General features: G+C 31.7%; 1 long non-coding RNA gene across 1 annotated transcript; it reads left to right on the forward strand.

Annotated features, from left to right (window-relative positions):
- The first annotated feature begins 1421 nt into the window (after positions 1 to 1421).
- LOC139484863 (uncharacterized) lies at positions 1422 to 39449 on the forward strand. Its single transcript, XR_011655175.1, has 3 exons — positions 1422 to 1581; positions 6020 to 6191; positions 39346 to 39449. It is a non-coding gene; the product is annotated as an uncharacterized lncRNA (long non-coding RNA).
- Positions 39450 to 72089: the final 32640 nt, after the last annotated feature.

The following is a 72089-nucleotide window of genomic DNA, read 5'->3' on the forward strand; positions in this document are numbered from 1 at the left end:
ATCATCTCATTTAAATATTTTACAGTACTTTTGAAAATACGTATACGATGAAGCCGTGGATCACGTGACCGACTGTAATTATGGTCCTTATTAACATGAGTATGGAACATCTTTCTAAATTTTTCATTAATTTTCACTTTAAAATTACTTTTTACTTACAGTACAAACATAAAGGTACACCAAATCATGTCAAGATCAAACATCACCTTAACAAATGTCAGAATTTTTTTGCTCAACAGACAATCAGACTTAAGAGACAAATCTCATGTTACACTCCGAGCAAGTCTTTCTCTTAACTTAGAAAATAAATTTAAAAAATAAACTTTTGTATCCAGTATTATTTTTCCCCTTTAAAATGATCCTATGATCGTATTAAATAATCGTAATTTAATGACTGAAATGATTATAATTTTAAATTAGGTTTATACATGTTTTACGTAAATAAAGTTCTAAATTGCTATGATTTACCTCCTTCAAAAACAAATCGCAAATCATTACATTACATTACAAAATGACAAGCTTAATATGTATGGTACATTAGGCATGGAAAAACTGACAGAGGCACACATTACTGGATTTGAACATGTATGATGAAAGTGCCCAAACCAAATAGAAAGCTAACTGAGTTTACAGTTTTCTGTTTCTAACTCTTTTACGAATAAGTAAATATCTTACATTTTAACTTAAAATAAAGATACAACATAAAGATGCAATCAAGTCTGCATAATAACTCGGATTTAATGTTAAAGTTCAAAATGAGTGTCACATATTATAAACAATTGTTTGAAAAGAACAATTTTATTGACGATATGGCAACAGACGTCGTTTGGGAACTAATGTTGGAGACAAAAACGATGATTTCAGTAGATTTTTTGATTTGTGTGTAAAAACTTTGCAAACAACAGCAACGATATCGCATGTGTCTCCAAGATGATACCATATTTTAGAGTTTTAGTGTCCTATTATTATATTCGGGGGGGGGGGGGGGGGGGCACTTTCTATATACAAGTTCTAATTATCAAAATCATTACCTTTACTTCGATTGTGACAAAATGTGCCCTTATATTTGGTAAAGGAATGCCCCCCCACACCCCCCACACCCCCAGTTTTTTAAGGAGCTCGGGTTTCTTAGTCTCTAGTTTTCTTTGTTGGGTTCTGTGGACTTGATTGTCTTTTTGTTATCTTTCCGTTTTGCCGTTTTACCATAGCGCTTTTTATTTCAGTCTATACATTTTTTTTATTGTCGCCTCGGTTTCATCCACTAATTTTAATCCCAGGCAGGATAAAACACAGTTTATAAAATTGATATTCACTGTTTCCTCCAGTTGCAATCATTTAATTTAACAAAGAGATAAAAATGATTACAGATCACGTGTCTTTAACAAAACTCACCAACTGGCTATTTGACAAAAAGGTATATTGTTATCAATAATGATTTTTCAGGATTGGCAAGCTTATTCCGCCTTAACGTAGCTTTATATACAAATGCACAGCTAAATTGACCTTAGAATAGCAACAGTCTATTGAGCATGTTGCATCAATTTTTGCTGTGGAGTATTTTTGGACCCGGGCTGGTGAAAGGTATGGTATGCGCTTATATGTTTTACGTCTGAGAATATTCAAATTGTGCATTAAATTAAAGTAAGTTTCAAACTGACTGTTTTGTATTTAAAGATGTAGAAAATGTTATCTTTATTTTGTGTTTCGTATAGTACATACATTACAAACTAAATTGAAAGTTGGTATTTCAGGGAATAAATTAAAAAAAAAGCAGTGTGGCTGAACTGATCAATATTAACAATAGATGAACTACAAAACATAGCTAGCAAAGTTATTTTTTATATAAAACAGAAATGTTAATGAGTTAAACAACAAATTTAATTCTGTATTTAATTATAAATAACGTAGAAAATAATTGTTATCGTTGGAAATAGGGGTTATGTATGATTCTAAAAATACAAAAAAATGAAAAGAATAAAAAAAGAATTATCAGCCTGGAGTCGTAAGGTTTTTATAATATCACGATCAAATAATACAACTTTTCAAAATATTAAATTGCTGGTTTATTTAGTTCTGTAAATAGTAATCAACACCATCTGAAATTAAGAACTATAGCACTTCGTCAATTCAAATTTCATTTGTTACATTCAACTGATTCTCTAGCTTCCATGTTAAGTTCGAAATATCTAGCGATGAATACATTTCTACAATTTATTTTATTATATTGAAGACATACATTATTGTGAAATATTATCATTTTCATCATGAGTTACCAATTCTAACTTAGGCACCCAGATAAGTCAACTTATGCATTTAATTTTTAATTAAAGAGGTAAAGCCTAGGTCACACTTTAACGGATAGCTCAAACGGATGTCGAACGGATAACTTTTTTCAATCCGTTCATGTCCGTTAGACGTGCGTTCTTATCCGTTAGACGTCTGTCCATATCCGTTTCATGTCCGTTTAGCGTACGTTGTATCCTTTCACGTCCGTTCTGTCCTGTGAATTTTTTTAAGCATTTTCAAATCTTTGAACGGACGTCCAATTGATGAAGTGTCTGTTGAACGTCCGGTAGGCGTCCGTTTTGTACGGTACTCGTCTTTTTCGTTTCCGTTTTGTATCCGTTACTTGTACGTTATGAATCCGTTGGAGGTCTGGTAGACAAATTCACCAATGAACGGATCTGTAACGGATAATTTCCAATTGAAAATTTCCCGACAGAAATGCCAATTATTGGTATGTCAGATTTCTAGAGTGTCATGAATTCATATTATTCATAATTGATCTTAAGGTAAGGGCACGTCTTCACTATCAAGCAGCTCTTATTTAGGCCAGACACTACCTTTTGGTGGCATTATGAAGAACAAACCAAAACCAGTTCCACAGAAACCTTCTGAATATTTATGCGATTTACATGTATTATAATTATCACCTTTAACTTTTCCGTATATTTTATTCATTTGTTTTATCCGGTACACTACCGTTAGGTGTCCGTTTTATGCGGTACTCGACTATTGGATGAACCTTCGATATCCATTCTTTCCGGTACGTTTCCGTTTCTCGTACGTTGCATATCCGGTGTGTGTCCGTTATGCATTCGTTGCGCGTCCGTTTTATTTGGTCAGTACATCAACGGATTCCCAACAGATAACAATTTTATCAGCGGACAACTTTTATGTTCATCCGTTAGCCGTACGATCGTGCTTTCTGATAAGGTGTGACCACAGGTTATACATTACATATTTGCGCATATGCCCTGTTATTATCTAAGGCCAAGTTCACACCAAACGCCATGTACAGTAAACATGTTTACAATTAGTTTAATGTAATGTACACTGGTTTAACATAAAATTTGTTCACATCTATACACCTTGTTTAATTACCTGTACATAAGATTTGTTCATACTTGTAAACTATATGTCATTTATATGTTCATTACGTAAAACGGAATGGTAATATTTCGGACAACTTTTCTAGCAGTTTGAGAACGACCATTTGAAAAATATTTGATTCCCAATTTGATAAATAAAAAAAAAAAATAAAAAATCAAGAGTTTCCTCATACATGTTTGTGTTAAATATTTAAAAAAATTATTTTATTGCTAGCATCGAAAAAACCGGAATGAAAACGTTCGCGGGAAAACAAATTTGACTTTGAACAAAAAAATACCCCCGAGCCTTTGAGGTTAAGTGGTTGCTCCATTATGAAAGCCATTTCGATGTTTTTGCAGTAGAATAAAGATACTACAAATGTCTCGATTGTGCATTAGAAAACGTAGGCTACAGCAGCGTGCTTACAGACGGAGAAAAAGGATTGAGATGTTTTAATAGGATCAGTACATTTCTATCTTTTCGGTTTGTTTCAAATGGTATTTCTTCTCCAAGAAGTTTTTGATTATTTTTTTATTATTTCTAAGTGTATTCTAACGGATCAGAGTTGCTAGACAAACAATTCAATTTACATGTACCTCACACTTTTTTTTAGAAATGTTTTTATGAGTGAGTCGTTGTTTGAGTAAATACTAGTGGCAAATATTTCTTTGTATGTCCAATCGATTTGGAAAGAATTTATAAATTTAATTATGTGTTCGGCAATGCTGATGATTTGAGTCTTGATAAGGGGTTAATAGAGCTACGTTAAGTTTTTTTTTATAACAAATAAATATATCAAATTTAGCCAAATATTTCTGTAAAGAACTTTGTTAATACATGTAATTGTTATAGATCTATTTTATTCCGAAATCGTTTCTTCTTTAAATATACATGGTAAAATTAATGTTCTACATGCCTAGTTTAGTGTACACTTAAGCTACACAAGGCCTACATTGACTATCGACTGCATGTAGACAAACCACGATTTAAACTACATGTAAACATTGAGTTTTATCAATAAGAACGTAACTGTGTTTAGTTTACGTGTGAGTTACACAACACCGAGTTAAGGTCATTGTGAACACGGCCTTAGATTCAAAGAATTTCGTAAAACGTGTTTAATAGATCAACATTTATACCTTAGTTAAATTAACATATTAAAATCTTAACAAGCTAGAAGAAAAAAAAACCAAAAACATTTCTTATGTGTTGTGAATTTCATTGTGATTTACGGTATATAGCGTTTTAAAAGGCTGACAAACTCACGTCTCGTGATTTTATAGAACCCTTCTTAGTCAAATCTGTTAATTTTCTTTCATATCATCTTCACAACCAATAGAAAATCAATCAATCGTTTTAATAAAAGAAAATGTTTTTGAACTATAATCTTTTATTAGAAAAACTTCATTATATTTAAAATGCAACTTCAGCCATTTTGTGGGTTGAGTATTCATATTTGAACATTGAATAAAATTAAGTTAATAAAGTAGGATATTATTTTGTACTTGCAAATATATGGAATAGGATCCCGTTTACAGGATCCCAGTCTAGTACCAGCGAATGAAGTCCTATAATTATACATCTATCAACTTATAAATTGGATATAGTACTGAGATGAAAGTTATGTTAAGATGTTTAAATTGTATAGAATATGTAAAGGCTATTTATTAAACTTTCAATTTATTCTAAATGTTAAGTGATTCTGAAATGTATAGGGTAAATGATTTTTAGATCTATTTTTTATTTTGTAATATGAGTGCCATTGAGACAACTCTCCATCCAAAACACAATATGTAAATTTAAACCATTATAGGTCAAAGTACGGAAACATAATTCTGACTCAGAGCCGAAACTTATTAACAATACCTCTTTTTGTGTTCTAAACGAAGAAACAGTCAATACATTTGTTTAATCTCGGTTCTGATACTGCATAACGTAGCGCGAACGGACACATTTGGTTTGAGATACATCAAAACTGTGAATTGTCGTACTAGCGAATCCGTTTTATTTAAAATATGATTTACAGGGAATGTCAAGTTTCTATGGTTTTAACATATGTAACTGTATTTGAAAGCTCTAGCTAGAAAAGTTAGATTTCTACCATAGATCTGTTCTAGATTTGCTTGATACAGTTAATAGACATACAACTGAGAGTAAAACATTTATCCCAGCTGCACAGTATATGCTTTGAAAAAAATTATACCATAATTGACATATATTATTGCAAAATTAATTATTAGAACTACTGCTGTTTACTAATACTTTAATACATAGATAAAGGCTAAAGTAGTATACCGCTGTTCGAAAGTCATACATCAATTGAGAGAAAACAAATCCGGGTTACAAACTAAAACCGAGGGAAATACATCAACAATAAGAAGAAAACATCGAAACAACAGAAACACTAAAATGCTGCAAAAACAAACGATAATGTAACACACACAGAAACGAACTATAAGATAACAACTACCATTTGACTACTAAAACGTATGAGGTTAGTACATATAGGGTCAACAAATTCCTTACACGTTTACTGAACACTTTACATTACAAGCGTACGGTTAATAGCCATTCTAACTTTACCTATCCAAAGGTTATGTTATCACCAAAGTTTATATTACATTAATCTTCATTTTGAAATATTCAGGTATCCTCTGTCCAGGTGATGACTGGAATTTAAATGGATCAACATGTTATAAAGTCATTGATGATGATGTTAGTTATGACAAAGGACAAACAATATGCATGAACGAGACCATCAATGCAACATTGGTAATGCCCAAAACAAGACAAGATGTAGAATTCATCAATTCAATGTTGTAAGTTCACAAGAATGAAAATTTGTCATGATATATTTTTTTTTATTTATGTACATGTATCAGAAAGTGTATAAATCAATGTGAAATTATTTACCCGGATTAAGATTTAATGCAAAAAAAAAAAATGGCAAAAAAGAAGGGAACATTGACCAAAAACCGAGAATGTCACATTGTATGCCATCCCATAAATCTGAATCACACATACGTTGCGTCAACCTATAATGGTTTACTTTTATAAATTGTTATTTGGATGTACAGTTGTCTCATTGGCACTCACACCACATCTTCCTATATCTATACACCAAGATTACCAATTACAAGCACATTTGCACTGAATCAGAATTAATAAGTAGAGTCGAGTACAGTTAAGTACAGTTAAGTGCTTTCGAGATTATGTCCAATCTTATCAAGTAAAATATGTACTCGACCTTTCTGATCGAGCACAACATATGGTCTTTTCAGACTCTGAGCAGTTTGACTGTTCCTCTGGTATCTTTCGTTCCTCTTTTGTAGTTTCATACACACAAAAAATCCGGATAAATTAAAATTTATTTTTTTATATCCTTCTAAACAGTAGTAATAAATTCATCAGTAGCTATATATAGGATATCATAGTCCTATAAACCTCTTTGTTGTAGCTATGAACATTAGTTGAAATCAGATAGCTTAGACTAATTACTTCATTAAGCTTAAGTTCTTATTGGGAACATATTTGTTGAATTTGGAGGTAGACATTTTCGGCACTCATATGAGAACGCACTTTGCACCTCTTCTTGCCGACCTCTTCTTATTTCTTATGAATCGGAGTTCATCAGACACTTTGTCAAACACAAGACTAACAAAGAAGTCAGATCATTTAACTTTTTGTAGACTCATCAAGTTGGGCGTAAATAATACTTGAGTTGGGTTCTAATGGTAAATTATAGTAATCTCGAATAAACACCCTGTAACATATAAAATACACAATGAGACACAATACATACGTTAACTCGATAACTCTAATTATTATCTCAATATTAATAAAATGAAATATAAATTATCCAAGTAGTTAACTTCAGTTCAAAATTACCATAATTAATCAAGTATGTTTTACTACAAATCATAAGCATTTATACCAAAGTCTATTTCCGGTAACTGTTCAATAAGCAATACTACAGATATTAATAACACCTTGTGTCAACGATCATTATCTAAAGTAATCGATTCTAATACACTATTCTATTCGGAGATATTCGTAAACTAAACAATAACACATTACAAACACAGACAAGACACACATTAATTAAAACACATAAGAACAAATAGACAACATATAAATAAATAAACATGTAAACACAGAACACAGCTTACCGTGTATATGATACAAGGGCTGAACAGTGCTCCTCTATAAAGTTACTGTGTACTCTTATACTTCACATACTGAAATCTGTATATATAAGTAGTATTGCTTTTCGATTTATTTGAACCACTTAATTAAAGGGGCACTAGCTGTCAAATTCATTGTAACCGATTTGACTCAAATTCTCCTATTTGGTTTATAACAATGTAAAACATTTATCCAAACTATCAAAAGTCTAAAATAAACAGTTTACAGAGCATGGGGTAGATAATATATAGGTTCGTTTCGTGTGTATTTTAGTCCAGACGCCGTCTAATTAACTATCGATTTGACCTCAGATGACCATATAAGCGATGTAAACAAAAATAAAGGTACGAATAGATTAAACCAACACGTGCAATTGCATTTTTATAGGTCTGTTTGATTTTATTTTATAGATTAAAAATAGATGTTTCTCATTGTTTTTAACCATATAAGAATGATTTTACATGCATTGAATTAGTAATCAAATGATTTACCGTAGTTTCACTTTCATTGTTGACATTCTTTTTCTTTAAATAACCAGTACACGTACAATGCATGCGTTGTCAATCTCTAGCTTGGGGTTAACTTGAAGTTCACATGAATACCGGTTAGAATGATGATGACGTTTTCACTTGCAAGTGAATCAGTCAAAAATTATGTGTAATCGCTTATTTCAACAAAATTAAAGGAAATTGATTGCTAAAAGCAAATTATTATTTCATTATTCCAATTTGATTAATGATTGATCTAAAAAAATCATACTTTATTTTTTTATATATATCGTAGCTAGTGCCCCTTTAAAACCATATGGTCCCGATTAAAACGTCACCTCAAATAATTAGATTAAGATATAAAGCACAGCTGTTGATTAAAAATAAGTATCTTATACACTTTCTTTCAATAACATGTTTAAAGGTATACACTTTTTTTTCTCTAATTCTTCGTCAATTTATCCCTTTCTGCACCCATTGTATAAAAAAAATTTAATCAACGTGTGGTTCGTTTGATCTCAGTTCTTCATTGGTTAAAATCCGATAATGACGTTGCATTTTCTTGCCCTCCTCTGAATTTCCTATTGTGACGGCATGAAAAAAGGCGACCATGATGACGTCACATAGAAAGAACACATCTTTTTGCAGATCATTCGAAAAGAAGGAATAAGTTTGCCTGCATAATGTTAGAAAAATCATTAGAGAAACAGATTCCACCACCAAATCTCGTGTAATACGATATTTATCCACTCTCGACAGTTAAATTTTAAATATTTAAAACGCTCGGACAAGCCTCGCGTTTTAAATTTGAAAATTTAACTGTCTCGAGTGGATAAATATCGTATTACACTCGATGCAGTGGTAGAATCTATATTTATTTGGTTCTAGATATAATTAACGGACATAAGCAACAACTATAGAAATATCGTCTGTGACAAAAAATAATTATCTTTAGATTTAAGTGTTTCTTTCCATTTCATTTGAACCACTTTTGATTAACATCATATAGTCATGATTAAAATTTCATCCCAAATAATCAACTAAAATCCACGTCTGGTCATTAAAAATTGTTCCTCATTTAACATATCTTATCTATATGTTTGAAAACGTCCACGGTTGTAATTGATTTTTATCTTCAAATGTATCTAATCAATCTATATTTATATACGAGGAGTTTGGATGGGGTTTAAAGAAAAGAAAATAATGGGCAAAACAATACATAAAGATTAGAGAAATATTGGCGAGAACAAATAAAGTATAAAGAAATATGATAAAAAATAAAGTATAAAGAAATATGATAAAAAATAATAAAGAAAAGTGAAATGTAGAAACATAAGAAATAGGGAAATATCGGGTGCTCAACTATAAAGAATACAGAAATATACGGCTGCTAAACTATAAGGAATAGAGAACTATGGGCTGTTAAACTATAAAAAAAAAGGAATACAAGAAAATATGACTATTTATCCTCCGTTTTAAATTGGTGTGCACGTGAAAGAATTATGTCTGTGCAGAGAAACAAGAACCGGTTTGAACCGGTTTTAATTAAATGATACTGGCTATATAAGTGGTATCTTTGCCGTAATGTGAATGTGTGGCCGTACGATCTTCAAAGACATATGAGAAGTAAGCATTCTTCCGATGAGCAACTATATTACCAAGATCTAACCCAGCAGTAGCAGTCACAGGCGGATCCAGGGGGGCCTTGGGGGCCCGGGCCCCCCTTTAGGGGAAAAATGTGGTTGATTATATAGGGATTCACTGAAGCATGACTGGACCGGGCCCCCCTTAGGTCAGTCAGCGTCCCTCCCTCTGAAAAGTTCTGGATGCGCCACTGGCAGCAGCAGCATAAGCAACAACAGCAGCAAAATCATCAGCAACAACAACAACAGCAGCAGTAGCAGCAACAGCAAAAGCAGCAGCAGCAGCAACAGCAGCTGTTTTTGCTTCTGTTGCCGCTGTTTATAGTTGAGCACCCTATATTTCCCTATTCTTTATGTTTCAGCAGCCTACATTTCACTTTTTTTTATTTTTTTTTTATCATATTTCTTTATTCTTTTTTTTTCTCGCCAATATTTCTCTAATCTTTATTTATTGTTTTGCACATTATTCTCTTTTCTCATTGATTAGATGCATTATCCGTGTATTTTCAATTACGACCGTGGACTTTTTCAAACATATAGATAAGATATGGATATTTTGTAGTCGCACACTTTCTTTGAAATTTAATTGCATTATGGGTAATTTCGGATCGTGTACATAGGATGGGGAATGGTGTATGGTGTAATGTGTAAGGTGTATGGTGTAATGTGTAAGGTGTATGGTGCAAAGGTGTAACGTGTATGGTGTAATGGTACAAGGTGTATGGTGTAATGGTGTATGGTGTAAGTGGGAAGTTTACACCATCCAAGGACTGTAGAATTTGATGCATGCATTTCTATATTTTTATCTTTGGTATGAAATTAAAGATATGAATGTGTTATGGAAACGTAAGAAAGTCCACTTTGATGCCCATGAGTATGAAAGAGTTTATATTTTACTTTAAGTTGGTTACTTTGCAAGACAGAAAGAATATTACAGTTATTATATTATTTTTCATATTTGGCTGTTATTAGATTCAAGCATAGAATATTGTCTTGCATTGAGTTTAAATATATTTTTAACTATTTTTGACATTAAGACTTATGAAGTCATATTTCTTTATATACAGATTTCAGTATGTGAAGTATAAGAGTACATGGGCTGTACTATAAGGTATACTGAATGTTTCACGATTTACACGTGCATCTGTTTATAGTGCCGTCTACTGGATTGAGTGACGTAACGTCCACCTTGAGGGGTAGCCTGGTCAAACATTTAGGTATAGCGTCCAGGGTTTAAGCCAAACTATTGCGTCAACGTCCGCGCCCAAATACGGCGTTCGTGCGAGTCATACCCTTAGGCATGCATCCCAATGTCAAGTCCAACTATGACGTCCGCGCTGAGGCCCGAATATAGCGTCAGTGTACGCGCGCAGGTCCAAATATAGCGCTCGCGTCCGACGTCCACCTCTATGGTGGTCATACTTGTTGACAAACAATACTCAAATTAATCCGTGATCTGCCTTTCTGTAGAGTCAGTGTCTGCGCGAATACGCGTAGCCGAATTTGCGTCCGTTAATTAACAACGATATTTCACTGCTATTATTATTAAATTCTGATCGGTTTTAAAATGTAGCGTAAATTTTATATTCTTGCACTATATAGAAGTGTCTTGTTTTAAATTATGATAGATCAAGTTATCATTAGAGTTCAAAATGTTGAATGAGTTGACGCCGTATACTTGTAATTGTATTTTTTTAAAACTTTGTGATGTGTAGTTTTGAGGGTATTCAACAGATTACACTGGTGTCACAGGATTTCGATGTATATCATATAGGTGGTCATTCATGTTCAATAAACGAATGTAGGACAAAAAGTCACAGGACAAAAAGTCACAATTTAGTTTAGTTAAACATATTTTAATATTTCATTTGTTCAATTACAAATTGGATAAGACACAAAAATATAAAAAAAGGAATATTTGGAGAACAAAAATACAAAAAAAAAAAAAAATAAACAAACGAAAAAGGGAAGAATTTTTCTTAGATGCAGTAATGATGTGTGTGCGATCATGGTTTGCTATCTAGACAATTAGAATTCGGTATTGAGAATATATTTCTTTGAACAAGAAAAGACTCATTTAAAAGATATTTTTGTGTTTTTCTTGAACTATTATAAATAAAGCAACTTTGTAATTAAAATTTATTCAATTTACATCAATACAAAATGTCAATTATCATATATATTTTTCTCTCCATAATCACTGAAATGCACTATCCTTAAAGTATTTAATAACAAGGAACAATTCAGAAACAATGTAAAACATTGTTGAACATGTATAATTCTATTTTATTCAAAACGCTGTTTTCATATCAACACTACCTAGGCCGCCTTGGTGCACTTAGCTCCAGGAAGTGCACTTAGCCCATGAAGGAAAAGTCAAATAAGCACCAAGTTCATTCAGTACGATAAAGCTTAGAATAAAGAGCATATATTCAATTTTTGGTGTAAATATATTCAGAAATAAAAGAGTTATTAACATTTTAAATGGCACGCGCAGATTTTGTGTCCAGTTGTCATATTGTTGATTGAATCCAATAAAGCTTGACGAATTTATAAATACTGCACTAAGGATATGAAGCAAAGGTTAAATATGCACCAAAATCATTAATTATGATAAGTCATTATATTAAAAAAAAATAAGTTAAAAGTTGGTTCGATGATACAGGGACTTTCTAAACTAACGGACTTGTCAATAATAACGATATCTATACAAATTATCAGACTGATCTCGGCCGTGGGTGAAATAATCAGACTTGCTGTTATTAAAATTAATATTTGATTTAATATGTTTGTACATAATTTGTATCACATTTAACATTTTCACATTAACATTGTTTAACAGCAATTTATGCCAAAGACCATCCATCCAAATTTTGTCAAAAGCCTTTTCCAAGTCTATAAATGCATAAAAAAGTTTTTTCTTTCTTTTCTTCAGAAGTTCAAACAGAGAATAAACTTTAAATAAATTATCCATAGTACTATAACCATGCCTAAAGCCACATTGTGTTTCATGTAAAATCAGGAAATCGAAAGAATATTTGTTCAAACGTTCGTTTACAGCCGTAAATAGTTTACCCAAATAATTAACAATGGTAACTGGCCGAAAATATTTAGGAAAATTTCGGTCTCCTTTATTCTTGAATTTTGATATAATGTCACCAACTAGCCAACTCTCTAGTACAACTCCAGTATCAAATATCAAATTGAACAAATGTTCATAAATATCGATAAGCTGGTTTGAAGTTGCTTTTATGTATTTATTTATAACAGCGTCTTCGCCACAAGACTTATCATTTTTCAAATTTTTAATACGTTTCAAATTTCTTCTTTTTGTATATATATTAGCGGCAATAAGTGAAATAAGGCATTAAGTTTCAATCCTAGGCAATAAGCTAACGCCTAGGCAATAAGTGTAATGCCTAAATGACGTTAAGCATTAGTTTTAAATCCTAGGATTTAAGCTTAAATCCTGAAAATGTGTGCAGGCATTAAGCTTAATGCCTTAAATATAAATGCGAGTAAATAAAAGACATTTATTCATTTAGATAAAAAAATACATTTGAAAAATAATTATAACATATTAATATCTAATAAAAAAAAAGGAAAATGGTGTGAGCAAAAATCTTAAATTTGTGTACTTTTGACCAGTTTAATTCAGCTCGACTAGTGAAGTGTAAACAATTTCATTTAATCATTATAATTATTGAATAGAATCTCCCCATTTTTTTATTGGATACAATCACTTTTTATTTTAATCTTATTTAATTTTTGTAATACCACAAAATAGTATGAATTAAGGATGTACACCTCTGATGAGCCAAATATTTCTTGACCTGATTTTAGGGTTAATATGACTATAAAAAATAATTGTTGAAGAAAAAGTCTTATGGTCATTTCTTTTTTATGTTACGGCCCTTTGAAAGTACCCAATTTTGATGATTTTTCATCAACTTTTACTTATTTTTGGGCTATTATCTTGAGAAAAAAATCCCAGTTTAAAATTTGATTTTGTTCATAATAATTCATTCATTAAACATGTTAAAGATAAAGTGGACCAATCTGAATAAATTTAACTTTAAAAAAAACCAACTACAGGTAGATATTAATTTGGAAAGTTTTATCATACTTTTAGGCTTTTTCGTGTCAAATTTACCATGCTGTCAATTTTGGAAATTATATATTTTTAACTGTTTTAAGAACAAAATGCATATTATTTCAAATTCTCAAAATTTTTATTTTATAAATAATTGAAAAATTACATATCTAAGAAATTTGAAAAGAAAAAAAAGTGATACGGGATGTACATTTGTCTTGTTTCTATATAATTATTTTTTGTACCCCTCGCCCAATATCTCAAAATTTTGGCTAAGAAGATTGACTTGATTAATAGTAAAATTTAAAAAAAAATTTTTTTTTAAAAAACTGCTTATTGTAAATTTACACAATTTTCAACATAGTTAAGTTTGGTTTTTGTCATTTTTTTTATATTCATTAATATTTTCCACTTGTATCACATGTTTTGGAAACTAATTCTAGAACGAGATTTCAATGAGACTGAAACGTCAGAAGAATACATCCTTAATTCTAATTTTTAACTGCTAAAATTACTAAATAAACATACTTAAATTTGTGAAGATCTGTCGAATGAATGTATATGAATACATGTTATATTAGGAGTATATTACAGAAACTTCTTTATATGAAGAATAAATCATCAAATATACATAAATTCCAGAGTTCGCTTATTGCCTAAAATTATGTACGGCAATAGGTTGAAAAGGTTGAATAATCATCATCAGATTTCAGGAAATAAGCTTAATGCCTAGGCGTTAGCTTATTGCCTAGGATTTAAGCTTAATGCCTAATTATATACAAATTTAAATCATAATTCAGTTGATTGTCATGTTTCCTTATTTCTTCATGGATCAGTGATTTTTAAACCTGGTTAATTACTGGCACGTGCCGTCGGACAACACCTTTGATGACACAAAAAATCAAATAACGACTTAAGCCTTCCAATTGATATTTCATCGTGTGTTTTTCTATGTTGTGATGTTATACTATTGTATCAGAAAAGGGAGAAGGTTTGGTACCATTAAAACTTTTAATCCCGCTGCAAATGTTTGCACCGATCCTAAGTCAGGAATCTGATGTACAGTAGTTGTCGTTTGTTTTATGTAATTTATACGTGTTTCTCGTTTCTCGTTTTTTTATATATAGATTAGACCGTTAGTTTAACCGTTTGAATGGTTTTACACTAGTTATTTTTGGGTCCCTTTATAGCTTGTTGTTCGGTGTAAGCCAAGGCTCCGTGTTGAAGGCCTTACCTTACCTATAATGGTTTACTTTTATATTTTTTTATTTGGATGGAGAGTTGTTTCATTGGCACTCATACCACATCTTGCTATATCTATTCACTTCAATTTTTTAAGACTTAAAAATTCAGATACATTATTTTCATGAAAAAATACGTCCGATGGTTTGTTTTTTTCATTCATAGCACAATCCCATCATTGGCTTAGTGCAGTTTCATGAGCTTATTGCACAAAGGCGGCATAGGTGGTGGTTAGACGCTCCCCATCATTATAGTCATAAGCAATAAGGATAATCCAATCAATTTTGTTGATAATTCACGGCTGAGTAGGTGCGTAATCGATGACACGTGCCTGCATTATTTAATGAAAATAAAGAATTTCTTTTAAAAATCTAAAAAACATTGTCCGCTTTATACTGTATACTGTATTATACCCATATTAAAGACCCCAATTAAATCATGAATGGTCATGCTTTACTAATTTCTTTGACATATATATATAGGTAGTGATATACCTTGACATTTCCTTGTAGTCAAGTCGATTTGTGAAACAATTGCTCAGATTGTGGTAAAAGCATAAAATTTTGCAGAGTGTTAGTTGATGTCTTAACTAACATTTATAGCCATGGACCAAATTCAAAACTTTCAAAATGGCGGCTAAAGCCGCCATTTTGAAATCATGTCCAAAAAGTTAATAAAAATTATTATTAAAAATATGAAAAATATATTACATTACCAATTTTGATAAACTTTCGTATATCTTATGACAAAGAATATCAACTGATGACTATTGAAGTATTAGGTGGCCATCTTGAATAGTGGCCATTTTGGAAACGTAAATTTCAAATATATCAGTATTCGCTATCCTAAATTGTTTTTTGAATTAATACTAAGTTTTATATGCATTTACATCTAGTTTTTCTTATCATTTATTTATATGACTGTTGCTATTCATATAGGATATATTCACCAAGTGCTCAAATAAGGTATGCATATGTTTACAAATAAATGTATTTAAAAAAAACGCGTAAATTCTTATAATTGAAGTTTAGCATGTAGGGCTTAGTTACTTTTTTACCACCAAAAATGCGTATATACAATATAAGTTATGACCACTGTATGTTGAAAAGCAATAATACGTATTTATCAAGTCAATGGAGCTGAAAAAATAATAAAAAGACTGGAAAGAATTCCGTTATGCCAAGAGAGGACACATGAGGATTTACAATGCCAATCAAATACAAAAAGAGCAGACGTAGACATTTGAGCTGGTAATCAGTCATTTTTGTAAGCATACAACTGTTCCAAGTTGATGAAGGCCATGTAATTGGAGAAACACTCCAGAATCACAAGGCAAAAGGTGCTTATCATGTCAAAGCAAATCTTAAGATCAAAACATATTTTGTCAGGAACAAAGTCTAAGATGAGTCACGGATTGAAAATACTAGTAAAATAACCAGCCACGATTGTGATGAATTAACAAGAACAATATGACTGCAGGATATTTTCTTTCATTGTGATGAGGTATCTGACTATCATTATTAAGCCTCGACAATTATGATCGACAATAGAGTATGTGACTGCCACTTGAACTACTAACCATTGTTCTTTTAGCAAGACTCAGTGCTGGAGATTAATATTTCAGTTGCAGATATCATGCTAAATGTTTTTTAAAACTGCAAGTCAGGGCAATTAGGCAGAATTCGAGACACAGAAAAAAAAGTCAAGAATCTGTTATCCATGGAATGGGGCTGCCAAATTGATAGAAAATAGTGACGGCTCACACTCTGGAACATATATTGTTTTAATATTTGAAATTGATGATATTGGTAAATTGTACAGTAAACGTTCTTAGTAAATATGAGTTGTCATGGAAGGACTTATTAAAACAACACTTCTAAAAAATTTAATACTAGCTGCCATAGATGATATGAAAGTACACATGAAAGGTTGCGTCTTTCTCCGGATTCTCAACGAATATGTTGGGGAAGTTCTGAAACAGGCCATGTCTTTTAGTCGTGATGATGAAGGCCTCTTCATAGTCATAGTAACTAGAATAGTTTTAAGAGTTAAGCTTGTTACTATAAAAAGGTTTAAGGAACATTCAATCTAGGCTTTCCAAATGAATCAGTTCCACAATCTTTAAGACATCTTACTCTCTATCTGAGGACTGATAAGTTGCAGTTGTATCCTTTCAACGACGAGTTGCACAATCGAACTAGTATAGCTGAGAAATGGTAAGTCTTGTCTGCCACTCAACGATATTTCTGGACTGTGTCTTGATGTTTGGCCATTCGTACTAAGAAAACTTATGTCTGTTGAACTGATTCGTGTCACCAGCTGTTATTGAGTGTCCCTGTAAAGTTATTCTTAGTATCAAGCATATATATTTTGCCTGCGATGGCTATGGTGATGCCTTCATTTTTACCCTTTTATTATTAGGTCTGTTTCAGAGCTTCACGATTACATTTGTTAAAAATCAAGAGCACTAATTTATCTTGCTTGTATGCTTATAGATATCATATGGCAGCTACATTCCAATTTTGTTAACTACGTTGTATCAGTTCGTCTTTCCATGATAACTCCAAGATCTTCCAGGCTATTCTGCAAGCTTGGAGATTGGTGCCATCAATGTATTTCCTTATTTAGGAAAGCACAACTCCAAGGATAAAAGATTCCTGGCTTTCTTTCTGTGTCTTTTTTTCTGCCTATTTGCTATGTTATTAAGTTTCATCAATCATTAAGCATTATACTAGTGATTTGACATCTCCAGCTCTAACTTTGGCTAAGGGAGTATGTATTGTAGTACAAGTGCACAGTCATGCCCTTTTTTTGTTGATTTGAAAATGTCGATGTATCATGGAGATCTTCAGATACATCACCACAGAAAAAATACATTGCAGTCATTGTTCTATTTGATCCAGTTCCACTTAACACTTATTGTTTCCTTTCAATTGGCAACTAATCTTCAGCATCAGAAGTATGTTTTCCATTTTGCTGATGAAATATTTTGAGGTCTGAAAATTTGTTTGACATTATTTGTGCCATTTTGCCTTGTGATCCTGGAGTGCTTCTGCAGTTCCATAGCCCTCATTTAACTGGTTCGAATTGAGCGAAAGGAAAACCAATTCAAAACCCAATGCATCAAAAGAGTGATTGCCAGCTCAAATGTCTATGACTGTTCTGTTTGTATCTGCTTGGCATTGCAAACCCTTACATGTCCTCTCTTGCCGTTTCACACATTCCTTCCAGTGTAATTGCTCATTATGTTTTTCTTATATCTAGTTCCAGTGTTTTCGAAATCTACAGTTTTAATCTTTTCAAAAAAAAACAACTTTCGGTCATAAATTATATAATATATACGTAATTTCTGTTTTAAAAAGTTACTTAGGCAAACGTGTAAGTAACTAACCGAAATTTTGATACTAATCTTAATTTTGTAAACATGTGCATGCCTTACATGACCTCTTTATGAATATCAAATATAAATTAGTAAAAAAAGTATGAATGCAAACAGTGAATTAATAAGATAAGCGAAGAATTATTTATTGGAAATTCATGTTTTCAAAATGGCCATCATTTAAGATGGCTACCAAAAAATCAATATATATGAAGTCCTCAGATAACAGTCCTTGTCAATTGTGATGAATATACCATATGACTATATAATAATTTCCTGCAGCAAGCGCTTAACTTAGAAGTCAAAGTGAACACGGTTACTAAGGAAATTCAAATGTGTAAAGGCAGTATTAAGTTGTTCTACTCTATGTTGATGTGGAGGACAATGTGATAGAATATGATAAACAGAGTGTGGTTTGACAAAACATATACATGTACATTTCATTCATTGTTAGATATTTTCATCGTCAATTGAGAACATTTGAGCAGTTGATGTTGATTACTTGTGTGATATAAAATTCATTATGTCTGCAATCAAGGTTTTTGAAAGTTGTTTAAAATGAACAATAGCAACAAAACGAATTATCCAGTAATCAGCCAACTATTATAAACGACAGGTATACAAATATTTTCTTGCTTTATTTCTACGTATAAAATAAAATTCTTCTGTTATTCTATGTCGAACAAGCGGTTGCACGAATATTGCTTGCAGAGTAATAGTTCATTTTATGATCCTCTTCGTGTCCGCGTTTTAATGCTTTTGTACACAAAACAGAGGAATAACTCGGGGAGGGGGAAAGGCTATCTTTTTGTCCTGTTTATATAGTTCAAACGAATGCATTTGTATAGATCTTCCACAATGCATTTTTTTTTATTATATCGAATAATGACTACATATTTTGGCTTAAATTTTTTTCATTCAAGATGGCCGCCATTCAATATGGGTAATATTTCCGAAACTTTTGTTCTACAAGACAATTGGATTCAGCGCTGTCATTCTATCAACCAGATTTCATGTCAATATCTTCTCTTGTATCATTTTCATTATTTTCTATTATTAATCTATTGAGATCAAACGGCCGCCATTTTAAAATAGCCGCCTCTTCCGCCAATTTCGATTTTCAGATTGGGTCCATAGCTTAAAATGTTGTCCATGTCATATACTACTACTATGCCAAATTTTATGCTTTTACCACAATCTGAGCAATTTTGACAAAAATCTGCACAAATCGACTGGACTATTGGTATTACAGATCAACATGTATATTACCTGTTCATCTTTTATAATGGCGTTCATAACCTGTCTCTGATATAACAACATTTTTATAACATTAACATTTCTGAATGTTCTGTATTAATCTCAATATATCAGTTTCATATTTTATTGACCGAATGAGAATATGTTAATATTCAAGGAAACATATTGAGTATTAAATATCGGTGTTTTTTCTATAGAAAGTCCCTGCTGTAATATACAAATATTAATATAATATAAATAGTATATTGATTTGTATCACTACAATATATATATAATAGTTATTACGGTGATGTTAAATTCCCTTTCGTTTATTTATCTTCCACACAAGAACTTGTCCCAGAAAAAAATACATCTGTACATTAACCTCACTTTCAGGTATAAAGATGTGATTTTTTTCTGAGGCAAGTGCTTGTGACCATCCAGAAGAACTTGCGGTCATCCGATGTGCAGTACTTCAGTTCTTATTAAACTTGGTATTTAATTAAAGAAATTCAAAAATACTATTGCGTGTCTGGTATAAAGCAGAATTGTTGACTGTTAGCGTTGAAATATTCTGCCCTACTGAAGAATATGAATGACAAGTCTTGCAAAGGAACTAGATATAAAGCACATCGATTTTTCCAGCCGGGTGCGTCTAAACACTCGGCTGCTAAGAAGTCTAGTCTGTCTGAAACAGTTCACAAACGTTTTCTTGCACTAAATACTAATAAGGAGCACGTTTCAGCTGAACTATTTTTTTACATTTTCATTCTATCTACATAGGCAAAGTTGACTTTAGATATTTTACCAAATGATACGAAAATTTTAACATTTGTCATAATTATTACTCCATAATCTTTTTTTAAATGACATTTCGTCCTAGATATGCATGACATGTGTGCCACTAGACTTTAGGCAATCAACAATCAATCGATCAAATTTTGCACTAAAATGTGAATTCAACAATTTAGTTAACTTTCTGAATTCGTTTTTGTGCAGAAATAAATTCCATAGAATAATTCAAGTATGTAAATATGTTCAAAAGGTATCTTGTGGTCTTGTGGTACATAGTTGACATTATCAAATGTTGGATCCACTGTTTGCTGTTCGTCGTCTGTTTATATGTTAACCCCACTTGGATTAAGACCTATCATTTTGGCTGTTGTCTGTTCTTTGGTTGTTTTGATGTCTCTTTGACACATCCCAATTTCCATTCACAATTTTATCGTATGTTCATTTTTATTGTATATGCCAGAAAATGTATTAGCCCAGTTTAAATGAAAATAAAGAGAATTAGAATTTTGTTGAAGAGAAAATACATATCCGTGTTGAATTCGCCTCAGTTTGTTTTTTCATGTTTGATATCCAACTTCTTAATCCGCAATCCACATTTACCCGACAACCTAGTATATTGTATATTTTTGTTGCACTACCATCATGCTCATGTGACCATCAGGGACTGAGATAAATATGTTATGGTTTAAAAGTCTGTCAAAGCCCAAATGATTGAATATATCTAATTTAAATTCATTCATGCAGGAAAACATTTCTTGAATGAGTGAAATAAAATGAAACAATTTTTTTTTCAAGCTTTTATTTTTATTGCGTTTAGCCAACATGAGAAAAAAAAGGAAACGGACTTGTGATAGACAGATGGACAACTATACAAACATAATATTTGTATTTTCATTAGTTATACAATGTAGAAAATACCCGATTTAGATATCCTCATTACACATAATCTGTGTTGAAATGAGTTGAATGCATGGGAGATTGTATTTGTTTCTCCTATATTCGTAAATATTTTCATCACCTTAAGTGTGATCGATGTTTATATTGTTCTTATTAGTCCTGAATATCATAGTACAAATCAAACCTCTAACACAATCAAAAGAAGAAAGGGGGAAAACCATGAATGACACAGTACACAATATTTATTATATTTTATTTTATCATGTCCATTATAACGCTTAATCTAATATATTGATAACTTCAAAAATGAAGTCGACGATCAAATTAATTATATTACCAGCTATTTAAAGGGATAATTCGCGATTTTTCACCTTTCATCTTATTATGTTCATAATACCATCAAAAAACATATTCACCAAGTTTTATTTTGATATGAAAAGTAATAAAGAAGAAAATTGGGACTTATTAATTTTATTTCTTCAATCTTCCTGGCTTATGTGACGTAGTTTAAGTCTTGTTGCATGTCGGGAGTGAAATTAATCTCATTTAAGTCTTGTTTGTTAACCAACTTATAACGCTATTTAAAGCGCATCGACGACTTTTTGTGTAGCTATTAACAAACGAAAAGTGAGTGATAGCCATGCAACTTTTAAAATTAGATTGTAGGATTTATGTGTGGATTTTTTTATACGAATTTTAGTAATTAAAGTAAATAATACAATTCAAATTCAAAAATATTTTATTGGACAAAGCACATATGATACAATGCGTATTCCAAGATACAAACACATTAAACATGACAATTTATGCAAATACAACATTAAGAAACATTTCAAGTACTAATTATATATATAATATCACAGTATTACACAGTATTATACTTATGGTAGACCAACTGACATTAGATTTTTATTACGAAGTGCAAAAGCTTGACTTAAATAATTACATATTTGTCTGGTGTCAACCAGATTTACTGGGTTAAGTAAATAAATCGTTGATTTAATATCATCATCATTATTAAGGTTATTGAAAATATCAAACTTCTCTCGAAGGTCTTTATATAGAGGACAATATAAAAGAAAATGAACTTCATCTTCCACTTTATCTTTACAAAGTTTGCAGTATCTTTCACTTGCTACAATTTTTGGTTTGCTATACCTCCAAGTTTCAATTGCAAGTGAATGTGCACTTATTCTAATTTTTGTAAGCAGTGATCTATCATATTTCTTAATATCAAATCTTAAGTAAGCTTTTAAGTCAAAAGATGAGCACATTTTACTATAAAATCTTAGTTTACCTGTGTTATTAGATTTGATATGCTCAAGTTGACCCAAAATCTTGCATTTATAAAAAATTTTGAGTGAGTCCTCAAACACATTATGTGATATTTGAAGTGAATCAAAGTTGATTAACTTTTTTAGTTTATGTAATGATTGTACCCAGCAAGAGCTCTTTTGTGTATACAATTTTTTATCTTCAATGAATGCAGATTTTAATAAATCAAATTTTTGGTTGTTTCCAACTTCAATGTCAGTTAATCTAGCATAGTATTTAAACATTAGTTTATATGATATAAAACACACTGGATATAGCTCAAGTTCTGTACGTAAAGCTAAATTGGAAGCCTTACCATGAACACCAAGAATATTTTTCATAATCATATTCTGGACCTTTTTAAATGGCAGTTAAAATGCAGAAGCATGAGCGATAACCTAGTATTCTCCGGGTTAGCGTTTCAGCGGGAAGAATCGTGCAAATTGAAAATTCAGAACTTTTTATTAAACGAACTGGACATACCGTATAACGTAAATCTCGGTAGCGTTCATCGATTTGGAAAACCCGGACTGAACGGAGCCCGTCCTATTGTAGCCAAATTTATCCACAGAGATGAGCTTGAAGATGTACTTAAAAATACATTCAAGCTAAAAGGGAAAACATTTGGGATAAGCGAACAATTCCCGATCGAAATTGAAAGAAAACGGAAAGAACTCTACCCTGTAATGAAGATGGCCAAGAATGAGGGTAAAAAAGTAAAACTTGTAAGAGATAAATTATATATCAATGGAAAACCGCATGTATCACCCGACACAAAACCAAACGGCACTGAATATAGGGATGTTCTACTGCGTCAAGCCCAACAAAATTCGCATAGAAACAAAACTGCAAATGAACGCCCTTTTAAAAGGTCCCGACAGGAATCTGGAAACAATGACGCCATTAATGAGGCAACCATAACCACGCAACTGTAAGACGGGTCGAGAGAGTCCTCGAAAAATCAGAATGATAAGTTAAATTATTTAAATCTTACTTGTATTAATTGTTGTGGAATTAAATCAAAACTCAAATATCCTGAATTTACGGAACTGCTGTATAAAACGGACATTGCTGGTATTGTAGAAACAAAACTAGACAATATCGATGATATACAATTACAGGGTTATGAATTGATTTATAAAAACAGAAATAAAATTGGCAAAAGAAGATCGGGGGGTTTAGCTGTAGCGTACAAAAACCATCTCAAAGATAATATTGAATATATTAAAACTGAAAGTAAATTTGTTTTGTGGTGTAAAATATCGAAAGTAATAAATATATCAGATGACATTCTTTTGGGAATTATTTACATCCCCCCTGTATATACTTCATATTCATCCATTGATGCAATAAACGAAATTGAGATGGAATTATTCGAACTATCACATAGGTTTTCAAAATGTTTACTTGTTGGTGATTTTAACGCAAGAACCGGGTCCGAGGATGATTTTATATTTGTTCCCGACAGTGAATCTCATGTCGTGGATATCGAAAATATACAAATAAATGCTGTTTGCAATTTAGACCAGTATGACTTCTCTCGCAAAAGGAACAGTTGAGATAAAAACAAGAATAGGTTTGGAAATCAACTAATAGAATTTTGCAAGGGAAATAACTTCTTCATCATGAATGGGAGAACTCTAGGTGACATAGATGGAAAGTTCACATGTCGAAATTCAAGCGTTGTTGATTATTGCCTATGCAGCGCAGAACTTATCAAACATTTTACCGATTTTAAAGTACTTGATTTTTCAAGCCTCTATTCAGATGTTCATTCCCCAATCGAGATATCGCTGAAACAAACAGAACAAGAAGTTAGCACCAAATATAGCGATGATACTAGAACAAATGAACAGAAAATAAAAAATCACACAAATTCTTAGAATGCTTGAACCTTACAGAAATAGAAAATATTAATTCTGAAATTGATGACACGACAGTAGTGACGCAAGAAACAGTAGACACGATAATAGGTAAAATAGGCAAAGTGTTAATAAATTCAGCAAGAAACACGTTTGGGTTTAAAGTCAGTGCAGGAAAGAAGTCAGAACATAGAAAAAATAAACCATGGTTTGACCATGACTGCAAAGCCGCTAGGTCAGAATTCCGTAAGATGAAACGAAATAAAAATAAGTCACCGTTCCACAGAGCACTTGTGTTAGATGTCGAGAAGAGATATAAAAATACAATGAACAAAGCACATAAGAAATACAGAAGCGATTTCCGAAAGAAAATGGGTGATCTAAAGCAAAATGATGGTAAGGAATTTTGGCGACTTCTTAATGGAAACAAAAGTACAGCTCAGCCCAAGATTGATTTCGACAAATTAGTCTCATATTTTAAAGAGTTAAACAGTGATCTGAGAGATGATACAGAAAATCAACAAATTGAAAGTAATATTTCCCATGAAGAAATAAACGATGAGTTAAATAGCAGAATTACAAAACATGAAATTCTTAAAGCGCTGAAAAATCTGAAAAATAACAAAGCATGCGCCGAAGACAAACTGATTAATGAATATTTAAAAACATCAGCTCATGTTCTTATCGACATATATGTGAAAATTTTCAACCTAGTTTTCGACTCCGGAAAAATCCCAAAACAATGGGTCCAAGGAATGATAAAACCTGTCTACAAGAACAAAGGTGACAAACGCAACCCCAAAAATTACAGACCAATAACTATTGTGAGCTGTTTCGGAAAAGTCTTTACAGCGGTATTAAATGAACGCCTTAAAAAACTCTCAGAACAAACATCTCTTCTTAAAGAAAATCAAAATGGTTTCCGAGAAAAATACTCAACAATTGATTGCGCGTTTCTTCTGAACTCTCTAATTGAAGTTTTACAACACTCAAAAAAGAAACTATTTTGCGCATTTGTAGACTTCGAAAAGGCCTTCGATATGGTTAGTCGTAATTTCTTATGGTTTAAAATGTTGAACAGCAATATAAAGGGGAAAATGTTTAATACTATTTTCAGCATGTACCAGAATATTAAATCCAGCTTGAGCTATAATGGTCAAATTTGTGAACCGTTCGCTTGTGAAATCGGTGTCAGACAAGGAGAAAATATGTCACCGTTTTTACTTTCTTTATACTTGAATGACCTAGAAGACTATCTCATCTCAGAAAATGTTTTAGGCATGAACACAATTAGTAAAGATATAGAAGAAAAACTTGGAACTTTAATGAAATTATTCATAATTCTCTACGCAGATGACACTGTAATCCTGGCAGAATCACCTGACCAACTGCAACATGCACTTAACAAATTTAAAAAGTATTGCGAAACCTGGAAGATGCGAGTAAATATTGATAAAACTAAGATCTTAATTTTTTCAAAAGGAAGAACAACAAACCCTCAACTTTTCCGATTCAACAATCATCTTATTGAAACTGTAAAACACTTTAACTACTTAGGAATTATCTTCAGCAAAACAGGCAGCTTTAAACAATGCAAACAAAATCTAAAGGACAAAGCAATAAGTGCAATGTACGAAATTTAAGGAAGGGAAGAATTCACAATTTATCAATTAAATGCCACGTAGACTTATTTGACATACTGGTAAAACCTATTCTGCTTTATGGATGCGAAATATGGGGTTACGAAAACATAGATATACTAGAAAGAGTTCAAACTAAATTTTTTAAGCTACTTTTACATCTTAAGCCATCTACTCAAAACGACTTCATTTACGGAGAATTGGGTCGGTATCCCCTAGAAATAGATATCAAAACTAGAATTATATCTTATTGGACAAAGTTGATTACCGGTAAAGAAAGTAAGCTCGCTGCTGTCATGTTTAGATACCTTTTAAAGTTAACACAAGAAACAACATTTCGATCGCGATCATTAGACAAGATGAAAAGTATTCTAGACAATTGTGGATTCTTTTACTTATGGTCATTCCAAAACACATCACCTAACATTAAATCTACAATTAAACAAAGACTAGAAGATCAGTTTAAACAGTCATGGACAGGAAAGGTAAACGATTCGCCGAAAGCCCTGAATTATCGCCTGTACAAGACATCACACAATTTCGAACACTACCTTAACGTACTTGATGATAAAGATATAATAACAATGTCGCGGTTTAGGACAATGAACCATAAACTGCCGATTGAAAATGGCAGATGGCAAAACATTCCCCGAGAACAGAGAAAGTGTCCGTTATGCAGAGTTGCGATAGGTGATGAATACCACTATGTAATGGAATGCAGCAGTCTCCTGACAGATAGAACACTACATATTGACAATAAATACCTAACGAACTGTAATGTTATAAAATTTAATACTATTATGAACCAAAAACAGAAATCGAAACTCCGAAAATTGTGCCAATTTATTAGAATTATAAATGACAAACTGGATTCTCTCTGATGTTAACCTGTCGGCTATACTGATCATACCGTTGTAAAAAAACTCATATTTAATGCTTCCTCAACAAATGTACTTATATGTAATGTAATGTAAACTAATGTGTTTTTCTGTATACCTTTGTCCAACTTAGGTGATACCAGAATAAATGATACATATCAGCAGTGTCAAGATTTATATTAAAATCTGAGATCCAAATTTCAGATCCATAAGTCATAATTGGTGAAATTAATGAGTTGAAAAGTCTTACCCATTTTTCCACTGCAATACAATTAGAATATGGTAATTTTGATTTCAAGGCGAAATATGCCTTACGTTCTTTATCAGCAAGATTTTCAGCTGCTATATTAAGTTTACCTCTATTGTTGAAGACTATACCTAAGTATTTATATTATGTAGCAGATTCTAATGGTTGGGGACCAAAATAAAAATAATGTTTATCTAATAAAGATCTATTTTTACTATTTGATAAAATCATAGTTTGGGTTTTCTTGGTGTTCACATTTAGGCCCCAATCAATACAAAAAGATTGTAAGGCATCCACATAGTGCTGCAGCCATTAGGTGTTTCTGAAATTAAGATTAAATCATCTGCATAAAGAAGATGACTAAAGTTATTCTGATTTAAATTAACTGGATCAGACAAAACGGGGTTGAAATAGGAATCGATGTCATCACCAAAAATATTAAAAAGGGTGGGGCTAAGACTGTACCCCTGTTTCACCCCTAAATTAGCATGGAATGATTCACTAATAAATCCATCTGTTTTACAACAATATAATGTATTACTATACATATGTTTTAACAAGTCATAAAATTTCCCACCTATTCCCTTTTTGAGCAATTTATGTAGTAATGCCTTTCTTACAACACTGTCGAATGTCTTTTTAAAGTCCACAAAACAAATGTAAAGATTTTTCTTACACTTATTTAAATATTTATTAATCAAAGTTTTCATTATGAATATATAGTCACTTGTTCTATACCCTTCACGAAAACCACCCTGCTTGGCACTCAACAAGTCTTTAGACTCTATGAACACAGTTAATCTGTTTTGCAGTAATGAAGTAAATAATTTACCTAAACAGCTAGAGACACATATACCTCTATAGTTATTGCAATCATTTGGATCACCTGATTTAGAAATTGAAGAAAGCTATAACAGATTCCATGATTTTGGAAATTTTCCACATTGTAGTATTTTATTAAAAAGTTTTACTAGAACTAGTACCATGGATGAGGCACTACATTTAATAAACTCATTCAATATCAAATAAGGACCATCAGACTTACCAGATTTATGTCTAGTGATACCCTTTTTAACTTCATTACAAGTAAATGGGTAATCCAGAGAGCAATGATTGTCCTTTGATGTTCCAAGATTATCAGGAAAATTAAGTTCTGAATCAGAGTTTAATAAGGATTTGTAATGTTCTACCCATTCCTGCTTTGATAATGGACTGGGTGCCTGTTGGTGGTTATTTTTTAGACTGTTAATAGATTTCCAAAAGGACTTAGAGTCTTTGTGTTCTAGGCTATTCAATTTAAGATCTTTTTTGTTTATTATAATGTTTTACACAATTAGAATATGTTTGGCGCAGGTTAGCATTATTTTTATCCTTTTGGAGTCTTTTACCAAGAGACCTTACTTCTTTCCTCAGCAAAAGACAATCATTGGACATCCATGCTTTTTTTGGTTTAGCTCTTTTTCTCTTATTAGATGGACGAGAACTTTTCTTTTTTAATACTAAAGTTTCTGATGCTGCATTTACATAAATTTTATTAACTGATGAGACAAGAAAATCAATATCATCACAGTTTTAATATAGCATTTACAGACTCTTTATGTAATAAAGCATCATGATAATTGTCTGACATGGAACGTTCCCATTGAAATTTACCAACATCAGAAAGAGACTCAAGAGTTGTCTCTCTTTGAGTACATGATTTAGAGCATACAGATAATAAACAGTGGTCAGACAATTCCACTGGAGATCTAACAATAAAATGCTGTACACAATAGAATAAATTAGGTGTTGTTAATATATAATCAACTGTGCTTTGGCCATTAGAATTATAAAAAGTAAAAAATCCTAAGGAATCGCCTAGAAATCTCCCATAAAGAAGTCTCAACTGCAAATCTTTACAAAGGGACACAAGAAGAGTGCCATGTATGTTTTTTTCTCTATCCATTTGACGTCTTACTAAGGGAATATCAGGGGAGTAATTAATAAGGACAGGACAATCAATGAAATTTTCATTTCCATCATCATTTTGAATGTAGTCCTGCAGTCCTCCTGTTCGGGCATTAAAGTCACCACAGATTAGAATTTCTCCCTGATGTTTAAACTGCATGATTTCATTTTGAAGCTGTGTAAATATCAATTCTGAATCATCTTTATTCATATATGGTTTTATATAACAAAAACACAAATAAACTGTGTAAGATAGTCCAAGTATTTGCTTATCCAGCTTCAACCAAATTGACAATTTTGATCTTTTTATCTCTTTTACTCCCTTTCTGATATGCGGTTTGCAGTATACTGCTATACCACCTGATGCCCTTCCCTTTCTTTTGCGTTTAATAGGTTTTACAGTAAAAGGCATAGAAAAATCTGGGAGATTTCCAGGTGAGTCAGATACTAAAGTTTCAACAAAACCAACTATCTCAAAACTATTTACATAAGTAACAAAACCTACATCTTCAATTTTGTGACTATTTAAGCCATGAGTATTCCAAAAACCTATATTAAGCTTACTCATTTTTTCAAAAAATTATATGTGAAAATAAAAGGGTTATCATAAAATCGATATCTTTGGATTGAATCAATCCGATAGACATCTTTGTTTACATGTCGACGTCATGTATATACATTGTATGCATATATGTGTAGAACAAAAATTTTTTTTTTTTTTTGTTTTTTTTTTTTTTCAGTTTTAAGAATTGAATTAATAATTTTTAACTTAAATGGAAAATGAAATAATCATTACATTAAAATTGAAAAAAGAAATCAATCTAAATCCTGAAGCTAATCCAAACTGAGGGGGTTATATTTCTCTAAGAAAAAGAAAAAAAGGGGGGGGGGGGGGCAAATTGAATTACAGTAAAACAATTTTAATATCATTTTTTTTTGATTTTTTTTCATCTTTTTCATTAGGAAGAAATTTGTTTTTAACCATTAGCTTTATTTTGTACATTAGTATTTCAAAAATAACAATTAAACATGTTGGTCCATCTGACCAAAATACAAGCTCAAGTTGCTAGTTATCTTTTACTGAGTCTGTGGGCCATACCTTTTACTTTTTCAAAAATAGGGGGTTTTAAATTACATAAAAGTAATAAAAAGTCTTTATTTTCCTAAAAAGACATAAAATAGAACATTTTGATGACTTTTTTCTACAAATACCTTGCACAAACATATAAAACTGACATGATCGATGGTGTATTAAAAAATACATGTTTGTATTCTGAACTTTTTGCTTCATTCCAGCAAACATTTTCACTTGCTTGTACTGTGGAAATAAACTGTGTATTAATTTGTGACACTTAGTGAATGTTGAATGCATAGTTAAACCCAAGGTTATTAAAAGATTACCATTATGTAATTCTAATCTTTTCATCTTCATTCAGTCACATCTAGGCGTCACGGTTCACCATTTCAGGTGTGAGGTGTAATACCACCATTGATTTTTCCCTATTAGTCTTTGTTAAATTGGCACTTTTAAAAAAATCGTACAGTATTTACCTTTATTTCAACCAAAGAAATACTTTGCATGTGTAAAGTTCAATCCTGTCCAGTGATACAGTGAAAATTTCACACTACATTTCATTGCATATAAGAAAGTAACCACCGCCGAGGGTAGACAACCCAATTTTTACACTGTTATTTACTGGTTACCTGCTTTGGTAACTATGTAACCTTAACGTTCCAAAATATTTTATAAGACCATCAAATAAAATAAGAATGATGCTTTCAGACACCCAACATACATATTTACGACTCAGAAAAATTTAAGTGCATTGAAATGCAGGGTTAATTTTCTACAACTGTCAAATTCAAGGGAATATTTTTTTAGGCCTACTTTCGTATGCAACCGGATGTGACGTACCATAGTTTGATGGTATTACACATGTGAACAACATTTCGTATGAATGATTTACGGGAGTCAGTTATAGTTTTAGACACAGAAATGTAAGAAAAAGAGTTAAAATTAATTTACGGAAGTAATAAGGTCGCTCAATAACTGGATAGCTGTTGTATATTTTTATATATTTTGCATAAGCTCACTTTTAAATGAATTATGACTTCTGATTACTTTTGTAACGATAAAATACTGAATTATTTTAATTGAATAAATTTATAAATAAAAATAGCCTCCTAAACACGAATGTATGAACTAAAAATTGTACCTTTTTTAAATTAGAATCGGCAACCTTTAATATTTCAAACAGATAATTAACAATTGCTTTAGTCCATCCAAAGCGATATTTATTTACCTATTTAGGAATTAATGTTCTCATCAAAATATTTTAATCTCACAACGCATGAATACTTCAGCTATTTGAAAAAAAAAGATGTTTTAAAAAATTGACAGGACATTTAAGGATCTTCTTGGAATGGAATCGAAAAATTACTAATAGATATTCTTTTCAAGTGTGAAAAACGTCAACCAAATGTATTCATAATCGGGAACGTCCTTATTAAAATAGTCTTCGTCTCACAACGTTTAATACTTTAGCTATTTGACCAACGATATTTAAAAACAAAAGACAACAAATTTAATGTCATCTTTCCCTATTTTTGAATGTAATTATAAGTTCAACTGGCAAGAATACCCCTAAAGCGGACAAGCAGTTTATTCTTTAAATTGCTGTCATTGAATATCAAGAAAGAAAATAAATCTCGAAATTGATCATGATTTGAAACTGTAATACTCAATATTTTTCCTAAAAAATATTCACATCCCTTGGGGATTATTAGTGTACGTCCAGTTGCATATATCAGTTAACTTCTAGTAGTCTGTTGTTATTTATGTATTAATGTCATTTTGTTTATTTTCTTTGGTTACATCTTCTGACATCAGACTCGGACTTCTCTTGAACTGAATTTTAATGTGCGTATTGTTATGCGTTTACTTTTCTACATTGGTTAGAGGTATAGGGGGAGGATTGAGATCTCACAAACATGTTTTACCCCTCCGCATTTTTGCGCCTGTCCCAAGTCAGGAGCCTCTGGTTAGTCTTGTATTATTTTAATTTTAGTTTCTTGTGTACAATTTGGAAATTAGTATGTCGTTCATTATCACTGGACTAGTATATATTTGTTTAGGGGCCAGCTGAGGGACGCCTCCGGGTGCGGGAGTTTCTTGCTGCATTGAAGACCTGTTGGTGACCCTCTGCTGTTGTTTTTTTATTTGGTTGGGCTGTTGTCTCTTTGACACATTCCCCATTTCCATTCTCAATTTTATATTACATGAATGTCGGAACAATTGTGATGATGACGAATTTCTTCCTTTATTCGAGAACAATCTAATTGATATGTAAATCTGTGATTTTACTATATTCATAACGAACGAAAGCAAGTTAAATATCGACCTGTATTTAAATCAAATTGGTTCTCTTCTTCTTCTTCTCCTTCTTCTTCTTCTTCTTCTTTTTGTATACAATAGTCTATCGAATTCGTTGATTACATACTGTTGGCATACGTGGACTAGTCTATTTACAAAACTTTTACCCCACTTTACTTAAAATGTATGTTTCTTTCTTATGTTCAATGTATACATGTATATATTTTAAATTGCGCTATAGGTCCGTAACTTTCTATCTAGGCGTATAAACGAATCGTCGACAAGTGCGTACATTTATTTTAATCAATATTTCTGGTATGTTCCAATCTGTCCTTTACTATTGACAACGAGTATATATTACATTTTCCCAAATTAACCCTTGGAAAAAATATGTAAATAGATTTTTATTTCTTCAAATCTTTTTTTTTTTTTGGTATTATCTATATTTTTATAAATAATATTCTTTACACCAGAAATGTTATTTATAAACAAGCGTATGAGTTAAGTAATGACTAGTATATTATATCCCTTTCGGACACGCAAGACAGAGATGTATACTATACACCTGATAATTCAAAATGGAAAGTTATAAGTTATCGGCCGTGTACACTGATCAATACCTACAGAAGTGAAACGATGCATGAACTGGCAAGCCTGACAGAAAATCGCTTGAATACCTGGACGTGTCACCTCACACCTCTCACAATACCTTTGAGAGTAATACCTTTAGCCATGCTGGTGATCAGATGAGGGAAGATCCGAATTTATTTGATTAAAGTTAATTAATTTAAAGAATTATGAACGAATAAGATTTTCGAAAACAATTTTCACGGAACACTTATTTATGATTTGAAATTTGACTTTTTAACTAATTCCAATATTAACAGTTTAAAAATAACAGACTATGGTTATTTAAAAAAAATAAGAACATTTCCCGTATCAAGTTAGTTAGATAAAGGCAACAGTAGTATACCAATGTTCAAACTCATAAATCCATGAAAAAAAACAAAATCGGGGAAAACAAACCAAAACCGAGGGAAACGCATCCAACACAAAAGGAGAACAACGACACAACACTACAATGCAACACACACAGAAACGGACCAAGCCACAGACAAAATTCCACGAGAACAACAAACATAACATCAAAACCAAACACATGAATTTGGGATAGACAAGTACCGTGACACGTCTTATCGCAATGTGAATTTACACTAAAAAATAAGAGAAAACAAACGACGCAACGTTAAAATGTAACACATACAGAAACGAACTATAATATAACAATGGCCATATTCCTGACTTGGTACAGGACATTTTTAAAGACAAAAATGGCGGGTTGAACCTGGTTTTGTGGCATGCCAAACCTCTCCTTTTATAGCCATGTGAAATATAACATTAAGATGACAACTCAACACCACAGGACGACAATTAAAATAAATTGGAGAATACAATTGACAAAGAAACACACGAACAACAGCCAACAAAAGGCAACAAGTTGAAAATTTTAATACGCCAGAAGTGCATTTTATCCACACAAGATCTACTAGTGATGCCCAGATACAAAAGTTTGAAAGCCGAAACAAGCACAAAGTCGAACAACATCGAGGACCAAAAGATAAAAAAAGTTGTGTCAAAAACGGCCAGGGTTTTCTGTTAGTTACCAGAACATCCTTATCATTTAGAATAATTTATACTTTTGGAAACAATAAATTTATAAGATTAATAACAAAAGCTGTACATGATAGAACTGAAATATTAACTAATTACAGGAAACAACTGAAATACATTACATAACCAGACATTTGCAACACAATGTGTAGACACATCGGAATATGTTTAAACCTCAACGCCAAGTGACGTCATATTTGAAATTGTAAAAAAATGACAAAAAAATGATGACGTCATTTGAATTTGTAAAACAGATCATCAAAAAATGAAAAATGACGTCATTTGAATGAATAAGATGGAACTAGGACTGACCCAAGATTGCATTTGAACTAAATACTGATATTGCACTTGATAACAATGCACATTTCAATATTTATTAAAAATAGTTAGTCAGATTAAACAACCGTACGATTGACAAGATATCGACAGGAAATTATGACTACATCGGTTACTGTTGTGTTGGTCCTTTGTGGTTTATAGACACATCGTGATTTTTAATCGGAGAAGATGGCAAAATGGCGGAACGCAGAGAATTGATACTCAAAATTTAAAATCGATGGTGATCTCTTATCTAGCGGAATTAAACTTTAATATCCATAAATTTGAGCATTTTTATACAGAATTGACATAATATCAATTTTTGATTTTTTAGCGAAGTTTCCCTTTAATTGTACGATGTTGGTAATACTACTACTACTTTGCGTTATACACGACGTTCCTGAAAATAAGGCTATTTTTGACAGTTCACAGTACGTTTCAGGCGTTTTTCGTTTTATTTTGCCTGGCCTTGTCGGTATGTTTTCGGCTGGGACTGTAATAACTAAAGTTAGTCCTAGTTTTCGGCGTATAAGTTTGAATTTCCCATCACACGTTATATTTTGCCTCCCTTATTGTGCAGCAGCAAATATTTCATTCTAAATTGTGGTCGAAAATGTGAACAATGAAAGTATATCGCCATTCGGAGAATCGACTTTAATGACAGATATTTTATTGTACGATTCTGTTATATATGTTTATAATTTAACATATGGCATATACATGAAAGCCATGCAGTCCTTTTTTTAAATGTATCCTATAACTTTAATAATTCCAGCAGTTCGTAATCAATACTTAGGATCTCGTATCCTAACTAAAAAAATAATAAAAGTAATGAATCCTTTTTTTCAGACAGGATAATATACTCATCTCGGGGCCTTTAATAGCTGACTTACTTTGGTCTCTTGTGGAGAGTTGTCTCATTGGCAATCATATACTTTAGTACCACATCTCCTTTTAATGGGCGTTCTACGTTTGCACGTATTTGGGAATAAAAATGTTTTACGTTTGCGCGCAGCTTTTGATTACATTTGAACGTATTCATTTACTTGTTTGTTCCAATCAATCTAGATTGCCAGCATGTCCTCTTTTTATTCAAAATAGTGTCTTGCAATTTTTTTTTAGTGATTTGATACCTCAAGCTGACTCGTATAACAAAATTATATTAACGCATCAACCAAAAGTAACCATATTTACACTTTATATGTAAATCTATATAGCCACATAGTAAATCAGCAATATTTTGATATCGGAATTGATTGCATTATACAAATGACAGCAACATTGCAACACAATGACAACAAAAATTTGTTCAAATCAATCTAGATTGCCATCATGTCCTCTTTTTATTCAAAATAGTGTCTCGCAACAAAATTTCAGTGATTTGATACCTCAAGCTGACTCGTATAATAATTATTTTAACGCGTCAACCAAAACTGACCATATTTGCACTTTATTATGTAAATATATATAGCATAATAGTAAATCAGCAATAATTTGATGTCAGAATGGATTGAATTATACAAATGACAGCAACATTGCGACACAATAACAACAAATATTTGTACCCATTAATCTAGATTGCCAGCATGTCCTTTTTTTTATTCAAAATAGTGTCTCGCAACAAAATTTCAGTGATTTGATACCCCAAACTGACTTGTATAATAAAATTATTTGAACAAGTCAACTGAAACTGACCATATGTGCACTTTATTATGTAAATCTATATAGCCGCATCCCTTATGGAACTGAATTGTTTGCCGCAAACAAAAAGTTTGCAGGAACACAAACAATAGTGTTTGCAGAAGTTTGTCGTTAGCTGCACACTTCCGATAAACATTGCAACTTTTTGCTGCTAGCTTGCAGCAAATTTGCAGAAACATCAATTTTTGCCGTAAGATTGCCAGAAAGTTAAGATAATAAAGAATGTTTGCCGCATGATTGCAGGAAACTTTGACCATTATATAAGTTTGCCAGAACATTGCAAGAACTACACTATATTGACTGGGCATGCCTAGTTGGCACTTCCTGGAAGCTAACAATTTGAAATTGTGGCTAGGTCACGTTGATTGTGTTTGGAAAATGCATTTCATATATATAAGAGCTCAAGGAGGCATTTTGGTTCAATAATATAGGATATTCAATATGTAATTTTGTAAGTACAAATAATTCATAGAACTGCATGTTTTAATAAAATAATCAATGTCACATCATACATAATTAAGTAAGCAACTTTATATGTATGTTTGAAAAACTTTGGCTATTATAAGTTTGAATTTTGTAACTGATGTACTGTACCATGTTTTTTTAAAATAAGTTCAATTCTGAAATGCAATTATTACCTAGCTTTATACCCAGTACACATTTGAGATTTATCCTTTTTTCATTTCTTAATACAGGTATATGATGTCATATGAGAATGACCCCTGCCCCCTTTTTCAAAACTCAAATGTATGTATGTATTTCCTGAAATCTGTAAGTTTCAAAAAATTCTTTCAATGACTTCATTGACTCTTTGTATACAGGCAGGAATTCTTTTTAAAAATGCCACAAGGCTCATTTTTCGGTAAGGGATAGTAAATCAGCAATATTTTGATGTCAGAATGGATTGTATTATACAAATGACAGCAACATTGCAACACAATGACAACAAACATTTGTTCCAATCAATCTAGATTGCCAGCATGTCCTCTTTTTATTCAAAATAGTGTCTCGCAACAAAATGTCAGTGATTTGATACATCAAGCTGACTCGTATAATAAATTATTTTAACGCGTCAACCAAAACTGACCATATTTTCACTTTATTACTGTCATGACTGTAAGTTGATATATTATATATATATATAGTCACATTATAATGAAGTCATATTTTGATGTTAGGATAGCTTGTTTAATACATATGACAGATAGATTGGAAAACACTGACTATAAAATCTTGTCAGCTTCGATTCAGAGTGCCAGCGTTTCAATTCTGTTTACGTAATATAAATTGTCACTAAAGTCAGTATCTGTATCTGTATTTCCCACTTCTGAATATGGATAGGTACGTCACTGATTCCTTTCGGCTATTGTGTGATGGGTTGGTCTGCACATGAATTAGTCTGCTGATTTAAACCCAGTGTTTCAGGATGGTTTGTATTATAAAACTAATCCCTTACATCGCCCAACACTGTGACTGACATGACAGATTTCATTTGTACTGTATAATGAAAAGTAAGAGAAGTTCTCTTCTTGTAAAAGTATACTGTTACATGTAGTATGTTATGTCGGTAGGTTATTTTTTTTGGTAGCTAATAAACTCATCATAAATTTGAAGTGTCAAATATTTCATTCCTGTTCGCATAAGTATTTTTTCGGACGTTCATGATATCATTTATAATCCGTAAAGACACATTTAACGAAATTAACGTGATTGTTCATAATTATAAAACACCTTTATGTGCAATACATGTACTGTCAAAAATGGGGAACGAAGCAACGGTAAACTTGATGTTGATAACCCATGATATGAAAATATTGTTCCGATGCGTGGAAAATATTTATATCCGGCTTCTAGTTGAAACAAAATCATTTCTATTATGATATCTGCAAGTCAAATGATCACAACGAAGTATGCAATCTTAGGGCCATTGTTCAATGACAATGAAAATAAGAATATGAAAAAAAAATGTGTATAATATCTATAATGATATATATAGAGTCTAACGAGTATAGTAATTTGCTAATTTGGGAAAATATCAAGATTATTATTATTATTGTTTATGTTTACAATCCGAAAAATTAGAATAAAAAAGAACTTCGTTTTCAACCAATGTGTAATGTAAAGAATATAACTGACCTGAATATAAAGAATAGTTTCCAGAATAAGAAGAATAAATATCTATAAATCACAATAAATTAAGTGTCAGTGTTCTATATCTCTGTGTAGAATTTGAAAAGAGTGCCTCAATATCAAAGGAGTTTACAGAGTAACCAATCGGAATAAAGAAATAGAAAACCCAGGATGTAAATACCTAAGTGAATAGAAAATCAAAGTACTGTCATACTGTATAATCTATCAGAGTCAGTCAACAAGTCAATGCATGAACAAATATATACAAATACTATTTATTAATATAAATGATAAAATCATGCTGTACTACAGACACTTTGTCAACACAAAACTAACAAAGAAGTTAGATCATTTAACTTTACATTCAGATATATTGATACCAGAATCTATGACAAACGAGACGATTTTAATTTTGAAATAATCAATTTCCCCCACCTTAGTAGCAATATACCAAATTCATCTGCATATGGGATAAACAATTCCCAACTCATTCGGTATTCAAGATCTTGCAGCTGCTTCTCAGACAAGGCCAACGTCACACGTGTGTGAGCGGAAAGTTGATGAACCAGGGGTATGTTTAAGAACGTCTCGTCCTTTTTCTATTAAAAGTTCATCGAACGATAACAAAAACTTGTTGATAAATATTCCGTATCAATTAAACAAAAAACAAACGATGGTATTTAAGTATGGATTCTAGGTACTGACGTTGTTTAAAATCAAGCAAAAATGATCAGCACTTGTAAAAATATTAATATTTATATGTTATAACCTTATAAATTTGTTCTTTAAAATGCAAATTCACATCAGTTATCTGCATTCCTGCACCAAACTTTGCTTATTTGATTGAAAATATGGACCTTAGATTCTCTGTTTTTTCCAATCGAAGATTGGAAAGACATCCATACCACCTTAATATAATAAAATTATATTTCAGTTCAAATGATTTTGTCTGGCTAGGACTTCGGTTTCGTTTTGGTTCAGTATGGATGTGGAATGATAACACTGAGTACAACGCTTCTATGGAGGTATCATGGTCAGGTTAGTGATCGCTATATTTGTTTAAGTTTGAACAGTATTTATTAATAATAATTACAAGAATAAAATATCACAATACAATGCTTCATGAAGTTCAAATATTGGATTCGGAAACAAGTTTGGAAACATCCGTCTCCCAAATGCACCGTCTTGTGAAAAATATGTGTTATTGCAAACCTACATCGTTTTAAGATGTTACATTTTGCGAAATTGAAAAGATGCTAGACAGATGCTAAAGAGAAATGAAATAGAAAAGGCCTCTAAAATCTGCACAGCATGATATTAATAGCAAATTTCAGTTATCAATGAGTCCTTACTGAAATAATGGGGGAAGTCACATGGTTTATTTTAACTGGAAATGCAAATAATGTGTATGTTTATTTCTATATCAGTATAAAGTAAAATCACAAAAATACTGAACTGAGAGGAAAATCAATTCGGAAAGTCCATAATCACATGGCAAAATCAAATAAAAAACGTATCAAAAACGAATGGACAAGAACTGTCATATTCCTGACTTGGTACAGGCATTTTCAAATGTAGAAAATGGTGGATTAAACCTGGTTCTATAGCGCTAACCCTCTCACTTTAATGACAGTCTCGTCAAATTCCGTTATATTTACATTGATGCGTTAAACAAACAGAAACAATAAATAAAATAGTCAAAATATGGGTATATTGACATTGATTCTTCAATTTCTCTAATTGTTTAGATATCCGCTTTGACAATGTGTTAAAACACTTTTCGCTGCAGCCTCTCAATTTTATCAAATAGAAATTAGGGGGTTGTATGAATACCAGTGAGACAACTGGCTCCGGACCACAATTAATGACCGCGCTTTTCGAATATAGTTCCTTTTAATTAAAGTGTATTTTTTTCTTTATTGGTTTTCTTTCCCTTTTTCATTCATATCTTAGTTTTTATGGGATGGAAATGAAAGAAGAAAAGTGAAATAAATAAAGGCAACAGTAGTATACCGCTGTTCAAAACTCATAAATCCATGGACAAAAAAAAAATTATGTTGTATTTTAATTGATTTTGATATTAAAAGAGTAATAAAGCCATGTGCAAAAAGGTAATATTTACAGTTTTCGGAACATCCCTTGACTTGTCCATAGGGATATGGGTGTGTATTAGCTAAATTTGTAAGATGCTGGAGAACAATCTTTCCTAATGTTGGATATATTGGGTGTATTTGTTTTAATGAGACAAAACGTTATAACACTGTTATAAAGAACTACTAGAGGAATTAAATTACGGTCCGTGGCCAACCATCGGTTAAGACCCTATAACAATTATTTGAACATTATTAGAAGGTCATCGTACAAACATCAACAGTAAGAAAAAAATCAATACTGTTCAGAAAGTTATAAATAACCCTGAATTGACAACACGTGAATTGATTTAAACTGGAACACGGCAGCCTGGTTTTTACTACAATAAAATGAACAATACCACACAGTAACCAATCCTCACAACAGGATCAACGCTTCATGCATGAATATGAACAATGTGTGGAGGTAAAACAAGAATAGTCTGGTCAGCAATATTAAAAACGTAAACTTCTGTAAAAAGTAATGATAATATAAAATGAAATCAATTAACATGGAAACATGTACCTATAAAATTAAAATCACTATTAATTTTTTTTATATATAAGTCTCTGATAAATTAAAACAATTAACCAGCTACTGGACCCCCAAAACGGCTGGGTATACTTGATATAGATGATGTGTTATATCAAAACTATTTATATAAATTTTCATTCGGATATTTTAAAGAAAATCAACTTAAAATTTTTAGAATGAAAATAACTACAACATATTCTACCTAAAACGAAACGTTATTCAGAAAATTGTAAACAATTAATAGTTTTTGTAACTTTTTTACACAAGAAGAAGATTATGAACACTTCTTTATACTTTGTCCGTATTTAGAACATTTTTGGAATAAAATAAATGAAGTTTTGAAGAAAAGTAAAAGAAGAGGGACGAAAGATACCAAAGGGATAGTCAAATTCATACATCTAAAACATGGCTAAAAACAATAGTAAACATGACACAACATACTAAAGAATAAACAACACGAACCCCACCAAAACTAGGGGTGATTTCAGGTGCTCCGGAAGGGTAAGCAGATCCTGCTCAACATGTGGCACCCGTCGTGTTGCTTATGTGATTACAAATCCGGTAAATAGTCTAATTCGGTAGGTCACATTCATGAAAGGGAAGGGGATTGTAGTTACGACGTAAGGAACATATCCGATATCATTTGTGAAACGGTTATTCCATAACGGTCAACCAACTTGTGATGGCGTCCGTAAAATTTACGAAGGGATGATTTCAACTTCACCATTTGGAACTCTTGTTGGTTTAATAGCTTCCATGTGAGCAGCAACCCTCTATCAAGAAAATCATGATAGGAAATGCAAGCACGGGAATATCGTAGCAATTGGGAGATATATACCCCGTATGCAGGTGCTGCTGGAATGTTGCTACTTAGAAATGGAAAGTTCACAATTGGCAAGCTGAAATCATCTCTTTTGTCGGAAAGTTTTGTTTTCAACCGACCCTCATTGTCAATTTCTAGATGTAAGTCAAGATATGAAGCCGACTTAACTGTATCTGTAGTATCCTTTATCTCTAGTTCGATGGGATAGATGCGTTCCACATAGTCACCAAATTTTGAATTGTTTAGTGAAAGAACATCATCTATATAGCGGAAAGTTGAGTTAAAGTATATTGCTAACTTCTTATCTTTCTTCCTAAGAAGTTCCTGCATGACGTCAGCTTCATAATAATAATAAAAAACAAGTCGGCAAGTAGAGGGGCACAGTTTGTTCCCATTGGAATGCCGACAGTCTGTTGAAAAACACGTCCTCCGAACGTAACAAATATGTTGTCAATCAAGAAATCAAGCATCTTGATAATATCAGTGTCAGAGAATTTTTTGTTTGAATCAGAGTGATTCTTTACAAAGTAGGATTTTTCCCTCCCTTAGACAAGATACTTGTATCTACGTTGGCCATTCTTTTTTATTAAGCAAAGTAATACTAACTCTTTCAATTTGTCTTTTAGTTTGGAATGTGGAATACTTGTGTAAAGAGTAGAAAAGTCAAATGTTTTAATACTGTTACAAGATGAAAGAGAGTTAGATTGTATGTACTCTAAAAGATCTTTGGAATTTTTAAGTATCCACATCTGATTCACGCCACCTCTAGAATAGGCAGTTTCACAATAACTTTGAAGCCCGTCTTTGATTGCTGATAAAATAGATGTTAATAATTTAGAAAGAGGTTTCGTGGAGCACTTGGAAGACCCAGCAATATACTGTTGTTTGTAAGGACACTTATGTTATTTAGGTATCCAATACAGTGATGGAAGATCCAGTTTTTCATCTTTGGTTGAAATTCCAAAGGAACATAGAACAGACCTATGATTATCCAGGATTTCTTAAAATAACTTTTAAGATAAAATTAAGGCATTTGGTTTTAAAACTTCTGACGAAGAATATTTTATCTTTAACTATTTCTTAGCATTTGTTGGTTTTTCAATCTACAAAACCTATTACATATCGAGTCAAAAAAGCAGTGTTTTAGCAACCATAAGAAAACATATGAATAGTCATTATGAGTGAAACTATGTATAATATATATTTGATGTAATATGATTTTTAAAACTAATTACTTCCCTGAGTGATTAGTGGAATGTAACAGGGAACATCAGGAGGAGCTTGGACTCCTGAAGGATATTGTAACAAGCCATTATTTGAAATAAATAGTTAATTATGTTAAAGAAAACCAACAATAGTTTTCTATATTTATATATGGTATATACAATGGGGATTATTTCGAACCATTAAATTTAAATGTGAAAGTTAGTTGGACAGACTGTTTCGACGGATCGGTAGTAAGCACAAAACAAATAATAAATAGCCACACAGTACAATCACTAAACACTAATTTATGCCAAATTTAAATTTACCAATAAATAAAGGCAACAGTAGTATACCGCTGTTTTTGAAATTCATAAATCGATAGAGAAAAAAACAAATCGGGGTTACAAACTAAAACTGAGAGAAACGCATCAAATATAAGAGTACTACGACACAACAGAAACACAACATTAAAATGTAACACACACGAAAACGCACTATAATATAACAATGGCCATTTCCCTGACTTGGTACAGGATATTTTAAAATAAAAATGGTGAGTTGAACCTGGTTTTGTGGCATGCCAAACCTCCCGCGCCAATAGCAATGTTAATTATAACATTTAAAATGAAAAATTACATGACAGGACTACAATACAAATAAATTGGAGAACATATAAGACAGAGAAACAAATGAATAATAGCCAATAAAAGGTACTAGGTTAAAAATCTAATACGCCAGACATGCGTTCCGTCCATACAAGACCAACCATTGACGCTCAGTTTGGAAGCCAAAACAAGTACAAAGTTGAAAAAAACTGAGGACCAAAGGTCCCAAAATGTTGTGACCAATACAGCCAAGGTTATCCGCCTGGGACAAGAACATCCTTATTATTTAGAATAATTCATACTTTTGTGAACAGTAAATTTTATAAAATGACTATATGATAGATAATATGTATGGTATGATTAAACTGAAGTGGTGACTACAATGTAGCTATAGAATAAAAACGGACACATTACATGTTCTCATGTTCTCACAGATGCCAAATAGCATTCAGAATATATCCAGCTGTTTAAAAGTAAAGAAGAGAAAGTCATTACATTGTGCAATGCCAACATATAAGCTTCGGCATATAAAACAAATAAACGTCAAAACTTCACCATCAACACCTGTTAGTTATCTAATCATTTGAAAACGTATGCCGTTAAAGACAAGTTGTATATATCTTTCTAAAATGCTTGGTTAATTAACTTGACGAATGAAGTTATTAAATATTTTTGTATTTATTTTTTTTACTATTTTATACGATGAAAAAGTGAGGAAACAAGTTGAAATCATATGTTACTCAGAAAAGCCGACTTTTGATATTAAAAGGTTTTTCAGGAATCTGATGTACAGTGGTTGTCGTCTGTTTATATAGTTCATACGTGTTTCTCGTTTTTCGTTTTCATATAGATAAGACTGTTAATTTTCCAGTTTGAATAGTTTTACCCTAGTAATTTTGGGGGCCCTTTATAGCTTGCTATTTGGTGTGAGCCAAGGCTCCGTGTTGAAGACGGTATCTTGACCTATAATGGTTTACTTTTATAAATTGTTACTATGATAGAGAGTTGTCTCATTGGCACTCATACCAAACCTTCTTATATCAATTTCCACTTTTTTAAATAGACCATTGCGGAAAATTTATAAAATCCGTTTTTATTTATATCTTTTAAAAAAAGTAATCCATTTGAAAAAGTAATAACACTGATTTTGTTTATATGTCATCATATACATATTTTGAAATTTGAAATCGACCATGAAAATTCTCCAAATAATCCGAATAACTGTCTGTATGTCATTTTGTGTTTTTGTTGTTGACACAGTTTGTTTGTTTTTGTAGTGATTAAAATTATATCACAATATTGACTGCTGCACCTCAATTTTGACATGTTTATCTTTTTTTATGGCTGTTTGTTTTGCTCTATATAATGGAATTATAGGCAACTGTCATAAGAGTGAGAAACGATGTTAACTACTAAACCAGGTTTAATCCACAATTTTTACATACGGAAATGCCTCTACAAAGTCAGAAATATAACAATTGTTTTCGTTTCGATTTTTGTGTTTTAGCCGTTGATGTTGACATTTGATATGGAACTTTTTGTTTTGTATTCATCATGAACATCAGTTTTTTGAATTTTACTTTTCCTTATATTTCAGATGGAAGACCAAAAGATCAACCACAATTATGCGTAATTATTGGGCAAACTGGAGATATGTCCGATTGGTACTGCATGAGAACAAGCGGAGTAGTTTGCCAAAGAGATCGGGGTAAAGTTTAAATTTCAACTTTTCATAAATACAGAATGGACCCAATAATGTATACATTTTTGCACATTCTATTCTTTTAATTATAATAGTTGAACACTCAAATTTGTATTTAGACATATACCCGAATAAAAGCCTTTCCTATGTAGTCTCTGAGAGACGATTGATATAATTAAAGCATCTGGAAATTTATCCCTTTCCTTATTTGCAGCTTAGAAAATTGACCCCAACGTTGACCTGAACACAATCATGGTATTTTATTTTACCTTGTACATGTAATGAATGATTTCTTACGGTCAAATGATTGTTTTTTATTCTGCTATTCTTTTTTTAATACGGGTACAACTGAAAAAATATGAAAAAATGTTTTGTAATCAATGTGTTCCAATATTGCTGACATTTGTATTATATATAATTCATCCTAAGTTAACTAGTTTTAAAGATCATTTTCATACTAAAGTGCAAATATAATAAGTTATTGGTAATGTTATAAAACATATTTGTGTTATGCAAATCAGCCTGAGATATGAAAACTAATTGTTTTTTGTGACGATTCAATATTTGAATTAAAAGCAGACATACTGGTACTCTTAATTGGTGTAATCAAACTTTTATATTTATAATGTTCTAATAAGGTATTAAATAATCTATCATGCGTTAAAATAATTACAATAATAAAGTGCAAACATGACCAGTTGTGGTTGTTCCGGTCAAATATAATTGTTTTATGTCTGAGATATGAGAACTAATAATTGTTTGTGACTGTTCAGTATTTTTAAATAAAAAAAAACGACGTAAGGGCACTCAAAATTGATGCAGATAAAATTTTGTTTGTTCAACTATTGCTGTCATTTGCTCCTACTCATACTTTGTAAAACGTCACCAGTGTCTGAGCAGAAAGTTGATGAACCAGTGGCATCTCAAATAACGTCTCGTCCTTTTTTGATAAAAGTTAATCGGAAGATATTCAAAAATATTCCGTATCAACTTCACAAATAATACACGACAGTATGGGTATCGACGTTGTTTATCATCTTAATAATGTGATATAGTATTTTTTGTTGTCTTTATAACTTTTACTGATTTCTCTGTTTTTTGTGATATCCATTTGACGTGACTCTGTACTTTCAATCCCGTCATTGTGTTATTGTTCCATGATTAATTTTGTATTCTTGTCATTCATTGTTTCGTTCACACATTGTTGTCAATATAATGGAATTCGATTCGACTGTCATACAAGTGAGAGGTTTAGCTACCTATAAAACTAGGTTTAATCTACCATTTCCTACGTAAGAAAATGTCTGTACTAAGTAAAGAATATGAAAGTTGTTATCCATTCGTTTGATGTGTTTAATGTGTTTGAGCTTTTGATTTTACCATTTGATTAGGAACTTTCCGTTTTGAATTTTCCTCGGAGTTCATTATTTTAAGTGATTTTACTTTTTTGTATTATACAATCCATACAGAGTTAACAAATATACTTATTTATAAAACGCGCATATATAATTGTCATCAGAAAGTTCAAATATGGGCAGTTTTGGTTGATGTGTGCAAATATGTTTGTTAGACAAACCTGTCTGAAATATGAAAACTAATGATTTGTTTTTGTGATTTAATATTTTAAATAAAAAGAGGACATGCATTAACTCTAAATTAAACCATTGTGGTGACGTCAGCCTATTCGTTTACCGTTGATTCTTTTTCTAGAATCAGCGTTTCATAAATCTGTCGCTGAAATGGGCTCACCATCTTAGATTCTTTTGTTTCCTTTGTGTGCCTAATTTCATTAAGTTTGAATTGACTAATTAACTGATTTCTGTTCACTAATGGAATTGTTTTAAAAACTTACCTGTGATTTCTATATGCCTTCACTGGGATTCGAACCCGTCCATCAATTCTGATACGTGTTACTGACATCAACATATCGACGAAACGTCTGTGCTAACAATCGGTTTCGATTTAAATGTCTATTTTATATATATAAATTAATATATGATATACATCGGAAAAATAGACACACAGGGCTTCTACCTTTATATATACATAATAGGCAAACGCGCATAGTATGAATTGGTAGCCACGAGGTTTCATGGTAAAGATAAATGAGTTTAAGGTACGGACTCCCTGAATTCTCTTTGTTGTCCCTTTTCTATACTTTTTCAGTTTTCGTTTTTGTTTTGTATGTTATTGTGGATAATTTTTGTAATAAAAGCGAGTTTGGTCGTTTATTTTTGGATAATTGTTGACTATTCCACATGTTTGAAGCAACAATTATTACATTCTCATGATTTGTCCATTTTTGTTTTATAAATTAATATAATATGATTTCATCTGTTTTACTACATAATTTTACAACTGTTAATTCGTAAATTCCTATGCTAGAAAATCGTGATGTGCCTAGATTAGGCTATTTGTTAGATATTTCGGAAACATATTATATATATGTTCTTTGTCGGGTTGTATTCCCTTTGACACATTCTCCATTTCCATTTTCAATTTTAATAGAAATAAGTTCGAATATATTTATTTTGTAAAAACAGACAATATTCAGATGCCTGATAGTATGAAGATCTTTAAGGACAGACGTGTTGTGTTACAATATATTTGTATTTTTGTTTTAACCATTTAATTGTGATATTGATTTAATTTATTGTAATGAATCGTTTGACACGATTACATGGTTATCTAAACTCACTTACAATACCTTCTAATTAAGAATAGGCGTTAATTTTTAAAAGACATCAACACAATAGTTTAAGTTATAGATACAATGGATAAGCGTTGATTCCTGAAAAACAAACCAATCACTTGATGCAGGATAAGACATGTGGACACTGTGAAATAAAGCCGACCATAAATGTTAGTAGCTGAACACCAATATTGCGTTCATTGTCATGATTATTTTAAACAATATAGGTACTCATTGCCAATGTAAATCGTTGATATCTGATAAGCAAGTGTTTGTGCTAATTAAGAGTTGTAAACAGACCGCTACATTTTAAACAGATCAGAATTTCAATATTTTTGTAAACCAAAAAGAACTAAAAAACTTGACATATATTGAAAAATACGATATACGTTGCCGGTGTAACAAATATCGTGTTCAATTTGTTTAAAAGACATATCACGGGAAAATTTGTGTAACAAACGCAGTTTATGAATAAACAAAACATATAGGTTATCCATATATGACACAAAATCAATACATGCACAGCAACAGCAAACAAACACACGGTCTTTATTTATAAATGTATTTCATTTGTATTGTTTAAATCAAGAAAAAAATAATAATTCAAATTTTATTAACAAGAAGCAAATACATTTATAAACATTTTATCAATCTATGTAGAGCGGCCCAGGTCAGAATTTAAACAGACCAGCACAAAAAAACAACTTAAAATCCGTTCTGGTTCGATAGAAGTTGTCAAAATCGAAGTTCACTTATTGAAGGACTATTTTCGAAGTTCACATCAGTAAACGTCTCATACTTTTTCGATATCATTTGATTGTGTTCACAGATCGGGCGGAGCAGGCCTAAAACCTAACGCAGGTTAACTTTGACCAGTAAAAATTACTGGTTAGCAAAGTGAGGGACATTCAAACTCACAAATCGAAAAATAAACTGACTACGCAATGGCTTAAAAAAAGATAAACAGACAAACAAAAAAAACACAAAATACAACATATAAAAAGAAGACAAAGCAACACAAACCCCGCCGATGCTTCCGACCTAGGTCAACTTCATACTGATGATTACAAAATATTGTACCACCATTCGTGCTATAAATCTTACACAAGCAGACAAAACTGCAGTTATTTTAGTGCTGAATCAAATTTTTGTTCGTATGTCAAAGTGTTTCCGGTCATCTATAGAAGGTCATTACATTCCTGACAAGAGTCGGTGAGAACAAGCAGGCCTTAATCAGATTTCTTGGCGAATCGATTGTTCAGCATCATGGTAGATAATCAGTTACTATTACCCATGAGGTAGTCATTTATCTAGCTGACACTTCCATGAGTTCATTACTTCCCCTCCATGCATCATACGCATGAGCTATGGTTTCAAACAGGCACTATAACTTGCACACAAGATTTGCATCGCTGTATACCAGTCCACCATACCATAATATTTTTCAAACAATAAATAAAATATCTACTCAAATTTGAAATTGTTGGAAATTTAATCTATTTAGAGGAGAAAGATATGTAAAAACCTGCCATATGGTCTCTGACCTTGACGTGGTTGTTGGGCCTTGAAACTTACAGGAGACAATAGAACACAGTAGCTTATACTAGCCTCGATCACAATTTTCTGTTTGCATTTGTTCTTTCTTTTGTTGTTTTTCGAGTTTTTGCCATGATGTTGTCAGCTTGTCTTTAATTTATAATTTTTTAATGTCCCATTGATATCTCAGGCCTTTTTTGTTTGCAATTGTTTGTTAAATACATCGGTGCTGTACATAACCCTCTCCCTGATTATATTCCTTGAATACTCGTAACATTACAGCCAATTGTTGATCATTTGATATCTGATTTTGTAAAATGGGGTGTTTTGCCTGTTTCTAACAGACGTTTTGTTTTCATAACTTAACACCCCCTTTTTTCTCCGTTTGCAGTAATATTTACTTCTGTAAAGCAAAACTATACACAGAGCTTTTTATTCAAACAAGTTCAACGTTTATATACACAAATCAATAATATGTACGCTTTCACACTCAATAACAGAAAGTTGATATTTACCTAGAAATTGACGGACACCTTACTATCAAAAGACGTGAAAAACACATTTTTTTCCGACAAATTATTAAAGTTAAGATATAAAAAACATCTTGAGATATTACTTGTAACGAATTGAGTATATAAATTTCAAATTTTGAAATTGAAATGGTGAAGGTCACTGTTCTATAAATGATGTTTGAAAATTTCAAATTTGCACCTTATAAGTAAAAAATGTCAATCTGAAGTAATGTTTTGTGATAACAATATAAAATAAGTTCCGGGTGCGGGAATTTCTCGCTGCATTGAAGACCTGTTGGTGACCTTCTGCTGTTGTCTGCTCTATGGTCGGGTTGTTGTCTCTTTGACACATTCCCCATTTCCATTCTCAATTTTATCTATATGTAAAAAGAAAAGATATTTTTCTATAAATTAGTTGTATTTATTTTGTAAAAAAAGGGTAGATGATCCAAAGGCGGCAATCTAAAAGGTCGAGTAAAATAACTTTGTTTAAGAAGACGAATAGAAACCCAAAAGTTCAGAAAACACATAAAACAAACAGTTACATTAAATACCTGTTTAAATTGAGAATTTCCCGGAGGTCAGATGTTCCTGTCATATTAAACACTTGATGTCACAAAACGTAGAAAAAATGCATCAACAGTTTATATCTTTTTTTATTTTTCAAAGAATATTGTCCCACTGACCCAGTATGGGACAAACATGGCCTTTTGTGCTATATAGTGTTACTAGACAGATCAAATGGTGTCAATTATGATGAAGCCAAAGACAGGTGCAGTAAAATCAATGGAACAGTGATTATGCCAAAGACAAAGGAAGAAGCAGATTGGATTGCAAGTAAAGTGGACTTTGGAAGGTAAGTATCAAAATACAAATGAATCTTCAAAGAACAAAATCAATTGAAAAAACCCTGTTCAGTGTGTTTATTTAGTTAGGTTCTATATATCGATTCAACTATACATCTTGAATCAATCAGATTTACATACGGTGTCTTAAGCACGGAACTCTTTTTGGACAAAGCATCAACTGATCTTAGAATATCGAGTTTTGATATATCGCATTTCAGTTTTGAAAATTTCATATGTGGCTTTTTAATTTTAGTTTTTTTAATTTGATTGGTGTTAACTTGGAAGTGAGAAATGTGAAAGAATTAGGAAACACCAAGCCGTTCTATAGCATTGTCTATTTAAGTAAGAAGTAGATCAAGAAAACCTCCTTAGCGGCTCTGTATAGGTGTTTTTTAAACTTTAATTATCAATGTAAATCTAACGTGTATGAATTGCTTATTGTAGGATGTTTGAAAGTATAATAAGAAAAAGTTTCATATTGGCTTCAGATTTATATAGATGTTAGCCTAAAGTAGGAAAATATCAATTCACAATTTTCTACATAAGACAATTCCTGTACCAAGTCAGGAATATGACAGTTATTGTCCATTCGTTTGATGTGTTTGAGCTTTTGTTTTTGCCGTTTGATCATGAAATAAAGTTGAAAAAGTAAAACATTTCTAAGAAAATGGAGAAAAATAAAGTTATATCACAAAAAAACAACACTCCGAGAAAAATTATCGAGTTTAGTTTTTTTGTGATATAACTTTATTTTTCTCCATTTTCTTAGAAATGTTTTACTTTTTCAACTTTATTTCATGACTTCATTGGTGGAGCCACCCCTCGCGTATTGAGTTTTTGTTAAAAAGAAAGGAATATTGCATACAAAAAATATTTCAACAAAAATGTTTGTGAGCGGAGGGTAGCACTACTGTTAATTTAGCAGAAAACTGTCATTTATTTTACAGAATTCTAAAAAAAAAAAGAAGGTTTTTACAAAATTCACCTACATTTTGCCGTCACAAACACTTCACTATTGACATACTTGTTGAAAATCTTTTTAAGTGCAAAATTATCGGACATTTTAGCATATATTTTCATCATATTTTCAGCACATGTCTGTTATAAAACAAATAAGATTTTTAGGGCCAAAATTATGAGTTAGTTAACCAATTCCTTAAGTTGTTACAGATATTTCATTTGTGTCCGTATACTGTTTTTAGTTGTACATATAATGCAAAAGATGCCTACATGGGCAATGCAGCATATCCAATTAGAAACAAATGAATGTTTTCCATCAGTATGTTTTAAAAGTAGGCGACATATACCAATAATGTTCAGTCAAGTAAGATCTACAAATAAGTCAACATGACCAAAATTGTTAATTGACCCCTTAAGGAGTTATTACCCTTCAAAGTAAATTTTTAACAAATATTCGTAATTCTTCTCCTCTTAAACTACTGCGACAAGTTTCACCAAACAAGGTAACAATTATCATTAAGGTATTTAGTCAAAAAAAATGTTTCCAATGAGCCCGCCTGCCAACCAACATGGCCGACATCCCTAATAGAATCAAACCTGAGTTTATAGCTAGCTCAAATTCTTACTTCTATGACAGTAAAAAAAATCCATTTTATTAACAATGATGTGTGTACAAAACCAACTGACATAATAGCTAAAAATGTCCAGAATAGGAGTACAGCAGTCAACATTGTGTTAGTATCTTAATCACTATAACAACAAACAAATATATAAACACACAGTTACCATGGTACGCTAACACAATGACAGGATGTAGAAGTCTAAAGCCATGTCATATGTAAAACATGAAACTCAAAATGGCTTATAGCCAATGCATATTATCAAGAATAAAAGACAAGAATGTAAGAATTATCATAGAATAAAAACACAATGGCGGAATGTCATACAGAGCCATGTGAAATGGAAACCACTAAAAACACACTAAACAGTAAAAGTAATATTCATAAAGACAAATAAAAGAATAATGTTACACGTTATTAAGATGATAAACAACGTCAGAATCCAGAATCTATACTCCATCGTGTATTATTTGTGAGGTACGGAATATTAATCATCAAGGTTATGGTACCTTCTAATCTTTTTTATACAAAGGAAGAGACCTTCTTTGACATATCCCTGGTTCATAAACTTTCTACTCAGACACTGGTGACGTTTTACAAAGTCTGAGTAGTTTCTCTTGATTACTGAATGAGTTGGAAAATGTATATCCCATATGCAGGTGAAGTTTGTACATTGCTGCTTAGGTGGGGGAAATTGATAATTTGAAAATTAAAATCGTCTCGTTAGTCATAGATTCTGGTACATGTACCGAGATGACCGTGTATGTCAAATTCGAGGTATAAGTCTAAAAATGAGGCGGAGGAAGCTGTGTCTGATGTTCCTTCAATTTTCAGTTCTAAGGGATATATTAAGGAATCCAATCAGAAAAGTTTGGATTGTTAATGGAAAGAACATCATCAATATATCGGAATGTAAAATTGAATGATCAGGCTTCTTCATCTTCTTGTTTTGACAAGTGTCTGACGGAACTCCGATTCATATAAAAACAAGAAGAGACCGACAAGGAGAGGCACACGGTTTGTTCCCATAGAAATACACATGATACAGTTATTGACCGTTATCACTGAAACTAAGGCAAAAGAATTATGGTTGTAATATTTATGCATCAATTGTAAACAAAATTATCAGGTTAGCGACACAGGCTCCTCGATGCATATAGTTTCACGACCGATAACATCAATGTCTAAATGTAAGTAAGATATATAGGATGGCTGATTGTATCTGTTGTATTCTTTATTTCAAACTCGACGAAAAAAGATGCGTTCAAAAACTAGGGGTTACCAAACTTCTTATACATGTTGTCCAAAAAGAGACCATTTATCTTTAAAGGAACAGGTCTTCAAGAAGCTGAGCACCGCTGGCGCACATGGCAATGGCGTTTTTTGTTGTTGAAAAACAGGTCACCAATAGGTTTCAAATAGGAAACCAAGAATCTTATTAATACAATTTGAAGATATTTTGTTTCAAATAGAGTGATTTTGTACAAGGTACGATTTATCTGCTTGTACATACGCTGGCAATTCTATCTATGAAACAAAGCAGGACCAACTCTTTCAATTTGTCTAGTTTGGTAAGGGAAATACTTGTATAAGAGGCTTTATTACTATTTCGATCTGAGCGTCACTGATGAGTCTTATGTAGACTAAACGTGTGTTATGCGTATTAAATTATAATCCTTGTATCTTTGTAACTGTTTACATCACGGGGTCGATGCCATTGCTTTTGAACGTTTCGTTCCCGAGGGTATCGTCAGCCCAGTAGTCAGCATTTCAGTGTTGACATGAATATCACTTATATGGTCATTTTTGTAAATTTCCTGTTTACAAAACTTTGAATTGTCGAACAAATAAGGATTTTCTTTTCCCAGAAATAGATTACCTTAGCCGTATTTGGCACAACTTTTTGGAATTTTGGGTCCTCAGTGCTCTTCAACTTTGTACTTGTTAGGTTTTATAACTATTTTGATCTGAGCGTCACTGATGAGTCTTATGTAGACGAAACGCGTGTCATGCGTATTAAATTATAATCCTTATACCTTTGATAACTATTTACACCACCGGGTCGATACCACTGCTGGTGGACGTTTCGTTCCCGAGGGTATCGTCAGCCCAGTAGTCAGCATTTCAGTGTTGACATGAATATTAATTGTATGGTCATTTTTGTAAATTTCCTGTTTACAAAACTTTGAATTTTCGAACAAATAAGGATTTTCTTATCCCAGAAATTAATTACCTTAGCCGTATTTGGCATAACTTTTTGGAATTTTGGGTCCTCAGTGCTCTTCAACTTTGTACTTGTTAGGTTTTATAACTATTTTGATCTCAGCGTCACTGATGAGTCTTATGAAGACGAAACGCGCGTCTGGTATATTAAATTATAATCCTGGTACCTATGATAACTATTTACGGACTTGAATGTAGAATTTGTGGACTACTTCATGTTGGTGGAACTCGAAACTCATTGACTTGCTTGAAAGAATGAACTATATAGGTCTGATAATGAAGATCACCAATTCAAGCAGACCATGCTCCTTCTTCATATATGAATGTTTGTATCATCGAGAAAAATTTATCACCACACCAATAGCCCTATATTCTAAAGGATAGAGAAAGTTTTTGAATACAAAAACTAGGTACTGTACTGATCATGAGATGTTATATGGTTGCAATGATAACACTAAAGGAGTAGAAAATTTGACACGTCCAGCCTGCAGTGATATCAATGTAATTGGCGTACTAAGTACTACTTTAAAGTCGCTGATCCCTTCTGTAGCCGTGTGAATTAGGAAATTTGAAACTGCAATAGTATCAAAACAATAATGAATAATAGAGCTGGAACATTTTGTACATATACCAAGGGGAATCTTGGTGCAAAGTATTATTAGTCATTGTTTCATTGCATTATAATAGTATTTTATAATTTATATAAATTATAATTATAATAATAATTCATAATAGAAAAGGGGGATTTCGTGGCAAATAAAACCAACATATTTGTAGAAAATTCACAGACTTTATTACATAGAATTGTATTATACAATTTAAAACATAGATTACTCACTTGTTTTTGATGATGTGCTGACGTTAATTTTTTACAAAAAAGTCCTACACAACCTTGAAAATTCAAAAAAAAAAACTCGCGCTGGGTCGCTAAAGTCTAAAAGATGTAATTGAATTGGTCCATATTTATATTTGTTTCAACTTATATCTAAATTCACCAACTTGTTTTAAGGAAATCATTGCTAGCACTGCATATAATAATCCTGTATCTATCAAATACCGAACTGAAAAATATGAGAGTACAAGGAGAAAGGCTGTGGATTTTCTATAACATTTCCATATGTTTAGCATTGAATCAAAACAAGGGCACATAATCCTTAAGACACCAGCGTAATCATGGTTAGAAACAGTGACATGGGCTAATGTTAAGATAGTCTTCTAATTTCAAATCGGCCTCTGGGAGCTTTTTTTTTATCCTAAGTCCTTCGTGGGTTTAATGAACATTATATTAAACAGTAAATTGGAGCACTTGTTTGTATTGGATACTTAATCGTCACAAAATTCCTAATACACAACAGTTTATTGCCAGCTCATCTGCATGTTCAACGAACGAATTATCCATTAGATTGACAAAATTTTGTCGGCAGTGAAAGAGGGTCTTCAAAAATACTGTGAAACTTTTGCGCGTAAAGGTATTATCATATGTGGATTTTTTTTTAAAACCGAAAGAACTTCTGGATAATTTTAAATATTGATCCTTCTCTGAAATTAGTTCTATAAAAACGTTCGTTTGATAAAACAAGTATGAAATTGAAAGATCGTCTAACAGAAATAATCAACAATGAATTATAACATAAAGTTGATGAACCAGGGGTATGTTCAAGAACGTCTCGTCCTTTTTCTAAAAATGTTCATTGGAAGATACTAAGACCTTGTTGATAAATATTTAGTATCACTTCACAAATAATACACTGGTCTTAAAGTACATTTTCTAAGTTCTTGATTTATTCATAATCTAAATTACGTGTTATAGTGCTTTATGTGACTTTGCTAATTAATAATTCTACTGTTAAGTCTATGTTTGGTAGTATCTTTTTTACATGGCTCGGAACTTATACATTCCGTCATTGTGGTATTGTGCTATGGTAACTTTTGTGTCTGCATTGTTTTTTCTTTTCCTTGCTTAATAGTACTTAAATGGAATAATCAGTGTTTTGAAAATGTGTTTTCAATTCATGGATTTAAGCTCACCCTATTTCTGATCTTTGGATAAAACATTTCGTAGAGTATTGTTATTCACAGTTTTCGAGTGGCCAGTACTAACTTGTCCAGCTGGATTACATATAAATGGGAAGGCAGTACATGTTCAACTTAGAGATTGACAGGGGGCCGTTACTAATTTTTTAGTTGCAATTGGTTTTTAATAGTTCAATAACTGAGATGATTGCTGTTAGTTTGTATTGATTTAGATTAGGGAATGAAAAAGAGTTTGCATAACATAAATTGTACAGAGAATGAAATTTATAATGAATTTGATGAATACCAAACGGTTTCAGCATAGAGATAGAGACACCACGGATAGTAGGTGATGTATAACCGTGACTGCGTTTTCGTCGTTAAGAAAATTATGTTTATATGTTAACTTTGTGACAAGAAGATTTATTGCTCAATGGTAACTTTTGACAAGTGCGTTTAACACTGTTTTCATAGTAGTAACTGCCTGTTTATCCCGAAATCTACACAAAATTCAAATTCCGTATAAGTTCCTTTTTGATCTCTCATCACACTCAATTACAGGCTTTGGACTGCTCTGATAATACCCGGTCTGGACTACTACATGCTAAAATATTTTTTTAGGGCAGCTTTGTATCGATTATTCGCTCAGATAGTTTGTTACAGAACTTGTATATGATAACAAGTATATGTTCAAATGGTTTTTTTTCTGTTTAAAAGAGTAATACCCAACATTTAGTAAGTCAACTGCTTTTGATGATTATTCGAGAACCACATGTCTATATTCTTTTCTTTCTTTTTAAGTTTTAGCTGGGTTGGACTTAGCGATTATGACGCGGACTATGTCTACACTTGGGAAGATGGTACTAATGCATTTTTATCAACACTCTATTGGCATTACAGTATGTAAATATGAATCACGATCTCTTTCAGAAATAGATTGAATAAGCATTTCCGACATGAGCTCAGAATTATTTGTTTTCTTTTCTGTCGATTTGAACGGTTGTTCAATGTCCTGACTTATTTCATTTGATAATTATTTCAGTGTGGTTAAATCAACATTCTCATTCCATACCATTCTCAATTTTATTATAAACATAAAAGCTTAAATAATTGAAAAACAAAAGTACGAACAAACACTGATTACGTATATACTGTATTGCACGTGCTTCGATTGAAAATTTAATCAATATTCGTGCAAGTACCTTTTTATGGTGTGAAAATAAACAGTTTGAAATACGAATCGGTATTATTCACGTGTCCATATTGAAGACACGTCACGCTATTGCAAGTGAGATGCTAATGTAGCTCATTACGAAGCTCCACGGGCGAGATAGGGAACAAACACTTAATGATTTTTTGATTGAAAATGTCTTACACAGTGTCAAGATAAATAATGCTGATAGGTCAAGAACACTTACTGACTATAAATACCGTCAAATGAACTTTAAACATATAGATTAATCAGTTTCTGCATAAGTGTCATGAGAAAACTTTTGACGAGTGTATTATATTTTATCGATAAAATTATGCATACATAATGATTAAATGTACTTTAGCTCAACCCAATGGACGAGATAACACATGTATATGCGCAGTTATAATTAATGGTGAAATGATTGACGTTGACTGTAGTACAAGTTATAAGGTCGTATGTCAAGTAGATGGTAAGTAAACATTTTTTAAATCAATAATTAGATTCATTCAATGTTGATGATATGAACCTCTCCAATAGTTTGCTACTGTTATCTCTTGTATTTCGTCAAATAGTTTGATGATATAACATATGAAATAGCGTACATTTTATAACATATTTCTATAACAAATTGCCGTAAAATTGAAAGTTAAAATGCATACAATTTTTATTTTATAGGCTTATTTTGAATCTTTATGCTGACGCCGTATGTAATCTGATTCAATGCATGAATATTTTCCTTCTTTTAAAATATACAATATAATTGGCAATTCAAAAATTGACATTTCAGACACGATTGTTTTTGTCACAAATTGCATTATAAAGGAACTTAGCTGTCCTGTTAATTAAAAGAAAAACAAATTTAAAAAAGTGAGAAATAAGTGTTGGCTATTGGTGTAGAAATAGTGAGATATTGGTGAGAACATTCTGAGATGAACCACATTTCTGTGCAAAATTAAGCAAGGAGTGTTCTTCATTTGTACTATTTCAAAAATTCCTGACCCACAGAGTACCCGTTAAAAGTGCCTTTTTTCTATCATACAGTTTGCGACCTGAAATATATTTTCCAAATTTATTCACACCCAAACCTGTTCATAATTTGACAGTTTTTTTTTCAATGAATATTTATGATGCATATTCAATAGTGAAAATACAAAATTATACGAAAAGATAACCATTTCACTTTTGTCTTCAACATTGTACTTTGTTTTGGCTTTTAAACGATTTTGATCTGAGCGTCACTGATGAGTCGTATGTAGACGAAATGCGCGTCTGGCGTATCAAATTATAAGCTTGATTCTTTTGATAACTATTAACAGCATTTTAATCGTTAGGAATCCTTATGTTAACAAACATATGAGAGCAAATTAACAACGGAGAAGAGTGAAAAGTAAAATAAAAAAATATCGAACTCAGTGGGAAATAGAAAACGGAAACCCTGTATCGACCACGTACTTCTAGTCAGGTAGCTAGATTCTAGTAAAAATAGAATTGTTTGACTATACACAAAAAATAATTTCTTTTGGTTATAAGAAACATAAAATGAATGAGATTTTTTTTTAATTTGTTTAACGTAGACCTGTGTCTTAACATTCAAGATTGAATTGGAAAGACCGATACACAATTTGGTGTTTTCAAATAGACCACTTTCTAGTTCATCAGTCAGCGGGGAAAACTCGTCAATTATGCACGCCTTTATGACGTCATTAACCAGATAGAGGGTATCGCCTGTATTTAATTTCCCTTTCAGATAAATTGATGATGTTCTTTCCATAAACAATCCGAACTTTTATGATTGGGTTCCATTAATATACCCCCGAGAACTACAAATTAAAGAAACAATAGACACGGCTTCCTCCGTCTCATGTTTAGACTTATTTCTCGAATTTGACTTACACAGCCATCTCAGTACCAGAATCTATGACAAACGAGACAATTTTAATTTTGCAATTATAAATTTCCCCCACCTTAGTAGCAATATACCAACTTCACCTGCATATGAGATATATATTTCCAAACTTATTCGATATTCAAGAGATTGCAGCTCCTACCCAGACTTTGTAAAATGTCATCAGTGTCTGAGTAGAAAGTTGATGAACCAGGGATATGTCAAAGAACGTCTCGTCCTTTTTCAAAAAAATTCATCGGAAGGTACCAAGACCTTGTTGATAGATATTCCGTATCAACTTCACAAATAATACATGATGGTCTTAATGTAGGTTGCATTTCTGTAAATATTGACAATGCAATTTCCCATAGGAACTCCTTTTACGGCTAAAACTGTACCACTTTTACTATGAAGTTTTGAAAAAAAATCTTATCCTAGAATTGAAAGTTCATATGCACCACAATTTTTTTCAAAGGTCAAAATATAGGGCTGTGCGGCATATTTTTAACGTTTATATGCCCTGAACTTCTCAGAGTTTAAATTTACACTAATTTTCTTAACTACCCCTACCTCGAATGAAAGGTTACCACAGATTTCAATGTAAACAATATGCACGTGTTTATTTACTGGTAACATTCCCAAGTTCTGTCTCTGCGATATGGAACACTGAGAGCATAACTGGGAACCAGTATGTAAACAAAATGAATTTTCTATGAATATTCAATTACTCCCCAAAAGAGGCGTGTTTTGAGAAACAGCTGTATTTACAAAGTGCAACCTATACAGACATTTATTAAAATAGAAAACTCTCTAAAATCAGTTTACTCATTTATCAGAATTAAAGTCTTAAAGAAATCACTGTGTATACTCTAAGTTTTTCTTTACTATACATTTTATACCCCCTCCCCTGTTTCAATTTTTTAAAGAATTTGAAAACAAAACTTTAATTATTGCCAGCTTACCCTATTTGCATATTTACGGATAAAAAATGCCTAGAACCTGTTAAAAATGTTTTGATAAATATTGAAAAGCATATCAGAATATCATAAATGGAATGTTTAGCAGTCAATCATTACAACATTCAAGATTATATAAAGTATCCAATCCAGCCTCTATCTCCAGTCCACATCTTACTGTATGCCTATTTGTCAATTAAAGAAAACATTTTCTGCCTCAAATGGTCAATTTAGAATTCTTGTCACAACAGTATCATCTTTAACCATATATCTGACACAATGTAGCTACTATAAATACTAGAAGTGTTCAAACAAAGCCATATGTGCAATAGTTGTATGTATGCAGATACCAGTCTGAGATATAAATTCACTTAAAATGTTGTAGAGATGACTGCTAACATTTGATTTTTGCATAACTTCCAAGCATAGTTATTGTTTTCTATATCAAGAACTTTGAAATCATAAAATCATAGCATTTACAAGTTAAATTATTTGTTTTATGACCCAGGGGGTAGGCAATTTTCTATGTTTCTTGCCCCTGGGGCCTCAAATTTCCTAAATAAGTCTGCTGTTTCTAGCAATTTGGAATATTTAGTACATATTCAGGATAGAACACACAATTATAAGTTTTCTTGAGATATTTTTGTTTTTCTAGCTTGTATTTAATATGCCATGGTGACAAAAAAGCAGATTTAAGTGTTGCGGCTTACATTTGGGTTATCGAAAGGACACAAATACTCCATAAATAATATTCAGGAAGGATCTATGAGTTTCAATGACTGCGAAGAGTAAATATAAGCACTTCTTAACAATTTAACTTACAAATATGCAAATATTATGATTAAAGTTGGTATCCAGGACTTTAAGTAAACTATGCATACTGTAAACTGTGAATTTATGCTGAGTCATCATATTTAAGGCCCAGGGTTCTATCAATCTTCATTAAATATTTATAAAACTTCTTATTTGAGTTAATTTCTTTAAAATCTGTGAAATAAAGCAAATTTGGTTAAATTCTGAGTAATCCCCTTTTTCACCCTATATAGGTTGCATTTCTGTAAATATTGACAATGCAATTTCCCATAGGAACTCCTTTTACGGCTAAAACTGTACCACTTTTACTATGAAGTTTTGAAAAAAATCTTATCCTAGAATTGAAAGTTCATATGCACCACAATTTTTTTCAAAGGTCAAAATATAGGGCTGTGCGGCATATTTTTAACGTTTATATGCCCTGAACTTCTCAGAGTTTAAACTTACACTAATTTTCTAAACTACCCCTACCTTGAATGAAAGGTTACCACAGATTTCAATGTAAACAATATGCACGTGTTTATTTACTGGTAACATTCCCAAGTTCTGTCTCTGCGATATGGAACACAGAGAAAATAACTGGGAACCAGTATGTAAACAAAATGAATTTTCTATGAATATTCAATTACTCCCCAAAAGAGGCGTGTTTTGAGAAACAGCTGTATTTACAAAGTGCAACCTGTATAGCTTTTGCGTACTGATGTTGTTTATCATCTTTACAACGTGTTATGTTGTTCTTTCATTTGTCTTTGTTCTATTATTAGTATTACTTTTACTGTTGGATTGTTTTATGTGATATACATTTAAGGTGGCTCGGTACTTAAACATCCTGTAAATATGGGCTGTTTGTGGATTCTTATAAATTCTATATAACTTTTGGACTGTTTTGGATCTCGGTCTGTTTCTGAAATTAATTCTTACATACTTTTGATTTTTTAACCCTGTATGTCAACATTGCCCAAGTGAAATTTTGAAATTGTTTGTATATACATTGAACGACAAAAATGTGTGACGTATAAATTTTTCTGACGTCAGACGCGCGAATCAATGAATGTGTGTAGATAGATGTTTTTGTATTCTGTTAAATTGTTCCTTTTAAAATTGTTACATGATGATGACTGCTGTACCCATATTTTGACTATGTTATTTATTATGTCTGTTTAGTTCACGCATCATTGTAATTATAACGGAATTTATTGAGACTGTCCTCCAAGTAAGAGGTTTAGCGCTATAAAACCAGGTTTAATCCACCATTTTCTACATTTGAAAATGCCTGTACAAAGTCAGGAATATGACAGTTCTTGTCCGTTCGTGTTCGCTCAACATTGGAACGGAAGTGACGATGCCCCTAAACGCACGAATGATGTTCACTAAAACCAGAGTTTTTGACGGAAATGCATCGAACTCGAAAGTCTATTAAATAAAAAAGATAAGTGTATGTTTCACCAAATTAAAACTTTACTGAATAGCCGTATAAGCGGCAAGTATTGCCTAGCCATTGAATCAGGTTCAACCACCCTTTTTAATGTCAGGACTATGGCAGTTGTTATCTAAAAATCCGTTTTATATGTCATTTGGCGTTTGTATTTGTAGCAGTTCAGTGTTTCTTTCTTTCCGTTGTTTTCCTCTTATAGTTGATGTGTTTTCGTCGGTTTTGAATTGTGACCCGGTTTTTTATAGTTAAATCAATTAATAACTGTAAGACAGCGATGTGTCCCTAGTACACGGATTCCCCATCCGCATTATCATTTTCTATGTTCAGTGGACCGTGAAAGTGGGGTAAATACTCTAATTTGGCATTAAAATTAGAAAGATCATATCATAAGGAACATGTATACTAAGTTTCAAGTTGGTTGGCCTTTAACTTCATTAAAAACTACCTCGACCAAAAACTTTAACCTGAAGCGGGACCAGAAAACATAGTTCCAATAAATGGGGCATAAAAAAGAAAAAATATTCTTTTTAAAGACAAGACGATAATTCTTAAAATGTGCTTTCGGACATTTAAAAAAAAATTGGGTCATGGGTCACATTTTCTTGCTGCAAAACAAATAAAAGGTATATTACCTTAACTTTCCTCAATGAAAGTAAGATTATCTGAATTATCAACTCTTATATGCATAATTGAAAACAATTGAAACATTCAAACCAAATGATTTATTAAATACAAAACAGTTGCACTATTAAGATAAAGCACATATATTCATTATTTGGACGAAAAGTCTAACCAATGAATAATTGCATTCCTATTTCAAAATAAGTACATTTCAATAAAGATCTAGACAGATTGTACTTCATTTTTACATCATATAATGGCAGAAGAAACCCGATCTACCTCGCATCATTTTTTTTTGTCATTTGAATAACAAACATATCACAGTTTTTTAAACTAAAGTAACATATGCGGGTACGGCTTCAGCAGTATGTCTTTAGAATTACAAATAAAATATGCCAAACATTAATTAATTAGCACTGGTGGAAAAAAAATGAATTTATAGATAACTTATATACACCTGTTCTATTGAGAAGTGTTGCAATACTTTTTTTTCCAGATGTGTACTTAATTTCATTATTTCTTTAGCCAAAACTGGATTACCAACAACATCGTTCGACCAAACAACAAACCATGCCGATTTTGAAGCAACAACCCTTCGCACAGAAACTGAAATACCGACAACATTCTACAAGCAAACAACAAACCATGCCAATTTTCAAACAACAACCCTTCCTACAGAAACCACTGTAACACCAGCGACATTCTACAACCAAACAACCAAGCATGCGAGTTTAGAAACAATAACCCTTCCTACAGAAACCACTGAAATACCGACGACATCCTACAACCAAACAACAAAGCATGCAAATTTAGAAACAACAACCCTGCCTGCTGCAAATATGTCTCTTACCTTAACATTACTTGAGTGTGAAGAATTGTGGATGAATCAGAGTTCATGTAATTGTCAAGAACCGTCTGCTATCCCAGGAATACCAAACGACATCATCACATACAGATTGGATAAGACAACTTTGTCGTCGTATATCAGTAAAAGGAGCAGTGCTTCAGACCCAAGAAAATCATCATTTTACATCGGATGTGTCGGTATCATAGTTCTTGTCTTGTCTGTTCTCTTCATAGTTGTTCTTGACTTTATACCTAGGGGGTAATTTTCGACGGAAGATTTTGCATTCAAAATTGAGTTAATGACAAACATATTTCAAAACGGAAGGAACATTTCAATATTAGCAATTTCTGGCTAAATATAAAAGTTTATCAATTCAGTGTTCATGCAAATCAAATTTAAATATAGATTTTAAAAGTTGAAAGATCCATAACTTACATTTACCAACGCATTAGTTTTCAACTTATATTATAATAAGTCCAACACAAATGTACTCGTGAGGTATATAAAATATGTTAATAAATCAAAAGGAACTGATAGAATGTATCATAAAATCAAACAATCAATGTATTTTAAAGTCACTGGCGATGAAGTAGTTCAGACTTATGTTCGATTTAATAGGATTATACTTTCAATCTCCAAGTTTTAAATCCCAAAATTGAATTACATTCTCTCAACATTTGAACATATCTTTTGTTAGTGCTACAATACAAGATGACACCCTATCTATCTTAAACTCACTAACTTAGAAAGTATTTCCGAGCAAACAATATTCAATCAAACACAAATGTGTATTCAATAAAAAAAAAACAACAGAAAAAATGCTTATCTAACAAAAAACAACAGAAAAAATGCTTATCTAACAAAAAACAACAGAAAAAAAGCTTATCTAAACAATAAACTAAACAACCGAAGATAAAGAACAATTTGAAAGAAAAAAAATTCTTTTGCATTAACCAATGCTGGACTTTTTTCCTATATGATAGAAATCGTAATAAGAATAAGACTAAATGAATACAAGGGAAAATTAAGGGGAATGGTTGCTGACATCTAGAATTTTGACTTTTAAAGACTTACAGATCTACAGATCTGGTTAAAAACTAAATCATTATGTTTGTATATTATGTCATGCATTGAGACCTTACATATTATGCCTGGAAAGATGATTTTGAGGCAGAAATTGACAATTAAAATCATATGAACATGAAGTAAGGATATTTATTTATGCAAACATATATTACGCAGCTGGTTCCAAAAAACAGTAATAAATAAAATACCTTACTCATAAGATTTATACCTAGTGGTCATGTGTAGACGAACGTATGAAAAACACCATAAATATTAATCATGTATCAAACATTGCGTTAAGTGATCACTATCAAATTTGTGCTACACAAACATTAACAAGATTGTCATATTCTTACAACCAAACTAATACAAATAGATGATTTTAAAAACAATATGAAAATTATTCCTGAATGTTCTCCAATGTTTGTTTTCTTTCAAATTGTGTTTTTAAGACAGTGGCTACTTTGCCGCCACCGGCAAAATAGTAAATTTTCTATTTTACCGGCTATACGTAAAATATATAAATTCAAGCCGGCAATACAGCCTATAAATAAATTTCATGTTGACAAAACTTTAAAATTTTCGAAAAAATAAAAATAATGATTTTCTTATCCCAGGAATAGATTAGCTTAGCCGTATTTGGTTCAATAATGCTCTTCCACTTTGTATTTGTTTGGCTTTATAACTTTTTTAATCTGAGAGTCACTGACGAGTTTTATGTAGACGAATCGCGCGTCTGGCGTATTAAATTATAACACTGGTACCTTTGATAACTATATATAGAAATGGCTACTTTACCGACAACTTAAATAAAGTAAATGTGTTTCTGTTGTGCTTTAAAAATAGAAAATATGATATTCTGCTGCCATTAGGTAAGCGGAATACAAGTTGAAAACTATTTTGGTTACACATATGCAATTCAAATTTTTGACTTTTATTTTAAGAGCAAGTGTAATTTTAATATTTTTTGATTTTTTAAGCTATGTGATTGATTTTGTTATATTGTATAATGTTTTATCATATTCAAGATGTAATTAGATTTTTAGCTTTATTTTTCTTCTATAATACACATGTTACAAAATCTAAGATTTTATTCTTATACATAAATGTAGCATTAAACTATCACTGGCTGATTCTAGCAATAATTTCAACTACATCAAATTGAGAATGGAAAGGGAGAATATGTCAAATTGTTATATTCTACAAATATTTGCGCGAGATTATGAAAGTTTAAGTGGAGACTAACAAAAACTAAAAAAAAAGCAGCATAAATATAATTTTAGATGACCAATTCGTTACACCATCTTAAAAAATTATTGACAGATTTTATTGGCTAAGCATCAGAGAGAATTTTATATCATGAACTATTCATAGATACATATTTTGTATATTACATTGTTGTTTTTATTAGCTTTGAACTAGATTTTATTAAGTGCGAGTACTCTCAGATCTGTGAAATGTTTTTGTAAGTTGTTTTTGTCTTTCTATCGATCTAATGATTAAAGTTTTTAAAATGATTTTTATAGTTGTTAGACAACTGTTTCTGTCTGTTGTTATTGTTGGTGTTGTTGTTATTGTTGGTGTTGTATTACAGGTTAATGTCGTATTTCATGTTGTAAATGGTTATTGCAATTTTTTAAACAATTTTTAGACTTTGTCGAATATGAGATATAGGAAGTTTAATATTTTTGTGTTATTTTTTTTAAAGGACTTGGAATATAATTTAAAAACAAAATTCGAACCAAAAATGAAAAGGAGTTTTTTTTTTAAATTGTTTAACGATAAATACTTAATTAATTATTTTGTATTGCATTGTATTGCAGTGTTTCGATTTCTCGGTAATTCTTTTGAAAGAAAGAGTTGATGAATAAGTGGTATACATCAACCACCTAATTATGAGTTGGTTTACCTGAAACATATCAAAATCTTTTCCAGAATAACTAGCCATAAAAAAATATTATCAGTATTTATGAATGACAATGAGTTGTATATCAATAGGTAGATACTTGACAATGAAAAATGAACGTATACAAAAAGTTTTAATTGAACAAAACTCTTAACAAAGTTAACTGCATTAAATAACTTGTCTACAAACAATTAAGGCAACAACTCTCAAATTCTGCTTAAGGTGGTACCCAGCACCTTAACTAAAATTAATTTGGCTCGTTTAATTTTCTTAAAATTTTGACAAAGTATTAACTTTGACCCTTTGACAAAAATATAAAAAATATAAAAAAATTGAACCAACCGTTTAATCAGAAATAATACACTGGTTATATAACAGTTTGACAAACACTTATTTTGATCATTGAGAAGCTCAATATTCCCTTAACAACAGAACGTCATTTAACGTTCTGCTGATTTTACAGAGTTATCTCCCTGTAGTGTTAGGTACCACCTTAACATGCAATTTGTCTGTAATTGGAAAACATTTTTTTCTTTTCTTTTAATTTTTTTTTCTAAATATTAAATGTTTTATGTAAACAATCATTTCAAGGTAATTCCTAGTGAATATATGTTGTTATTGACATTACATGTAATTTACGAACTCCTTATCGGAACGATTTGTATCTATATGATTTTACAATAAAGTAGACAATAAATGTATTGATGTATTTACTTATATTGTATGAACAATTAATTCAGGATGATTTGCATTTAGAAATATGCGAATCAAAGAAAAACATCTTTAATTGAACAATGATTAATGATTAATAACATGTTAGGGCTTCTCAACGTTCATCTCCAAATAAAGCACATATACCTTTCTTATAATTTCGTATTGTTTTGTTCTTGTCACGAGCTTGCATGGAACATTTGACACTGGACATTAACAACAATAAATCAATCTTCATCATTACCTTTACCATGGAGAGTTTTAAATCGCATTGATCAAGTTGATTCTAAGGGGAAAAAAAGTAAAAAATCACAAAAATACTGATCACCGAGGTAAATTCAAAACAGAAAGTCTTAAATCAAATGGCAAAAAAAAAACGCTTAGGCACACCAAATGAACGGAAAACAACTGTCATATTACTGACTTGGTACAGGCATTTTCTTATGTAGATAAAATGTGGATTAAACTTGGTTTTACAGATAGCTTAATCTCTACCTTGTATGACAGTCGTGTAAAATTCCATTTCATTGACAACGATTCATGAACAAAAGTAATAGGTAAAATTTCAAAAATAGGGATACAGCAGTCAACGTTGAGTTAATATCTCAACCACTATCAAACCAAACAGATATATAAACAAACATTTGCCATGACACAATAACACAATGACGGGATATATAAGTACCGAGCCGCGTCAAATGAATACCACAAAAAGAACAGACTAACCAGTAAAAGTGTATTTTTTGAAAGACAAATAAAAGAATACTATTACACGTTATCAAGATGATAAACGACGTCAGTACCCATAATCTAAACTTCATGGCCATAGTGTATCATTTGTGAATTTGATACTCACAATCTTACTCCATCGACACCAACAATTCCGGTATAAGACAAAACACCAGGACGAGCTAAGAAATAATCGGCGACTGCGGCATGAATTATGACAAGATGAAAATCCGGACATCAGTACATAGTCCTCCTTTCTCTATTGATTTATTTAGATTACATAAACCTGTAATCAAACAGAGAAAGATCAAAACAATTGTTTATACTGATTCACTATGACTAAAATTAAATTGCTAAGCTTAAAATATGTAATCCATTGTGTAACAAACACTTGGACTTACATTGAACTATCAGCCGCAGCATGTTGTTCATATTTTCTTGAAAAAATGGTTATGTGCTACCACAAAAAATCGCTTTACTCTGTCTTTTATTCAGAGACTACTAAGTACTATGTACACAAGGGTTTCTAACCCATTCAAGAACCTAGAGGTTGTAAATGCTTTGTCCTCTTTACATGACAAATATATCGTTGTTCCAGCAGATAAAGCATCCAATAATATTTTCTTCGTATGTAAAAACCATTATTTTAATTGTCTCACAAAAGTGCTTGGAATAAACAGCACAACCTGCAATGCTACATATTCTTTACCATCATTTACAAAATCGCAAATCTGTCTTTCTATCTTTTGGTATAAACGTCAAAGAAATCGAGGAACATTTACCGTCATTTTACAAAACTACAAAAAACTCCGTATAAAGAACGATACATATCTGGATCATCAAGAAGTTCCACTAAACATCGTTTTAAAGTACTGACTAATATTTTTCTACAGTAAAAGATTGCTTTAAAAAATATCGTGATGAGATAAATTCTTTCAGTGGTGTTATTCAGGTGGGGAATCTCAAAAATTCTAAAGAACTTCTGCTAAAACTGAAATTGCAATTATTTGCAGCAACATTAAGACCTTTCATTTTCTACGCTTTACACTACTATTCCCCAGGCTCAATTGAAAGATCGGCTTCAACATCTCATTACACAGAGCTTTTCTATACAAATTGGAATCGTAGATACACATTCGGTTTGTATTGGGTTTTAATTGTCCATATTTTTTGAAGAATCACACTGATTCTAATGGAAAATATACTGAAGATGATGTTTTCAAAATGCTGGACCTTTTGATCGACAATATATTTGTTGAGTTTGAAGGAATTATATTTCCAGAGACAGTCGGTATTCCAATGGGTACTAATTGTGCACCCCTACCGGCCATTTGTGTTTGTTCTATTAGGAAGCAGAATTCATTCACAATCTTTTAAAACACAAAATGAAAAAGGACCTTGCAAAATTCTTTAATTTTACTTTCAGATATATTGATGATGTCCTATCACTGAATAACCAATAGTTCAGCCAGTTCTTACATCTCATATATCCCAGTGAACTTGAAATTAAGGATACTACTGATAATAGAAGCACTGTTTCATACATTGATCTCTTCCTCAACATTGGCACTGATGAACGACTTCACACTAAAATCTATGATAAACGGGACAATTTCAACTTCCCAATCATCAGGCAATTTCCCATTTCTCAACAGTAACATACCCTCTCCCCCCCTCGTTTTCTGTTTACATATCTCAGTTGATACATTATACTCGTGATGTTCATACTATAAGGACCTTATACATGTATACAGGAGTGTGCTCCTTGCGCAAAAACCGCTCCGACAAAGTTATGAGGAGGAAAGAGTTAAAATACGGTGTGTCGTCTTGTGTCTGTGTAAAAAACGAGGAAAAGAGCGAAATAAAAGAAATCATAGTTTGAAACATGAATTAGCTTTTAAACTCTTCATAAAATGTAAAATAAAAAGTTTTAGGTTTATAATAAAGAAGCAAAAGCAGATCTTATCGAGTTGCATTTTGGATGAAAAAGTAAATTAAAGGAGTTGGCTTTGTTTAAACAAGTATTTGTAGCCTGCAGTCCATTAAGTTGTAAACATGCTCCTTTTTTTATTTGTCCAGCCACTATTTATAGTTATCAATAAGCTAAGTTCAATACTTTTTGTTATCAAATTTATAAAATGTTATCTGTTTTCAATCATTGGCAAGATATGTCTGATGAAAATATGTAACTGAATATTTTACTCAGTGCTTAACAAATTTGACAGCTTTAAAAAAAATTGAAATCGAAGCATAATTGCCAAAGATAATTACTACAACTAATAACGTATAATTTGAACATTCTAATAAACATTTTAAAGAGCACACACGAAAACATATTCATCACTACAATTCTTGTGGCTTTTTGTATTATCATTGAAACACTAGCGTTATTTTTCGGGGCCATTATTATAAAAAAAACAAATTGTTTTAGAATTTATATTTTCAATTTATGGATTTACTATTCAGTGTTCTTCAATTATATACTTTCTGTCTTAATTTTAAGTCTGGTATCTATGATGAGTTTATTATTTTATTATGACTATTTCCCCCTCTACCATAGACATATCTCTTTCTGGGTTACCAAATATACATTCGGTCCTCACCTTGTGAGTAGTAAGAGTATTTCGGGTTGGAGATATCTGTCAGAAACATTAAAACCTTGTTATGGGATGAAAAACCTTATTGCAGAGTGGAATTAATTAGGAGGACACACTTTTCTTAAGAGGCATAACTCCAATATATTGTGTTCGAAAATCCATTAGCAACTATAATTATGAAACAAAGGGTCCTAGACCCATGTGGATTTTTGCAATAACATTACAGACAAATGACCGTGACAGTTATACGTTGAAAGGTTAAGGTCATGCCATGGATTTTGTATTTGTGATCCTATTTCAATGATTGATGTGGTGTTTTCTATAGCTTTTTAATGCATTTTCCGTCTACATGAAGCTACAAAAACTCATAAAAGTAAGTTAATGTCTGCATTTTTCCTTTTGTCATTTCGGTACGTTTATTGTACTCATTTGTAAGTGTCTTGTCAGTCAGATGTTTGTATGAGACATTTCTGATTAATTAAATCTTTGTTTGGTTGTTTGTGAATGTCTTTCC

Source organism: Mytilus edulis, chromosome 8 (genome assembly GCF_963676685.1).
Source record: "Mytilus edulis chromosome 8, xbMytEdul2.2, whole genome shotgun sequence".
Taxonomy (NCBI): Eukaryota; Metazoa; Mollusca; class Bivalvia; order Mytilida; family Mytilidae; genus Mytilus; species Mytilus edulis.